The sequence below is a fragment of the Nicotiana tomentosiformis genome, chromosome 10 (assembly GCF_000390325.3).
Source record: "Nicotiana tomentosiformis chromosome 10, ASM39032v3, whole genome shotgun sequence".
Taxonomy (NCBI): Eukaryota; Viridiplantae; Streptophyta; class Magnoliopsida; order Solanales; family Solanaceae; genus Nicotiana; species Nicotiana tomentosiformis.
The window spans coordinates 2,998,283-3,070,371 of record NC_090821.1 but is presented as its reverse complement, the minus strand read 5'-3'; the positions used below and the strand labels follow the sequence as shown (position 1 = coordinate 3,070,371).

The 72,089-nt window shown below is 38.1% G+C and overlaps 4 protein-coding genes and 1 pseudogene across 6 annotated transcripts; 1 reads left to right on the top strand and 4 right to left on the bottom strand.

Moving 5' to 3' along the window:
* Window positions 1–1,505: 1,505 nt before the first annotated feature.
* LOC104119762 (pentatricopeptide repeat-containing protein At2g17033) lies at window positions 1,506–6,690 on the top strand. 3 transcript variants are annotated; one of them, XR_691532.4, is made up of 4 exons: window positions 1,506–1,880; window positions 2,675–4,147; window positions 4,246–4,681; window positions 6,157–6,690. XR_691532.4 is itself a non-coding variant. In XM_009631343.4 (2 exons), exons 1-2 carry the CDS (start codon window positions 1,596–1,598, stop codon window positions 3,767–3,769), a joined length of 1,380 nt encoding a protein of 459 aa, XP_009629638.1. In that variant the 5' UTR covers window positions 1,506–1,595; the 3' UTR covers window positions 3,770–4,950. The 3 variants fall into 3 exon arrangements, 1 of the variants encoding a protein (XP_009629638.1); XR_691531.4 differs by having other exon boundaries at window positions 2,675–4,681; XM_009631343.4 differs by lacking the exon at window positions 6,157–6,690 and having other exon boundaries at window positions 2,675–4,950.
* LOC104119764 (mechanosensitive ion channel protein 6) lies at window positions 5,313–12,670 on the bottom strand. Its single transcript, XM_009631345.4, has 5 exons — window positions 10,337–12,670; window positions 9,254–9,377; window positions 8,406–8,699; window positions 6,973–7,175; window positions 5,313–5,791 (listed from the first exon to the last, which is right to left on the bottom strand). The coding sequence occupies exons 1-5, from the start codon at window positions 12,394–12,396 to the stop codon at window positions 5,503–5,505; spliced, it is 2,970 nt and encodes a 989-aa protein (XP_009629640.1). The 5' UTR covers window positions 12,397–12,670; the 3' UTR covers window positions 5,313–5,502.
* Window positions 12,671–13,637: 967 nt separating this feature from the next.
* Window positions 13,638–15,637, bottom strand: LOC104119765 (protein HEAT INTOLERANT 4-like; annotated as a pseudogene).
* A 5,949-nt stretch (window positions 15,638–21,586) lies between these two features.
* LOC104116690 (serine/threonine-protein kinase STY46-like) lies at window positions 21,587–34,748 on the bottom strand. Its single transcript, XM_070186286.1, has 16 exons — window positions 34,296–34,748; window positions 33,763–33,877; window positions 33,224–33,297; window positions 32,960–33,076; window positions 32,573–32,627; window positions 31,239–31,349; window positions 30,656–30,706; window positions 28,600–28,772; window positions 28,381–28,488; window positions 27,731–27,804; window positions 27,427–27,602; window positions 25,676–25,771; window positions 22,694–22,774; window positions 22,555–22,608; window positions 22,300–22,434; window positions 21,587–21,812 (listed from the first exon to the last, which is right to left on the bottom strand). Exons 1-16 carry the CDS (start codon window positions 34,487–34,489, stop codon window positions 21,729–21,731), a joined length of 1,698 nt encoding a protein of 565 aa, XP_070042387.1. The 5' UTR covers window positions 34,490–34,748; the 3' UTR covers window positions 21,587–21,728.
* Window positions 34,749–59,775: 25,027 nt separating this feature from the next.
* On the bottom strand, window positions 59,776–60,264 carry LOC104116691 (uncharacterized). Its single transcript, XM_009627600.1, has one exon. It carries the CDS (start codon window positions 60,262–60,264, stop codon window positions 59,776–59,778), a length of 489 nt encoding a protein of 162 aa, XP_009625895.1.
* Window positions 60,265–72,089: the final 11,825 nt, after the last annotated feature.

Sequence of the window (72,089 nt, the reverse complement as noted above, 5' to 3'; positions counted from 1 at the left end):
AATTCAACCTACGGTAAAACTTCAGAATTCTTTAGACCTTCAAATTACTAGTTTTCAATAAATCACGTTAGGGACTTTCGAATTCAATTCCGGGCATATGCCCAAGTCCCAAATCATGATACGGACCCACCGGGACCGTCAAAATACTGATCCGGGTCCGTTTACATAAAATGTTGACCGTAGTCAACTCAAATCATTTTTAAGGTAAAAATTCACACTTTATTCAATTTTTTTCATAAAGACTTTCCGGAATAAGACACGGACTGTGCATGCAAATCGAGGAATGCTAAACGGAACTAATCGAGATCTCGGAACACATAAATAAAGGCTAAAACTCAAAATGACCTATCGGGTCATCACAATAAAATTTGTATGAAAATTATATTTAAGTTGTATGATGTTGTAGATGTATTTAAATGGGTAAAAATAATGTATGAAAGTTGTAAATAAGTGTATACTATATAATTAGTTGTATGAAATTTATTTTTAGTATGTATATTGTTGTAGATATATCAATTTGTATTAAATTTGTACGAAATTTATTTTTATATTTGTATGTTATTGTCCAATATATTGTTCGACATGCCGAATTTGAATTCAAAGCCTTTAACTTTTTGATGGTTGTCAATGATAGAAAATAAAATACCCTCAAATTTTATTGATCGACCAACAATTCGATTAATAATAGTGCAACTAGAAAGAAAATATCTTTCTATAGTCATGTCTAGTTATGCAAAGAACTGAACTGAATAGACCAATTGGAGTCCAAGCTATTTTGGGCTTAGAAGAGTTACATACACAAGGACAAGATCTTTATATTTTAATTCGAGGACCTTCATTTGTCCTCCCCCCCCCCCCCCCCGAAAACCATGAACTGCTCATTTCATTCCTCAAGCCATGTATATATTGTGCAGTTGTGCTATCTTCCACGGGCTCCATATCTGCAACTTCATTCACAAATTTTATTGAGAGGAAGAGAGACGGAGGGAGAGAGAGTGTGATCAAGAAAGAAGGAAAAATTGATGAGAGAGACGACAGTGAATAGGGAAAGAGGAGAGGAGAGAAAAAAGAAAAATTATGTAACGAAATCCTCTAATTTAAGATACTAATAATGGATCGTATATAATTTGTAAGTAATTCTTGTTTAGGGCGGGTTATATACAAAATTAGGACAATTTTGGTAAATAAGTTTCAAATATTGTATAGGAAGGAAAAAATCGCTTTGTAATATATCAAACTAAATATTATAGTCCTATATCATGTATCCCTATATAATTAATCCTAAGTATAATTTATCTCTAAACCAAACGACCCCTAAGTTTCTTAATACAGGGACTCAATTGAAAATTACAACTAAATTAGGGACAAAACTATATAAACATAAGAAATTTCTAACAACTGTTAACTTCTTAACATAATACTCTTTTAGCTCAGCGTACTATCATTTCATAACACAATAAGGACAAATTTAGTTTTTTTTTTTATATCTAACCGCAACTAGTAACATATGCAAATCTGAACCATTTGTAAAAAATTTAGGGGCAAATTTGTACCTTTGCCATTTCACACAATAGATTCGATTATTTATCCAAAACATGATCGGAAGTATCCTACTTCCGGCGCCGGTGCCGCTGCCAAGTCACCGGATAAGCCTCCGGAACCGCCACTCACAGTCAGGTAGTCCTCGGTGCTCGCTGAGCAAACAAGGCCACCGCTTTATTTCCACCCTTATCGCCACCGACTCCGACGATATATCCGCTACTCACCGCTTACTCCGCAAATTCGTGGCCTCATCTTCAAAACACGTCGCTCTCAGTACTCTATCTCACCTCTTATCGCCTACTACCTCTCACCTTCGCCTTTCTTCTCTTGCCCTTCCCGTACGTCTCTCTGTTATCATCTATTTCAGTTTGTCCTTCTCATTGATTAAGCTAAGAATGATTCACTGCCAAGCGAAATGTGTATTTGCAGTTGTATTATTTTGTATTTCAATGTTTAAATACTATGCCAGATGGTGTAAAAAATACTTGCACAATCAGATACTAACTTATTAGGTAATTAAAGTAGAATTTAAGCTATATATTTTGTCAGTTTAAGTAAAATTTGCACTATGAGGTCACTTTTAGTTGTTGTAGAGGGTAATATATCTTATTTTCAAGATTACACATAGACTTACGTATAGATATTCTTTGGATGAACAACAACATCAACAACAACCCACTATAATCGGGGTCTGGGGAGGGTAGTTTGTATGCAGATCTTACCCCTACCCTAGGTTAGAGAGGCTATTTCCGATAGACTCTCGGCTCACTCCCTCCAAGAACTCCCCACCTTGCTCTTGGGGTGACTCGAACTCACAACCTCTTGGTTGGAAGTGGAGGGTGCTCACCACTAGAGCAACCCACTTTTGTCATTCTTTGGATGAACTGAGAATAAAAATTTCTTTTACCTTGACAGTGTATATAACTTAAACTCTTACATAAAAATCTTGTGATAAGCATTAATTAGTAATCTGGTAAAAATGATAACTAACCTACTATTTCAAGTTGCAATTCACTGATAGTGTAAAATAATCTTCATTGCCAGTGTATAAAACTTAAATCTATTCCAATTTCTTGCTTAATTTTTATTACCATAAGTCTGATTGAATGCAAGGCAAAATGTTTATTTGCAGTTGTATTTGGAAATCAGTGAAGCGTCATGGTTTGATTGGAATTCGAAGCTAGTGGCTGACTTGGTTGCTTTGCTTTACAAGCTAGAGAGATTTGATGAAGCTGAAACCCTAGTTACTGAAACGGTTTCTAAATTAGGAGGCCGAGAACGAGATTTGTGTAGTTTCTACTCTCAGTTGATCCATTCGCAATCTAAGCACAAATCGGAAAAAGGTGTTTTGGATTTTTGCACAAAATTGAAGTTGTTTCTCTCATGTTCCTCGTCTGTTTATCTGAAGCAACAAGGGTACGCCTCGATGGTGGATGCATTTTGTTCTATTGGATTACCGCGTGACGCTGAGGAATTGATTGAAGAGATGAAGGAATTAGGATTGAAATTATCAAAGTTTGAATTTAGAGCTCTAGTTTATTCATATGGTAAATCAGGATTCTTTAGTGATATGAAAAGGATTGTAGGTCAAATGGAGAGTATGGGACTTCAATTAGATACAGTTGGCGCAAATATGGTGCTTAATTCATTTGGATCTCAGTACGAGCTTTCAGAAATGGTTTCGTGGCTCCAAAAAATGGATGTTTCAGGTGTTCCGTTTTCTATTAGGACTTACAATTCGGTGCTGAATTCGTGCCCCACGATTAGTCTTTTGCTGCAAGATCCGAAGAGTGTTCCTCTTTCTCTTGAAGAGTTACTGGCAAATTTGAATGAGAATGAAGCGAGTTTGGTGAAGATACTGGTTGGATCATCGGTTTTGGAGGAGACAATGCAGTGGAATCCTTCGGAGTTGAAGCTGGACTTGCATGGGATGCATTTCAGCTCTGCTTATGTGATCATATTACAATGGTTTCATCAGCTTCAGTGCAAGCTTGATGCTGAAAATCGCGTTCTTCCTGCTGAAATCACAGTGGTATGTGGAGCGGGAAAACACAGTGTTGTTAGAGGAGAATCCCCAGTGAAAGGGTTGATCAAGGAATTACTTCTACGGGTAGGATGTCCACTCAGGATTGATAGGAAGAACATTGGATGTTTCATTGGTAAAGGAAAAAGTTTCATGGAGTGGTTATCAAACAACAATACCACTATACATGAAAGGATATCCTGACAGCGACAGCTCTAGATGTTGAATCAAGAAAAATGTTACCACGACGGATTACTACAAGAAGCTGAAGATGTTGAATTGAATATACCCGTATCAATTTAGTTGGTTATGTTTGAAAGTTGAAACACGATCATCTGATATCCTCAAATATGCATTTTTCTGTTATAATCAGTGAGAGAAAGGTAAATCATCATTAATTGTTGTGGCGTGCAGCTTTTTGTTGAACAATCATCCTCAGCTATTGAAGCATCTAATATTTGGCTGCATATTGCGAGCTATTCAAGCATTTAATATTTGGTTATTGGCCTAAATACTTGTGTTTCACATTTGCAAAACTCCTGCAAAGAAGTCAAAGAAACAAATCGAGCTGCATCTTCAGAAGTAAGCAATCACAGCGATTTGCATCCAAACTGAAGTGGAGAAACAAATCATAGCAAGATTTTCTGTTTAAGAAATATATGCATTTATTACTCTTGCAGGGTTTATGAGCAAAATCTTAAAGATCAAGGTCCTTGTCGGGTGGATTATTCATAATAGAGGAGGACAAACATGACGACAAAATCGATTTGTAGCATAGATTGCTCTTACCTAACCAATCACACCAACGTTACTGCTCCGTGGAAAAAAACATTGGGTTGCGAAAAGATTGTCATTTTGTCTCGTGATGGTATCCAAAAACACTCAGCAATCATTCAACATCCCCCTTTGTGCAAGATTGGCGAGACCATCAATGGACCGAGGAGTGGAGTAATAGTCGAGGAATATCTATAAGTTCTTCCGTTCAAGAAGCAGGAATCCTAACTAACAAGTACCAGAGCGCTTCCATTGCAAGATTCAATGATGGTGTAACTCCAACTTGAACAATTCTGTACAACCATGCTTCAATATTTCTCATTGCCGCAGATTTTAAGCAAGGTCAGCACAGAAGTTATGTCCATTATTTTATCCTTGGTATGATAGTTATATTAGATCAATGATCACCAGGTGGAAAGAATTTCTTTACTAAAAGAATTCAGGCAACTGAATGTAATTCACTCTACTAAACCACTTCCTTCTTGCGGAGGCAATATCCATTGCAAGAAGACTTGCTAGCTTGCTGCTAATTGAAAGCATTCTCACTTCAAAGTAATGTACCAAAAGCTGGCTACTATTTGAATTTATCATTACAAGAAAATGTTGCACTATTTTAGCCTTGTCTTTAGGTCTGTTCAAAAGTATTACACGATCCTCCAATATGACAATCCTACTTGATCCAATCCATCCCTAATTGCACGTTGTTTAGTAGGTGGGGATAGATGTGTGCCTTTGTAGCAGGTATAGTAGGCAGGGAAAGGTGTGCATAGCATATAGAGATGCACTTGTTACTTTCAGCTCAAATTCTTTTATATAGTTGCGTAATTTTAAAAACAAATAGTAATATATATATATATATATATATATATATATATATATATATATATACTAATTTTACCTTGATTGTCACAAACTGGATGAAGTGGGTACTTTGTACCTAATTCCTTGATCTGCCTATGTTAGAACTTAGAAGGGAAAAACTGCTAATTATAATAACCTTCTCTACTTCTAAAAGTGGAAAACAACTTATGTCGAGGCCATCAAGGGCAGCACCAAAAACCCCGTGGCTTAATGTCCTATACTAGTAAAAGAACACCAAAAGTGAAGCTCTCCCCTTTGGAAATTGGAGCATCTGCGAGCCAATTCCGATGAGATTTTCTTGCTTAGTTCCCAGCTGTAGGCCAAGTTGAGGGAATCCTGTTGGAGGTAATGGGAGGCATACCGCGAACGTTGATGTCAATGGGATACAGTCGATACTCAATGTCGAGCTCTTTGAAAATTTTAACCATCTCCTCAACCAACTGAGCTCTTCTGAGCCACTTTTCTCCCATATCCTGATGGTTCATTCTATGTCTTATCCATACAGACATTTTCAACCTGTTTAGATCTTCCAGGTTCATCAGTACAACTGTAGGAGAGGGATACCAGTGGTCCTTCTTGCTCTCAATATAACTGCAATAGCAAGCCACCAAAATTATGTCAAGTCATAACTCAATATCATCTAATTTTCACTATCATACAATTTTTTTTAACTAATATAACTTTTTTTTATCCAACAATGGTGTTAGCGCCCCTCGATTATCCACCGGGTATTTGCTATTCCACACCAGCGCGTGTATTGGATAACTTTGCCTACCAAGACAAAATTACGCAATACATGTACTAGTGGGAGATAACAAGTACTTGATGGAATAGTCAAAGTATGCGCAAACTGATTCGGACACCATCTAGATTAAAAGAAATGAAAAAAAAAATAGCTTTTCATCGGCTTTCTTAGTTTACATTCTTGTTTTTACTTTTTTCCCTTTTCTTGCTAGGTGGATATTTTTACTTGGCTATTAGCTAAAGAAGCAGTCCTAACACATGACAACCTAACAAGAAGAGGATTTCAGATGTGCTCTAAGTGTTACCTATGTGGTGAGAAGGCAGAGACAATTAGTCATCTCTTTTTGCATTGCAGCTTCACTATACATATATGGAGGATTTTTATCGGTCTAAGGGGAATTCCATGGGCAATGCCGGGAAGAATCCTTGATATTCTAGCTAGCTGGAATAAAGAGGGCTCCGAGAGACAAAGAGAGATGGAGAATTGTCCCAGCTTGTATATGGTGGACAGTGTGGGAAGAGAGAAACCAAAGATGCTTTGAAGAGAAATCCAACAACATTCAGAAGATAAAGATGAAATGTTTAGTTCTTTTTTATTTTTGGTGTATAAGGAAAACTTTTGGAGGATAGTGTATCCATTTTAGATGCCTTAGACTCATTGTAAGAGAACAATGCAGAAAAGAGCCCTTTTTGTGTAGTTTTGTATGGGCACTTACTTTGTAATTATGGGTGACTTCACAATTTTAGTTAAGTCTTCATATAAATATACAAATATGTTACCTTCTCAAAAAAAAATGAAAACATTAAAAAGGGAAAGAAAGGGGCATCCATCTAAAGGCCAATCAAGCACCCTTTTCGCGACACTATGTCATGAAATTCATATGCAGCTGGTACGTTCTTTTTTGTGAATTCTGCTACACTAATGTCCTTTGTTCATTAAGGATGCATGTAAAGTTTTCTACACACTTGCTGCAAAGCATTCACAGAGGTGATAAAAGATTATATTGGATGACAAGACAGATATATACCTGGTTATTCTTTGTTTCACAGCAGCAATTTTCTCTGCTGGTGTAGCAATGTGGACAGTAAAATCAATGGAGTCTCCCATATCAGGACTACGGTAGTAATTGCCAATAGGTCGAGTTGAAAGAGTGCTATTTGGATACATTATCTTTTGGTTGTCGAATCTCAGAAAGACGGTAGTTAAAATGTTCATCTCTTCAACAATCATCTGAAACACAAAACAAAAAATTATACAAATCACACCTTGCTAAACACATAAATATGGTAAAAAGTAGTACTAATATTTATTACTCCCTTTGTTCCATTTTATATGATAAGTTTAAAATGAAATGGTAGGTCCGCATACACACTCCCCTTTTGCTTTGGAATGCTTTCCTTGAGCCTGAGGGTATATTGGAAAAAGTCTCTCTACCTTCCCAAGGTAGAGGTAAGATCTGGATACACACTACTCTCTTCAGACCCCACTCGTAGGGTTACACAGGGTATGTTGTGTTGCAAAATGAAATGGCACCTTTCTATATTTAAAAGCCCTTTAAATTTAGACCTTTTGTTTTGCCCTTAGTGGCATGCTCTTAGGGGTCGTTTGGTAGCCTGTTAGAGAGGAGTTATCCATGTATTAAAATTAGGATAACTTTACACATTGTTTGGTTAAAAGAAGGGGAAAAAATAATCTCCACATAGAAATTGGCATAAGTTATACAATGTTTGGTTGTTTTTTCCTCTTTTCCACATAAAATGCAGCATTGTTAATACAATGTTTGGTTCATATTTTTCTTTTCCGCATAACTAATGCATGTATAAGTTATGAGGGAATCTATGTATTATTTATGCAGGGTAGAAGGTGGAATAACTTATACATGTATTAGTAATACTTGTATTTAAAACACAAAATAACAAGAATACCCTTTATTCAAACTTGTATTTTTTGTTTAAAAATATATATTTAAACTATACTAACAATTTTAATAAATAAAAGTAAGCTAATAATAAATAACACTCACATTACATCTATATTACTAATCCTTATATAATTACCGCATAACTAATTCCCGCATAACTAATCCCAACATAACTCAACCTTGCATAACTTATCCCTGCATAACTAATACATGCATAACTAATCTCTGCATTACTTATTCTTGCATAACTAATACATACATAACTAATATTTGCATAACTAATACATGTATAACTAATACCTGCATAACTCTAACCGGCAACCAAACGACCCCTTATAGTCACAAAAATATCATGTTTAAGGGTATAAGTTTTAAAGTTACTCTTGTAATATGCATAAAAAATCTTTATATCTTCTTAGATTCTATATCCAGCCAAAGTCTGAAAAAAGATGAAACGAAATATTATGTTTGAAGAGAAAGGAATAAACAAGTAGATGCATAACAAAATAGAAAAAGGATCAAGAAAGTATGCTATATACCTGAACTCCATCAACCTCACAACGGTCGCCCACGTCAAATGGATGCATCACAAATAAGAAGATGATGGATTCAAATATGGTTTTGCAAGTGTTTCCAAAAACAAATGCCACAACAACAACCTGAGAGCTGATGAAGAGCAAGAACTTGCTGGTCGCTATCCCTAAAATTACAAGGCAGATAACCAGAATGATGATGCTAACTAAAACATTCACCATCTGATGAAGTTTGTTCACAGCTGTTTTCGTGTCATTTAACGTCAATGCAAGTGCCCTTCGTTCTCTAAATGCATTCACCTGCAGAAATTCAAGGATAGTCGTCTGATATCGTGGACATAGACAACTATTGATAAAGTGTTGGAATTTAAATTAGGCTAGCTACCACTTTGTTGTAAGTGGAAGAAGAGACTAACACAATTCAAAGGAAAACATTTATAAGGCGCAAGGAGTATGGAAGAGGGAGATGGCCACTGATAATATTATGAAAAAGTCCACCATTACAAAACAAGTTCAACATTTATAAACATTTTAGGACGATTCATAAGACACACTCCTATAATAACTCAACAGAAAAATGAAAACATTTAGGGGATCATTTGGTACGCGGACTAAATTATCCTAGGACTATAATCCTGGGATTATAATCCCTACACTAATTTATCCCATAATCCCAAGTTTGATGGGATAAATCTAATCGCACACCTTATTATCCTACCTTATCCCGTGTACTAAACGACCCCTAAGTTTATTATTTCAAACAAAGAGATATGTAGAAAAAAAAGTATGTGCATAACTTCATCAAGAATTAATGAGCAGAAACAAATAGTTATTGCATAATTTGCATTTCTTACCACCCAGCTCTTGAGTGATGCTCTACTGATCTTTTCTCTGTCTGGTGATCCTTCCACAAGATTCATACTCTTCAAAGCCTCTTCTTCTCGCAAGAAGCACCTCAGGTCGTCCAGGTAGATGAATCTGTCCGAAGAACAAAGTTTTAGACTAAATTTTACTGAAGTGATATGATCATGTGACTGCTATTTAATTAATTATATGATTCTTTCTGATATGAGTAATAGGTGTACCACAAGATATAATAAATTAGATGCTCTCTACTCAGCATAAAATATGGAAAGGTGTTATTGATCTGAACAGTAAGTTATAAGAATAAAAGTCAGACTACACCAGGTCACAAAACCAAAGTATACACTATACAATTAAAAAGGAAGGTAGCTCGGTGCACTAAGCATCCCGCATCCACGCAAGATCCGGGGAAAGGCCGCATCTCAAGGGTGTGATGTAGGCAGCCTACCCTAGTGAAGTATTAGCGGCTGATTTCACAGCTCGAACCCGTGACCTATAGGTTACACACAACTTTACTGTTGCTCCAAAGTTCCCTTCATACACTATACAATAGTAATTCCAAAATTGAAAATCTTTTCAGGGACTGTTAAATTTTATTGTCACAAAACTAGGTAATTATCAAGAATCAAACGTGAAGAATCACAAATAGATGAAAATTACATAAAAGTATCTTTTTTCTGTTGCATTTCACTATGTTACTTGTATTAGCATAAGAGAGGGAGCAATGCAACCTCTAAGAAGTTCACTATCTGGTTCTAGGCAAGGCCGGATTCATAGCCCCAATTATGGGGCACGTGAACCCATGGTCTCACCGTCAAACTAGGTATTTTATATATGTATTTTCTAAAATTAGTCTAATATTATCTGTTGGCACTCATATTCCAAAAAGATTGAATGGTTTACTTGGTTGAATATTAGGATATTTACCCTAAGAAACAAGGATCAATTCCCACTCAATACGTTTTTTTTTAGTGGTGCACCCATGTTCAGAAAATCCTAGATCCGCCTCTGGTTCTAGGAAAATGATTTGGACTAATATGCCTGACTGACTGAGTGTTTATGAAATTACTTACTTGGATCTAGGCTTGGCAACGTTTCGGAATATCTTCCTGGCTGCAACTTTGGCCTCATATTCACTTCTAATCTGCGTCGTAGACTCATCCTCTCTTTTGGTATCCAGTATTTGCTCATCCAGCGTAGATATTACCCCATACCTTACTATTTTAATCAATCTCTTCATATTCCAAGCTGAAATATTCTTGGGGTTCAATTTATGCAAATGATCAATTGATATCCCTTGGTTCTGTTCATCTTGATTTTTTGACAAGGGACCAGAAATACCAGAAATCGAAATGCTTACTGTTCTTGATGGTTTTGGTGTTGGCGTTTGTCCACCATTAACACTTACGCCCTTATTACTACTGTATTGAGGAGCAATTGGGGGCCTAAGTTCTGCTGGCAACTGTGCCCCTGCAATATTCTGCAGCTTCCAAACTTCAGCCAATGTTCTGTCCTCTTCTACTTGAGATCGATGAATTTCTATCAAAGGTGGTCCTGATAGTGTCTCAATCACATATTGATTGAACAACGATTCTTGAATTCGATCAAAGAAAGTGCTAACATGAAATGAAGATGCTAGCACTTTAACCATAAGAGTTTTCACTAACCATAACATTGTCCCAATTAGCATACATATCATCAATTTATTAATATACCCCAAAAACTTATTATTCTCATCAACTTTCTTGTCAAACATGAAGTGCCATGCAATTAAAACAAGACCTAACCAAAGACAATTCTGAACAGGCTTTCTAACACCATAAACAAAATATAGTACCCTTTTTCGCAACAGAAAATTCCTCTCAATGAAGAACACAACTAACCGAATCACCCAACCGGATAACAATCTCCCACATATTAAAACAAGAACCAAAACCTCCCATTTCCACAAATGAAGTCCCCTGAATTCTTTCCTCTTCAATAAAGGGATAGCAAGTGTGCATATTAAAGCTGTCACAATAATAACAAGACTTATCCATTGCAACAGGGTCCAACAATCAACTTTGTCCTTTTTAAATTCATCCGGAAGATCTTCATCGAATAATGGATCATCGTCTTCCTCCTCTGGTGGCTTTAGCATCCCAGAAGCTCTTCCTAGCAATCCAGATCTTATTTGACCTGATTTTCCAATTTTTCCTGATCTCCTCTCAGGTATCTCGGGCGGATCAATTAGTCTTGATTTTGTCTTTGCTCTTCCTAACACGCTCGCTCTTCTCTGAAACGAAGTGCACCTTAGCACCTGATCATTATCACCACCATTGGTTTTAGGAGTGTAGTAAGTATTGTTGCTGTTATTACTATCATCTGGAGGATTATTAATGTTCATCGTCCTTCTTCGGCTAAGATACTTTGGTTCATCGGGTGTTGCATCGCTAGTTTCACCTTCATCAGTCGAGCAACATTCATTGTCATTATAAGCTTGGTCAGGCTCGATGTCAACCACGTTACTAGGTGGTGACGGAGCCTGAAATGAAACTCTTAGATCCTTTGACGTTGTATAACGATGATTATTTATGTTGTTATTCATGTTATTGTCAACAGATGGAAAATTTAGTGGACTGGATCCAGCAGCGCTATCATTATCAGGTTTTGGATGATTCCTCAGCTCATCCATTTCCAAGTCCATGTCCAATGTCATTTCACATCCAACAGCTCTCTGTTTATTCAAGAACTGTCCGATTAATTTCGAGGGTGGATCTTCGGGCATGTCTTTAATGCCACGTTGGATTGTCGGGCCATTGTTTTGAGGCCCGCTATTCATCATATCCTCTCTCCAAAATTCATAACTCGGCTCGTGCCATAACATGTTACGTTCACTTCCATCCCGAGTGGTCATTTTTTCTCCACCATCAATCTTGACAATGACTTCACGACGATCATTAAGATCAATGGAGGATCTTGTTGTCAACGAGGAAGAATTGACGGACGAAGAAGCAGAATATGGTGTATCGGGGCTTTGATGAGAGAGGATAGGTTGGTTCTCGATATCATGTGGAATGGATACCTTTTTGGTATGTTTATAGGAACTATGAGGTTTAAATGATTTCTTGAGAGATGAAGAAAGTTGATCCATGCTTTTGTTAGATGATTAATATGAAACTTCTATGTTATTGATGTTCCTCTAATCTTTCAGGTTTGAAGCACATTTTTGGATGAAATTTCAGTTATGAGATGCTGCAGTTGGGAAACATTTAATGTTGTAAATTCCCATATTAAATGTAAGTTTAAGTTTGTGTTTGTGTTTGCATGACGTGGTTTTGGATCAATTATGGTATTGGAAAGGAAGAGAAAATTAAAGGAAAGGGAAAGAGATTAAGGGGAAGAGAATCACAAATGGCCAATGTGACGATAAATTAGGAGGTAAAATAAGGCGGGCTTTGCGTTAATGTAGGTTTAGACTTTGTATTAGCCAAAACTTTTCTTTCTTTCCCATGAGATATGCTTGCTTACAGGGCATGAAAACTCTTGTGTAGTGTTTTCTGGAATTCTAGTTCACGTTAAAATCTTAAACTAAAAAGTAATTATAAGAATGCATCGAAGAAATAGCACTAATAATAATCATGAGACGAGTAAATTAAAATCGGATGACCAAAATAGAAATATATCAAAAGATTATATTATGAACAAGACTTTTAATAACTAAATTGTGGATGTTATTGTGTTTAATATGAAACGGGGATCCTCAACGAGAGAGAATCTTTCAACATGGAAGACATATATTTTTCTTTTGGGAAAAGTAAATTTAATTATGGTAGATATTTTACACTATCATAATAGAAAAATCTAGATATGGTAATAAAATAGAGGCAAATCCTAACCACTTAATTATAGCGTACATATAATTTAATTAGGCTAAGAAAGAAGAACTAAATTATTTTTCAGCCCGGAAATAGAGTCTCCAAATCCTTGACGTTTGATTTCGTTTGTCTTTCTGTGTAGCTTGTTTCCTTTTTTATTACTCTCTTTATTCGTGATCTAGGTTATTAACCCCGAGTTTTAAGATGCTAAAAATATTTTTCGAGTTTCTCCGATCATATATCTCAAATTGCTTTAAATTTTGAGTGTCATCAAAGATTTAATTTCAATGTGGCAACATAACTAAATTTTATATAAACCAGAATACTGAACCAAGATAGTCCAGTGCACAAAGCATTCCGCATTTAAGTATACGGGGAAGGGGGTACCAGCCTGGATACAACTTACTGAACCAAAAATAAGAAAAAAAAGTGCAACATTATTTGTGGTTAAAAAAATGGCAATCAAATAGAGATGGTTGAAAATTGAACGTGCCCATTTTAACAATAGAATGCTTTTTAACTAAAAATAAAATTGACATGAACATACCATGAAAACTGTCTAAAGTCATTATACGAGATTACAAATCTTTGCTACGAAATAATGTATTTCATTCAAAATCTTTTAGAAAATTTTGTGAGCCTTCCCGTAGTATATGTTTATGAATGGAGATTTGACCTGAGATACATCAGGAGCATTAGTTGAGGAGGACACAGGATAAAATTTATAGAATTTCATACTCTGAGATGCAGCTTTCTCTTCTTCACTCATTTCCTCTATAGCTTTTTTCCTGGCTTTTCTCGCCTCTCGATTATTCTTCTTTCCTTCTTCAACTTTCTCCTCTACAAATTTCACAAATTCATCTTTTTTATCTGCAGCCAACTCCTCTGCCTCAATAAGTTGGTTTGCCATTTCCTTTGGCTCGTCAAATTCCCAATCAAACTCGCAAAATACAGGCGGTTCGGTTGGGAATAAGATATGTACAACGGTGCTTTGTTCGACCTGAGAATGGTTGATAGAAATAAGGTAAACAGTATTCAAACTTCTTCACTCGCTCCAATTTCAAGTGTTTTAAACCAGCTCTTCTTTGAGTACACCTCAGAATATAAATTTGGGATTTGAGTCTTTCAACTTGAGATTTCCATTTTTCTAAAGGAATGTATGGAAACCAGTCCATCTTCATCAGTTTCATTGGTAGTATCTCTTCAGCTTCTCTTTGTACTGAGTTTATTCCAATTTTATCAGAAGGTGGAAATGGGAGATTTTTTGGTCAATATTATCCCTTATCTTTGAGTTATGTCTATTTTGGTCCCTCAAATATAGTCCTGAGTATATTTAGTCCCTTAAGTATGCTAAAGTGGAGCACCTTTAGTTTCACTAACACAATGTGTTAAAAAACTAACGGTGTTACTCAACTCTGATTCATGAAGCAAATCTTCTGCTCTGAAGCAAAAACGTTTCCTCTCCTTTTATTGGATAACGCAAATTATCACTTCAATTCCTCATTTTTAGATAATGTCTTCTAAAATTTTAACCTTAAAAATATCCCCTTATGTGCCAGTTTTCAATGAGAAAACTTTTTCTGCTACCAGATGTAAATAGTTCCTGGGACGAGCTAAAAGTGATAATACAACCTGGTTATTCGTTTGCTTCAATAACATGCCTAGAAGTGCTCCTGGCAGCTCTATTTTTTTTCAAATTTTAACTTTTCTTTTTGGAAAATCAACCGAAAATTTTAAATGTATATATATACAAAAGAAATATATAAATTTTATATATTTTTCGGCTATTATTTTTACAGCGGCTATACAATATCATTTTCTTATTGAAAACTGGCACATAAGGGGATATTTTCAAGGTCAAAATTTTAGAAGACATTATCTAAAAATGAAGAATTAAAGTGATAATTTGCGTTATCCAAAAAAAGAGAGAAAATATTTTGCTTCAGAGCAGAAGATTTGCTTCATGAATCAGAGTTGGGTAACACCGATAGTTTTTGAACATATTGTGTCAGTGAGACTAAAGGTGCTCCATTTTAGCATACTTAAGGGACTAATATGCTCGGGGTTATATTTGAGGGACCAAAATAGACCTACCCTCAAAGATAAGGGACACTATTGGTCAAAAACTCGTGGAAATGGAGATACAACAGGTATACAAATGACTTTTGATTGGCCCTGAAAATAAACCAGTTGTGGTTCAGTACAACCGAAAAGATAGACTTTCTCGCCATGCAATTCTCCGCCTTGTTCAAATGCGTCTTCGAGATTGGAGAAATTCCACTTATATTGGTAAATCATGTATATATGATCCCACTCTGTGCCAACAGGAAAAACTTCTTGCCATAGATTTTTCAAATTACGCTTATCAGGAAAGTACTCTGTCTCACGCTTAGCAATTTTGTGAACAGATTTGCTTTGCTCAGCAGCTGAATGGGCTTGTGCTTGGGGCGGCTCCTCCTCGTTGGACTTGTCTTTTCCTCCAACTTCTGTAGCCTCTCTCTTTGTGCCTTTCCTCATTGTTTATGTAATAGAGGTTAATCAATGTGTATTGGTTTTGGGGGCTTTTGATACTAATTTAAAGGATACAAAGACCTATGACTATAATAGTATGGAACCTATTTTGACTAAAAATTGAAAAATTTATTCCTATATTAAATCGACTACAAATCCAATTTAAACATGAACTAAATAAATTAACAAATACCAAATCTTTTCCTTCTCCAACTTTAAATTAGTTTTCTAACGCTAAGTAAGACCCACAAAGAAAGCGTAATAAAGACAAATTAAGGGCTGCCTTTTGTGAGTCTGTGACAGTGTCTCTACTTGCATTGAAGGCTTTAGTCGGTAGATATGGAAGGGATTCTTTTCACGATGCAACAACATTTTGAGAGAACAAAAAATTAAAGACTTGCTTGTTAAAATTGAAAAAAATTTGCTTGTTAAAAAGCAGAATGTTCTTGTACAATTATCAAAACATCGTAGAAAATCAGGAGTGCACCAAACCGTATCCCAACTAAATCGGGGTTTGACAATCAAAAATCTAAAGCTTCTAGGTTAGCTTCTCGAGCACGAGGAGGAAAATGCTGAAAGAAAGAATGACCACTTGAAGAAGAGTATCTCAAAAGAATTGATAGAATTGTGACTGTTGCTAATCAAGGATAGATTTCTAGTTGGACTTTATAGTTGGGCCTGTTTGTATAGCTGGGCCGATATATTTTTTTTCCCTTTATACTGGGACCCGACCCATGTCCGATTTTATTATTGTTATACAGAAAAATCAATGAATCAATTTTCTCTTTTATTTACCCGATGGTCTCTCTCCACCGATTAGAACCTAGAGTTTTCTTCGATTCATTCCATCAAATTCATTCTAATTTCATCAGTTAACATGGTATCAGAGCGACGATTTTTGAAGTACTCGATGAGGTTGTTCATCCTATCGGTTCACTTTTTCCAATTTTGAAGGTTTTTGGGGTATTTTCGACAAGGGTTGTTTTGCGAGTTTTTGATGAGATTCTGAGCTTTTCCGGCGACGTCTTTGAGGAAAACATCAGCACTTTCTACGTTTGATAAACAAGTCTTTACTCCTTCGAGTATTTTGAAGAAGATATGGTATGATTTGTACACTCATTTAGTCTATATCATTCGTGACCTAATTGACGAGCATATTTTTGAGTTGTAGATCTCTTGCATGTTTTGATTCTGGTTGAAATTGATACTATTATTGTTGTGTGAAATCGATTTCTGTTTGTACCGATTCGTGTGTTGCCAAAGTCATAGGTACGGAATCAATCTCTTCTCCTATTGTCCTTGAATCCTCTTCCACGATTATCGACTCCTCACATCCTCTCTATGTTCATCCATCAGACAATCCAGGTGTTCTGTTGGTTTATGTTCCTTTATCAGGAACATGACACACATCATGGAGAAAAAATATACTAATTGCATTGTCTACTAAAAATAAGGCTGGTATGATTAATGGTAGGATTTTTCAGCCTCCACCTAATTATCCTCTCTATGACTACTGGGTTAGGTGTAATGATATTGTCTTTTCTTGGCTCAGCAATGCTCTGTCCAAAGACATTGTCGATAGTGTTTTATATTGTGACACTGCTAGGGACCTATGAAGAGACATAGAGGAAAGATATGAGCAGTCTACTGCTAGTAGGTACTATCAGATTCAGAGAAAAATTGCAGGGGTCTCTCAGGGTTCATCTAATACTGCTAGTTATTACACCAAACTTAGAAAACTATGGGATGAGCTGAAAATAACTTCTTTTGGGACAGCTTGCACTTGTGGAGCTGAGCCACAGTGCAGTGATGGTCAGAAACTCATCCATTTCCTCACAGGGTTGAATGATACCTACTCCAATGCTAGAAGCAACATCCTTATGATGTGTCTTGTACCAACCCTAGAAAAAGCATATTTTATTCTTCTTCATGATGAGAGTCAAAGAGAAATTTCAACCTTCTGGTAGTCCTTTTGCATCAGAATCAACTTCTTTCTATGTGAAGTCCTCTCCTACCCCTGCTCAGTTCAACAATACCTTTGCTCAGTTCAACAATGGGCTCAAAACTTACCCTCAAAAAGTGAGTTTTGATGCCAAGAGGGAAAATCTGTGCAAATACTGTAAAAAAAACCTAGGCACTCTGTTGATAAATTCTATAAGCTATATGGATTTTCAAGTGACTTCAAGTTCACCAAGGGAAAGAAATCTGTTGCTTGTACTTAGGTTGACATTCTTGCTCCAGAAGTTCAGAATTTTTCTGAGAATATGAACCCCAACCATGGGTTCAGTAAGGAGCAATATCAACACCTTATGGGCCTGTTTCAGCAGTCTCATATTTCCTCATCTTCTGAAGACTCAACCAAGAATAATGGTGTTATGGCTGCCTGTGCAGATGTGGTTTGTAGTCTTGTAGTCTTGCTGTTTATTCTCTTGCCCTATCTTGTGTTTCAGATTTAAAATTCAACACTTGGATCTTGGATTCAGGTGCAACCAACCACATGACTCCTAATAAACATCTTTTACATAATATTCAGCGCCTTTTTCTTATCTTGTTACACTTCCTAATGGATATAAAGTCAAGATTCATTGCACTGGTTCTTTACATCTATGTAATGACTTGGTTTTATCCAAAGTTCTTTTAGTGCCTTCATTCCAGTTCAATTTAATCTTTGTGCCTCAGTTAGTTGATCAGCTCAGCTGCACAGCCTTTTTCACTTAAGTTCTATGTCATTTACAGGGCCCTTCTCTGAGGAGGACATTGGAAATTGGTAGAGCAGCAAATGGACTCTATGTCATTGAATCTGCAGTTACTTTACCAAACTTTTTTCCATCTGTAAATGTCATTTCCAATAAAAGATCAGCTACTTTACCTCAATATAGTCCACCTGTAAATAATGTTGTCAATAAAGCATCATCTTCTTTGTGTGATTACAGTGCTTGCACACCTACTTGTAATCCTGATTGCTCTATTAATAAAACTTATCATTTCTGGCATCAAAGGTTAGGACATATGCCTTTTCACATAATGAAATCTATTAAATTCTTGTCTGATAAGTTGTCTTCCAAACAATATTTTATCTGTCCAGTCTGTCCTTTAGCTAGACAACAGAGATTGCCTTTTTTAGATAGTTCTATCAAAACTACTCAACCTTTTCAACTGATTCACATTGACTTGTGGGGTCCTTATAACACTAGGACCTATAATGGTTTCAAATATTTCTTAACCATGGTGGATGATTTTTCAAGGGTAACTTGGATACACCTACTTTCTTGTAAAAGCAATGCTTTTGATATTATCAAAGCTTTTGTATTGATGGCTCGGACTCATTTCAATATCCCTGTACAAAATATAAGATCAGATAATGCTTTTGAGCTTGGTTCTAGTTCTCAAGTTTCCTCTTTGTTTGCTGAATTTGGCATCCTTCATCAAACTACTATTCCCCACACTCCTCAACAAAATGGTGTAGTTGAAAGAAAACACAAACACCTTTTGAAAATCTCTAGGGCTTTACTATTTCAATCCAAACTTCCAATCAAGTATTGGGGTGACTGTGTTCTCACAGCCACCTACTTTATTAACAGATTTTCTTCCACTATCTTACACAATTTGTCTCCTTATCACAAACTCCATGGACATTTTCCCACTTATAATCATTTAAGAATTTTTGGGTGTTTGTGCTATGCAACCATACCAAAGGTTAAAAGAGACAAATTTCAGCCCAGAGCTTCCCTGTCTGTTTTCCTAGGGTATCCTTTAGGGAAGAAAGGCTACAAATTGTTAAATTTAGATAACCATTATGTTTTTTTCTCCAGAGATGTGATTTTTCATGAACACATCTTCTCTTATCACTCTTCCTCACCACCTTCTGGGTTCCTTGTCTTCTCTGATCATTTTGTAGCTACTCAATCATGTGCTCTTCTTCCCACTTTACCTATTACTTTTTCACCTGCTCCTTATGATGTATCACCTCCTCTACCTACTCCTTCTCTTTCATCTTCCTCTCAATCTCCTTCTCCTTTACCCATTCCTCAAATGCAATACCTGCCTCTTAGGAAGTCCACCAGAGTCTCCAATACTCCAACCTACTTAAAGGATTATGTTTGTTCTTCTGTTTGGCCTTCTGTCCCTTTACCATCTGAACCTCAATACTATCAGCAGGCTGCTCCTCATCCTGCTTGGCAGGAGGCAATGAAACAAGAATTTCAGGCCCTTGATGCCAATTCCACATGGGATATAGTGCCTCTTCCACCTGGGAAGAAGGCATTCCTTGTAAGTGGGTCTACAAGATCAAGCAAAGATCTGATGGCACAATTGAAAGATACAAGGCAAGATTGGTAATAAGAGGTGATACACAAAAAGAAGGCATTAACTATTTTGAAACCTTCAGCCCTGTTGTAAAGATCACCACCATCAAATGTCTCCTTACTCTTGATGTCAAACACAATTGGACTGTCCACCAAATAGATGTCAACAATGCATTTCTTCATGGTGATCTCCATGAGAAAGTTTATATGAAGATTCCTTTGGGTTTAGCTGTTGAATCCAATCCCATTGATCCTCCTCTAGCTTGCAAATTGAAGAAGTTATTATATGGGCTAAAACAGGTATCTAGGTAATGGTTTGCCAAGCTTTCTCGGTCACTTGTGTCCAGAGGTTACTCTCCTAGTAAAAATGATTCTTCTCTTTTCACCAAGATCACTAAACATTCTAGCTGTCTATGTGGATGATCTTATGTTGGCTGGAAATGATAATGCTGAAATGATTAGTCTGAAGTCTTTTCTTGATCAACACTTCAAGATCAAGGATCTTGGATCTGTACATTACTTTCTAGGGTTTGAGGTTACTAAGATTGATTAGGGGTTCCTCATCAATCAGCACAAGTATACCAAGGACCTTCTCACTGAATTCAAGTGTTTAGATGTAAGACCTGCTCTTACACCTCTTGATCCTCATGTCAAGCTAACTCCTGAATCAGGTGACCCTCTTCCTGATCCTACTTTATATACTGATTGGTAAGCTTAATTTTCTCCAGCACACAAGACCAGACATCTCCTATTCAGTGCAATACCTTAGCCAATTTCTAGTTTCTCCCAAGGTGCCTCACATGATTGCTGGTCTACAAGTTCTCAAATACCTTCTCAATGACCCTGCTCAAGGGATTCTGTTGAATGCCAGTTCTGATTTTTCCTTGAAGGCTTTTGCTGATTCTGATTGGGCCGCATGCCCCCATTTCTAGAAGATCTGTGGCTGGCTATTATGTTGTGCTTGGTGACTCTCCTATATCCTGGAAATCTAAGAAACAACCTATTGTTTCTTTATCTTCTGTTGAGGCAGAGTATAGGGCATTAAGAAGAGTTGTTACTGAAGTGGTTTGGCTCATCATGTTGCTAGCTGATATGGGTTTGTCTGTTTCCACTCATGTTCCTATCTACTGTGACAGTCAGGTTGCCCTTCACATTGCCAGAAATCCTGTCTTCCATGAGAGGACTAAACATATTGAAGTTGATTGCCATTATGTGAGAGTTGTGCTTTCTTCTGGGGTGATCCATCTTACACATATATCTTCTACTAATCAACTTGTCTGATGTCTTGACCAAATCTTTAACATGTGTTCCTCATCACAAGTTTTTGTGCAAGTTGGGTGTGCATTCACCCTCCAGCTTGAGGGGGGTGATAGAATTGGGACTGTTGTTGATCTAGGATAGATTTCTAGTTGGACTTTATAGTTGGGCCTGTTTGTATAGCTTGGCCGATATATTTTCTTTCCCTTTATACTGGACCAGATCATGTCCGATTTTATTATTAATGTACATACTAATAGACATGTGGGGTCAAAAATAGAAAAATCAATGAATCAATTTTCCCTTTTATTTACCCGCTGGTCTCTCTTCACACGATGGTCTCTCTTCACAGATTCTTAGATTCATTCCATCAAATTCATCCCAATTTCATCAGTTAACAAGAATTGGCAAAAACTTAATATTAAAAATGACGAGAACATTGATCAGGAAAAAATCGGTACAATATGGATAAATAAGGCTAGAAACGTGTAATCAGATTATAATTTTTTATCAACATTCTCTATAAGTGTATCTACTTAGTGGTGTCCACGTCTGAGGACTGAAAAGAATCCTCCAGATGATGACTTCTCCTTGCGACGATCATCTTCCTCATCTGCAACCTGTACCATATCAAGTGTTAATATGATGAATGTTTTAACGTGTCTTCACATGACGAGAAGCTAGGGACTTTCGATATATTAAGAGCAAAGCCGTAATAAGTAGTTATATGACAATTACACAAGTAACTATAACAATGAAGAAAAGAAAGGGCAGTAATTTTGGATGCTGAAGACTGGATGAGAAGAATCCTAACTTAACCACACATTAAAATTTCATATTATGGGTGTCAAACTTGTTGGACTTCACGAAGACTGACCATTCCTTTTGCCAACTTGATTTTTTTGGGGGGGAAAGGAAAAATGAAACTAATCCTTTCACTAACTCTATGCAAGTATGCATTGGAACTTGACCAAAAGACGTGTTTTCACTAGGTCGATTTATTAATCTAACAATCATTCGTGTTGTATGTATGCTCATTAGGTTTTTCACTGGCGCAACAATAAAAGATAGATGCAATTGGGTAATGTATAAGAGAAGTAAACATACCTCTTTTGCTATTTGCTGCAACATCTCTATTATTTCAGGGAAATCAGGCCTCGACGTTGGATCTCGTTGCCAGCATTTTTCAAGCAACTCAGCAAGTTTTGGATGAGTATTTTTGGGAATAATTGGTCGCAACCCCTGAAATCCATTAGAAAAGAAATACCATCACATATGCATATTTTCTTTTATATGTCTCTGCATGCTTGTGTAGGCACAAGTAATATGCAATCAACTATCAGGCATTTGATAATATCATACCTTCTGGACCACTCCAATGGCAGCTTGTAGTGGGGTCAAGTACTCATATGGGAGCTGATAATCAAATAAAGAGATAAATACAACCAAACACAAACAACAAAAAGCAGCTAAATACCAAGTTAACAACCACAGATAATACCTTTCCAGTCATCAATTCCCATAACAGAACCCCGAAACTGAAAATATCTGCTTTGTGATCATATGGCTTGTGTTCTATAACCTTCAAGAACAAAGAGCTGCTTTAAGCAAATGCAGGTAAAGTAACAGTTAAATGAGAGCAAAGATCAAACTTGGAAAATCATAAAAGTAAATCAGAAATTGCTACAAACATTCGCAAGTCAATAGAAAATAGTTAAGCCATCTTCTCCCTCCAATTTCATGCTCTCAGCTTATTTTGGTACCCCAAAATGGGCTTAAATAGACAGGAATGTTGACCTATGTTCTGAGATATGAATATCTCACCTCCCAATACCAGGCTTCAGTACAACCCTATGTACTGTTTTTATTTAAATATACATACTCACTCCGTTTCAATTTATGTAAACCTGTTTGACTGGGCACTGAGTTTAATATTTAGGAGAAGACTTTGGCCATGTCACTTAAATATGTAGCAAGTGACAAAAATACCCTTAAATGCCCACTGATTACCTTTTACGTGAAAAACACAGTAAATAAGCAGCACCAACGTGTCCCATTTCTTCTTACACATTAATTGAGGTGTCCATTACCCCCCATACTTTACTCATATATCAGCTTTAAGCTTTAGTTCCAAAGTCATAAATTAGTCTGCTTTTTTCCCTTCTCTTACAGTTCTTCTTACACATGTGCACAACGTTTTAAACATTGACTTTTCAACTTAATAAAAAATTCATAAATTGCTGTGATTTTTAAATTCAGTGCCCCCCCCCCCCCCCCCCCCTTTTTTTTTTTTTTGAGATGGTAACATATACTCCCTTTGTTTCAGTTTATGTGAACCTATTTCCTTTTTAGTCCGTTCCAAAAAGAATGAACCCTTTCTAAATTGGGAAGCACTTTAACTTTAGGATTGTTCACATAAAGTTAGGACAGATACAATGATTTTTGAAAACAAATCAAAAGCTAGGGTGATATGGAAGAAAATGAAATACCTTGTATATATAAATTTCTATGTCAGTCTTTTTCCTTTTATCTCCTTCTAAAATTCTACTCTTGTTTAATATTTTCTCCTTCTCGGAATACCTTGTAAGTTTTTCACATAATGTCTCATAATTTAGATATATTTTTATAACTCTATTTTTAAATAATTGAATTATTTTTAGCCGAATCTCCGCACCCGTATCCGTACCTGGATCCGTACCCCCGAATCTTTAAATTTAGATCATGAAGGATCTGACCTCTAGATCTGCACCCGTATCGGACACCCGTACCCGAGTCCGAGCAATTTAGCTTTTTAGAAACATACTTGGTATTTGGTCTAGTTCTCACATAGATGTCATGCTGGGTTTTGGGCATGACCCAATAGGCCTATTCGAACAAAAGCTCATGCACATACTTTCTTTTGGGTAGGGCAAAGAAACTTGACAAAGATCTTAAGAAAGGGAAAGAAAACCTTGTATACTTGGTCTATAGGCTGGAATCTCTCTTGATAAAACTCATCGAGCATCGAGGTTGACAAACTTTGAACGTACCAGAATTTCGTGGAGGATTATTGAAAAGTTATGTACTAGATCAAGGGAAGATTTTTGCGTGGTTAATGGGTCAGTTGTTGCATAAATTGGATTACACACAAGTTACCGAAGAATATTCCACAACGATATAAGTGTTGAAACTGCTAAAACATGTAATATTAAGAAATTGCATGATAAAAGACAGCTGAAGCCACAGTTAATGCTAAAAGTCTAATTCGCAGCTCCCTTAAGAATCTGATTTTTCCCTTATAAGCAAGTACGAGCCTGGTTTAGCTGTCACCGGAAATGTTGTATGGAGCTGAGTGTTGGCCAGTCAAGAATTCACATATCCAGAAGATAAAAATAGCCGAAATGAGGAAGTTGAGATGGATGTGCGGGCATACTAGACTGGATAAGATTAGGAATGAAGATATTCGGGAGCGGGTGGGCATTGCTCCCGTGGACGACAAGATGCGGGAAGCGAGGCTTAGATGGTTCGAGCACGTGCGGAGGAGAAGCCTAGATGCCCCTTAGATGGCTTTGGCAGGTACGAGAAGAGGTAGAGGCCGGCCTAAGAAGTATAGGGACGAGGTGATCATGCAAAACATGGCGCGGCTTCAGATTTCCGAGAACATGGCTCTTGATAGGAACGTGTGGAGGTCAAGCATTAGGGTTGTAGGCTAGGGGATAGTAGAGCGTTTTTCCCTCTTTGTACCGGGTAGTCTGATAGAGTTTTGTTAGGTCTGTTAGCAGTCTATGTTGTGTTCACACTATTTTTTTGGTTTGCATAGTATTGTGTTATTACCCTTCCACTTATTGTTGTCTCTTACAACGCTGCTATTATTTTTCTGGCTTCTTTTGTTGTTACGGACCTATTCTTTTGCTTCTTTTATGATATTATTGTCTCTGCTGTTAAGCCGAGGGTCTCCCGGAAATAACCTCTCTACCCTTCCGGGGTAGGGATAAGGTCTGCATACACTCTACCCTCCCCAGACCCCACTAGTGGGATTTTACTGGGTGTGTGTTGTTTGTTGGTAAGCAAGTACGAGCCTAAAGCTTGACTCAGAGGTGTGCGGTCATAATCCAACACACTATTGCTTCACCGTCGGCTTTTCACCCGAGCACGATGACCAAGTGCGAATCAATAGTTCCTCTCTCTTTCCTATTCTGCCTTTCCTCATCTAATATCACCTTCTTTGGATGTTGGATCTAATATGCATATGGTTAAATTTAAGATGCATTAGAATCTTCCCTCAAGCTCATTTCTTACTCAAGGCTCAGTGCTGGCTTAGGCAGTTGTAAGACCAAATACACCGTTGACACTAAATGAGAGGCATAAACATTCTCCTCCCCCACCCCCCACCCCCCCAAAAAAAAAAACAACCAACCCAAAAAGGAGAGAATGCAAATAGCTTTCATTCAAATCCACGATGACTTGGTACAGCAAGATACTAATGTTGATGACCAAAGCATACCTCAGGGGCCATCCATCTATAGGTCCCGGTCTCCGCCGTCATGACGCCAGTCTGTGCCTTCACTCTGGCAACACCAAAATCAGCCACTTTAACAACCTGAAATAATAGAGTACCGGGTAAAACTTGATACAAAACAGAACATGTTGTGTTAGCATAGCGGGTTGATGAAAGTAGAAAAAATAAAAGGAAACTGATAATTTATGAAAGGACATTAGAAAATTAAAGCTGATGAGAAGAATGATCATTTGCTATTACAAGGCCTTGGCAAGCTCATTTAGGTCCTTGCAGTGGGAAAAGGAACATGATGCATATAATTTCCAAGAAATTTAGGAAACAAAAGCAGACCTTTTTATGCTATAAGTAGGAAAAAAGAAGCAGTCGAGTACAAACAACTGAAAATCTAACTTTTAGGCTCAAATTTTACCAAAACTAATTTCAAAAGATTGGGAGGATGAAGCACTAACTAAAATCCAAGAAAAGGACTAATGCTACAACCAAACAAACCATGCCAAAAACTCAGAATATTTGGTCAGTCAAGCAAATTCACCAAAGGGTTTAACTCTACTCGAACTGTGCATACAAAAAGTAACTTTGATAAAATTAAAATTCAATGGAAAAAAAAAAGAATTGAAAGGAAAGGTAACACCAGAAAGTAAGAATTGAAAGGAAGGTAACACCAGAAAGTAACACCCAAAATTCATTTCGCAGTTCCATCTCCAGTCTTAGACTAGGACTGTAGAGAAAGGTAGAGCTCTTGTACATTATCAGACAAGGAGGTAACTGAAAGTAAACATCACATCATAGCATGTCAACCTCTTTGAACCTTCCAACTTTTAATAAAGGAGGCTTCAGACAGTAAAGATTCTGATTGCTTAATCAAAATCTGTTTTTCATGTGTTGTATGTCTATTATGACTTGTAACAATTATCAGTTTTTCAAAAATGAATAAGTAATTATCAGCCTGAAGCATTAGTCCCTCTCTCTTTGTCTCACTTCAGATTAGAAAACTGCTTATAGCTTACCTGCTAAAATTCATAGAAAATAAAGAGAGAAATGCATTCCCCCCCCACATCTTCAAAAGTGTTGGGAAGAGTTTAGGCCCTCCATTTTTTCTTTCCCTTCCCATTCTTGAACAATATATAGCCATAAAATTTGTTCAATCACAAGTATATATATATCTAACTGTAGTTCCGGTTCTGGCTATCCTGTGAAACTTGAAATTTCATAATAAAGCTCAAACTAAAAGATGATTCATGCTTGTTCTCATATCTTATGTTTAAATCGAAGCATGAAAGTTTCATGGAAAATCCAAAACCAAAACATGGTTATGTTTATCGTATCTCTATTTTGGATATGTCCCAAGTTCAAGAAGCTCATCAATAAGATGAACACAATTTCACTTAGCAAAAGAGTCAAAAAGAAAACATTATTAATGAAGCATAAGTAGAGATATTGTTTTCCCTATAAGTCCAGTTAATCCCAGGATGACATCTCTGATGGCTATCCAATATGCAATTGAAGAACTAATCCTTTTGGGCTGTGAGGTCGTCTCCTTGAGTATCGACAGTTGAATATAGGTTGCATGGAATGGAACTTACTAAAGCAAGATTCACTCTCATATTTAGTTTTAAAAAAATGGACTGGTATAGATTATGAGATTAATCAATCTTAATATGACAGCTGAAAACATCTACCAATACAATAGCAAAAAAATTTACAATATTATTGTGCTTAATGAGATAGTATCTTACTTCATTTTCATCCATCAATAGATTGGCAGCCTTCAAGTCCCTGTGTATGATATTATTCTGATGCAGGTAATTCATTCCTTTTGATACATCAATTGCTACTTTGAGCAAAGTAGGAAGTTTAAAACTGCCCTTTTGTTTGTGTAAATAGTCATATACACTTCCTCCAGACATGTACTCTACAGTTAAGACGTAAAATCATTAGTAAGAAAACTAATCTGGAGAAGGCAAGGAGAAGGCAACCACGTTTTCAGAACAAAATATGCCGTCCGCAGCTTAAGTTTCCCTGACTAAGTTATTTATGTACCTGTCACTATACACAGATTTGGGGGCCTAGTACATGCCCCTATGAATTGCACAACATTTTTGTGACGAACTTTTCTGCAAGCACAGGCAAAATGAAGTGTCAGAGAAATTAAATCTTGAAATTATATATAGTCCTTGCCTACCCAACACAGCGAATTGCATCCAAGAATGGAAAATAGAACAAATGCATACAAAAAGAGAGCAAGATCGGCTAATTCATTAGGGATTATAGCAATGACAATCTAAAACATCACTGAAACATAGTGACTCTTCAGATATGAGCAATTTGTTATTCCTTTAAGCTACACTTTCCTAAGGAAAAAGAAGGGAACATATACAACCTTTCTGAAAAAATCAGTAAGATGGGAACATATGCACGTCAGCACGTATACATGCAGCAGTAAAAAGCAGTAAGAAACCACTTCAACAATGAGCGGCTGCTCTACCCCAATATAGAAAGAAAAGCAGTTCTCCCAAAATTATTGCAACAAACACAAATCATGCTCCTTCACAAGATACAAAAGTAATCTCAGGACAAAAGAAAACTAGAGAGGGAACTAAGAATGCAGATGTCGGATCATAATAAGCTAAGCACATATAAAGCAGTCGAGGTTTCCATAACCTTCAAAGGTACCATGTTATCCAACAAACCTCATGATATAAACTTCTTGGGCAAACTCCTTTTGCAATTCTGTGTTCAAGCGCTCAGATTTGAGGATCTTGATAGCCACTTCCTGACTGCAGTATGTACCTTTGTATCTGAAACAAGCAGATACCTAATGAAGTTCCTTTGATACTAAAAATGAATCATAAATATGATCTAGTGCATGACAAACTTACAAGTCACCATCATTAACAAAAAAAACTTACAAGTCACCATATGAACCAGAAGCAATCTTGTTTTCAAACTTTAGAAGTTGATGATCAATTTCCCAGACATCAACGCCATCACAAGGAATTGTCACGGGATCAAACTCACATTTGATCAGTGTTTTGATCTCCTCTCTAAAAGATTCTGATGGACTTTGACTTGGTGAAGATTGCTGCATGCACTACTCTGGTTAAACAACAATTAAATATAACCAAACAAAATAACTAGTGAAACTTATATTTCTTAAAAAATGGAAACCTGGAAACAAAATATTCCTTAGAGTAACTGCAGAAAAACCAACACATCTATTTATTCAGCAGGCAAGTGTTTTATTATGATTTCAATTCTAAGCATGTGAACTTAAGCTTCAGAAGTTTGGTGTTTTGGGAGATGTGTACCGTATTTTGAAACTTTTATTTTAACAATGAAACCTAAGCAGATGAGCTACCATTGGAAGGAATTAAATCCAGATTGCAAAGCAATGAGTCCTAGAGCGTGTGTGATATGTCTATAATCGCATAAGGATTGATGCCCTAAAGTAGAAATCTGCAAGTTACAGAAGCATAACTGCACGTCGACACATGATTCCTTGCAAACGAGACATAACTACTTCAGCTGATAATTGTTAAGAAAATGAACCTTGGGCCTAACCAAACCCCATAGCTCATGAAATGAGGATTTCCTAAAAATATTTAAGAAGACAACAACCACACCCTCAAGGTGTCAACCAATGTGAGAGACTTAACACCCCTGCAGCCTAGCCTTGGACAACTGAAACGTGGATAACATAACATGGGAATAGGGATGAGTCTTGCTCTGATAACTTCCTCGTCTCTGGGTGCCTAGGTATCCACCGTAAGCTTTTCCTCGTTTGAACCTCGCCCTTCACTTTTAAGGCTATGCCATCCTAAGGTGCTGCTAAATGAATGGATCTTATCAACATCCATGAATGATAAATCATAGATCGAACCGCCGAATCGGACTTGTTAAGAAAGTGGACCTTGAACCTAGCTCAACACCAAGAGCTATTTCATGAGGCGAAGATTGCTCAAAAACTATATAGGGAGGCAACAATCCATTCTTCAACCAATTTTGGAAGACTGACAATAACAACTCTTTCCCCATTAAGGAGGTCAAAAGGCGTTTCTGGGAAGATTTGGACGAGGTTGTTCGTGGTATTCCGCAGTCCGAGAAGATTTTCATAGGGGGTGATTTTAATGGTCATGTTGGGGAGACGCCTAGGGGTTATGACGAGGTGCATAGCAGGTTCGGTTTCGAGGTTAGGAACGAGGGCGATACTTCGTTGTTGGACTTTGCTAAAGCCTTTGACTTGGTTTTCAGAAGAGGGAGGACCACTTGGTCACTTTACAAAGTAGGGTTGCCAAGCCTCAAATTGATTATCTTCTCCTCAGGAGAGGTGATAGGGGCCTTTGCACTGACTGCAAGGTTATCCCGAGTGAGTGTGTGTCGATGCAGCATAGGTTCTTGGTTTGGGCATGTGAAGAGGAGAGACATAGATACCCCGGTCATGAGATGTGAGAGGTTGACCATGGCAGGCTTGAGGAAGGGCAGGGGTAGGCCAAAGAAGTATTGGGGAGGTAATTAAGCAGGACATGTCACTGATTCACCTAACCGAGGACATGACTAGTGATAGGAAGGTGTGGAGGTCGAGAGTGGTAAGCTGACAGGTAGTTGTGAGTTTCTCCTAGGTTTACCAGTAGTACTAGTATTATTCTTGTATTCTTTTATTCTTACTTCTTTATTACTTGTTATGTCACTCGCTTCCATTACTTATTATATTATTGTTGTTATTGCTGCTTTATTTTTACCGTTCCTTAAGTCGAGGGTCTATCGGAAACAGCATCTCTACCTTTATAGGGTAGGAGTAAGGCTGCGTACACACTACCCTCCCCAGACCCCACGTTATGGGATTAAGCTGGGTTTGTTGTTGTTGTTATTCTGATCGCCATAAACATTCTAGTTTCAAAGAATCGGCACTAAGGATTGTCCTGAAAATTGGTTGGCATAACTTGGGTAAGAAAGACCAGGAGATACCTCAATCATCAGAATTTCCCTTTTCAGTGCCATTCGAAGCTGCTCAACTTCCTGACAGGAAACAAAATATTAGTGCTCCACCAGAAATGAGACCACATGAAAACAAGCATCCCTACCTCTAACTGAGTGATACAGTTGGCATTTGAAATAAGCATCTTTCCACTTATTCACTCTTTTACAAAAGATAAGGGACTAATTAATGCACAAACATGGAAATTCGACATTGAATATTTACTTAGTAAGCACTACACAAAGTGCCCCCATTCCATGAGCCAGTGAAAAACACTTTTTGAACCAGTACTTTCTTCTCCCTAGTTTAGATATTGAAGATGAAAAGTTAAAAAAATGTTTTTCCAATTAATAACATGAAACAACTGCAGAACTTCTGTTAAAGAATGATCTATTTACTACATACCCAAGAAAGGACAGAAGAAAAAAAGCTAAATTAAGGTAAAAGATGATACATTATCTATCAGTTCTTTGTATTAGGTGAAAGATATAATAGGACCTTAAGATAAGAGCGGATCCAAGTGACATTTTGCAAGAGTATAAAGCAATGAGCATATTATGGCTGAAAATATACCTCATAGGGCCAACCATCAACAACGAAAACATCTAGGGAGTAGCCATCAACAGTGGAAAATACATGTGCTTCCTGAATGTTCAGCCCAAGCTCAGCTAGTAATGAAGTTAACTGTCACACATTGAAGGGATTCATTAATGCTACACAGTTTGAATTATAAGAATATGTGAACTAATATAAGCTGCAAAATCTGTAGTTTAGCAAATACAGCCCTTCTAACAGTACCACATCGCAATCCAAAAAGAACAGACAGGCTTTTATGTATTATTGCATCACCAAAAAAACGTTTGCTGCTTCACCTATGGTTCTTGAAACCCCAGGTCATAAAACCCCAATGGTCCTTACCTTCAAGGATGTCGGTCAAATAACTTAGCCCCTCCCCAAAAAAAAAATAATAAACCCCCAACACCCAGAAAAAGAACCATTAAGATTCATAAATTTTTAACACTAAACATGTTGGTAGAGATTGTTTTTAATTGTAGAAACATCTCTGTTTTAAAAGGCGTTTCTGGGGCGAGCCCCGGGGCAATGGTGTGGGGCGAAAGTCTCAAGAGGCGTACGCCCCGCAATTTGGGGCGTATGCCCGGGCGTTCGGGGCACATTGTTTTAGTAAGGAGTAAGCCCCAAAAACTTTTTCAAACTAAAACAAAATTTGTTGAATTAGTCCTTCATATAATACCCAAATTCTCAAAAGTCAGTTTGGTAATTAGTCAAAAGGTTTAAAAAGGAACTCAAAAGTATTAAATTTAAAAGTAAAGACCCTTTTTATTGAATTAAGCCCTAATTCATGATTTTTTCAATTTTTTATCTTGTCCGCTAGTCTGCTAATATCTCCCAAAAGCAACGAATATTTAATTTTTTTTACAAATACAAAGAGAACTACATTTTTCTTCATAGCAACAAATTCAAAGTTCAAATTGCAGGTTAATCATCCTTTTTGTTCCTCCATATAGAAAACTTTATTCTTTTAGACTCAAATTACTTGTGCTTGTAAGTAACGTATAATAGATTATTTTGATTAGTTTTTTGTGGGGATGGAGCACACATATATATAGTTTTCTTCAATTTTTATGCAATTTTACCTGTTTATAAATATTAACTGTCATTATATTATTTTATAAAATATTAAAAATTAAATACCTATGGGGCTTACGCCCCGCTGAGGCATATGTAAAACGCCCCGCCTTACGCCCACGCCTTTTAAAACACTGAGAAACATGACCTTCTTAACTGTCAAATCCAAAGCTCAGTTTTCCTTCCACCTCTATACCAGCAGGGTTATACATTTCTATCAAGCAAAAGAGTAAATCAAATGAAAAAGCACATCCAACTACCTGGCTGAGGAGCTTCGGCTTGTCATCAGTTGAAAACGTAATTTCATGCATGGGCCTGTCATAATTATGCACCATGTTTAGTAGTAAGCTTCAAAATATATGCATGAGCATGCACAACATAAGGAAACAGAACTGAAATGCTTTCCACCTTGATGAATATTAATGTAATCATAATTTTCAAACGGGTGATAGTCACACGTTCACATTACAGTGTTAAATTAAAACACAGATTTTCACAAAACAAGGGGAATCATCACAACAGCACAGTGGGCACAGATTATTCCAAGCTTTTTGCAGGTGTCCTCTATGCATCATCATCATGTTAAAGGGATAAAGGAGTTCAGGACATAAACTAAGACAACAAATTTATATCTCAAGAATGTATACCGTAGCAAATTTCCACAAGTAACAGTAGCATCCCCATCTTGAACTTCAGATTTGTTAGCTTCAAGAGCAAGTGCTTCGAGATTAGGCGAAGAACCAAAGGCAGGTAGAGGAAGGACGCTGCAAATAAAGATGGAGGGAACATTTTAGCATAATCAAAATGACAAAGGTCATGCTGAAGTAAATACTTGAAGGAGGCGACAAAGCATCAAATAAACAGTACTCAAAGACAGTAAAATATCCTATAGGAAACAGCTTTTTAGGTACCTTCGGCTAATTCCCTTGTTTGCAGAGCTAAACGGAACAGAATCTGCTGAGTTTCCATCAGTAACTGGAGGAACCTGCATAATGCCACATTTAATTTAACAAGCAACTACGAGTAACTTGAGTTAGAAATGAAGCAAATAACAAGATGAATATAGAAGATAAAAGATGGCAATTGGCATTGTCTCAGAGGAACCACTTAGAATGAATAAAATCAAAAGAAATTACCAGGAACCTGAGACTTCATTGGTTGCAGATAGAACTATTCCACTATGACAAAAACATAAATTGAAGGTATTGAGGTGAAAGAAGTTGATAAAATCTAATTCAATGAAATGTGTGGTAAAGTATAACCTCTACAAAAATGCAGATTTACCTTACAAACTCAATTCATACCTATTCCTACACATCATGCATGTGATTATGATAACAAGGGGTAACAGCTGAGCTACTAATATTCCATTAATCGAGAAAAAATGAACAATTTTAGCGGCAATTAATTTGGCATTAAACTGAACCAAAATCCAGCAAAAGCAACTAACCTGCACCAGCCGGACATCAAAGGCAGGTCTATTAGCCGGATCATGTGCGAGATGTAGTAACCGCTTATGCGTGAGTACATCTTCTGCACTTTCAACATTCACATCTAACGCGTACCTTAAAATGCCAAAAAAAAAAATTAACTAATTAACTTTAATTGAAGAAAAAACTATGCAGCAGCTTATTTTGCTAAGGCATAGGATAATTTTCAACCTCCTGACTCTACAGCACACATATATGAATGTATCTGCAAACCATAAGAATTATCAACACAAATTCACATGCTTCATTCAACTCTTATTTCGATCTGAAATTTAATTTTTCAAATTCACCAGTAGAACGAAATGAGAATTGATAACCTCAAAATATTAACAGGATAACAAATCTCATCAGGCATAACAGCACCGCAATCAACTCAATTCCAAATAAATACAGATAACATTAGCGATCATATGCTAATACATCTTACTGTAACAAACACTGCATATCGAGAGAGAGAGAGAGAGAGAGAGAGAGAGAGAGAGAGAGAGTTTACCGAGTAGGTAGGCGATTGAAGTGAGCCCAAAGCTCATCGTCAAAGGCAGGCTGTTGAGCCTCAACGTTGTTGGATTGTTTAAGCCGGCTAAGAACCTCATTGTAAACCTCCATTTTTTTACCGTGTTGGCGACTGTTCGTCGGCGCTGAATCCACCACTCTACTACCACAACTTTCGTTATCCTCCATCACCATTTCAACTCTCTCTCTCTCTCTCTCTCTCTCTCTCTCTCTCTCTCTCCCTCTCTCCCTTTTCTAGAATCTTCTCTCCACGAAAACAATGTGCTCACGTCTAAAAGCATAAATCAAATACTACCGTAGTAGGGATTGGGTAGGGCGGACCGGAGCGGTTGTGAGGGAGCTCTGGTCCTCATTGCTTCTCTCTCTCTCTCTTTCTCTCTCTGCGCAATCTTCACGTCGATTTTGTTGATACGATTGTCTTAGGCTTTTGATTACCTTAATTAGCTTAGGCTTTGGGCTTTATACTTATTATTCAAGTTTTTGTTTTTTCCGCTCTTCTTACTCGTGTTATTATTATAAAGCAAAAGAAATAGTAAATACTTACTACTTGAGTACTTATATATAAGAAAGAAGAAGGATTATGGATAATCTCGAGGAATTGATAACTGCGCTGAAAAGAAAGCGGATCAAGCCACCGCGTCACCTAAAAGTAACGCCCTTTCAGTGGCAGTAACTGCCGCTTCTTATTTTCAAAACGCCCCATCACCTAGATCTACCTAAAATCCTATTTATACACTAATTCACTAAATATACATGTACATAACTTTATATATATTGTTATTGTTATTATTTAATTATAATTAATTAATATATACTTTATTTTAATTTATCACTTAATTATATTATTATAATAAATATTATAATTTGATATAAGCAGCAAGCGTAATTTTTTTTTTTTCTAGTTCTATCGAGAACCCAATTAGATCCAAATAAAATCACGCTTTGATGATTTAGGTCCAATGACTTCTCATTTCTCAACACTCTACAATTACGAAAAATTTATACTTTGTGGTTTAGCCAATATAGTGTGAAGTGTTGTTAGTGGAACTCCCTATACTCAAAAATTATATCGTGTAAATAAAAAATTATATTATGATATAGGTCAAAAATTAGTTTTATAGTATATCTCAAACATTAGACATCTTGTCAATTAATCTAAATAGTGATTACTATCACAGCCTTATATTTGCTTGTTTTATCAATGATGTTTCTTGCATCTTTATAATTACTTCAGCTAATTTTTTTGGGAAGTTGTCTCGTTGCTTTGTAGCACATCCAAAATATGTCCGGGGAGAAATACCAACAAGGGCACTGGCGGAGTTATAAGTGTTAGAACATGTGCAGTGAAAGTAAGCAAACAATCCAGGCATCAAATACATGTAAATTAGATAATGCTATAATTGCTAGATTAGAAGCACTAACCTCTTGAAATCGTTGCACAAATCCTCCACACAACTAGAATTCAGGGCTGCAATCTTCTGCTATATGCCTAGTAAAACCTTGAACGAATTTGCTTTGAGTGGCAAGAACAATACAACTCTAAAAAGTGAGTTATTGGGTGAAATTAGTTTTTCTTAAGTAGACTAGTTTTGGGCCGAAAATCTGCTGTAAAAACGTGTACGATTCTACTTGCACAAATAGAATCCTACTCTAACTCTACCGGATGACTTTTCTTCCAAGTCACTTTTTACCCAAGTTAAGTCCAGATTTTTACTAGGTATAGCAGGGACCACAGAAATAATAAGAGTCTACTAATTATAGCATTAATTCGAAATTAGCATGAATTAATTCTTATTATAATTAATTGCAGTTTATTCCACCAAAAAACCTGCAATTGAACTCCTCAATATGAATTTTGAAAATTCAGTAACACTTATTTTAACTCCTCATGTTAAGATCTCAAATACCAGTTAATTAAATTAAATTACTGAAAATTTAATTTAATCAACTATTTAAATCCTTTATAATTTCGCTTAAACCATTTCATGTGACGGATACAAAATCCACCGGCCGGATTTTCACATGAAAACTTATAAGCTCACATAAAGGGGTATCGTCAAATTCAAAACCAAGTCATAGATTATATCAACTAATTATTATTTCACAAATGTTATTCGTTATTGTCCAATTTATTAGGCATACACTAACTCTGAATAGAGTCGTACCTTTTGATAAATTAAAATAATAAATAAAATTATATTGATCATAATAATTATATCAAGATTAGGATTATAAGCTCATTTAATGAATTAGAGAAAAAGTTTTATATATATTCAGTACAAAAATATCTTTTCTCTACTTGGTCCGTTCAATATACACTAAGTATACTAGCACAAGAAGTCGGAGTAAAACCACTCCCATAATCAAAACAAATTATACCATAATTTTGTGCTACAATCATCAAGATATTTTGTCCAATAATATCTTTGATTGTGAACATACTTTATTAATTATGTGAACCGACAATTTAATCTTTTATGCATGAGCTAAGACTCCATATACTAAATTGTCTACTACATAACTAAAAGGACAGACATGTAACAAATGATCTATTTAAAATAGTACTTTATTGAATTGAATAAATTAAATAAGCAATTGTTCCATTAAATAATAAAATAAAAATACTATGTCTAAACCGCATGGTTAATAGTATATCCCAACAATCTCCCACTTAGACTCATAACCATGCGTCTACTACTCTAATATCCATTCCTTCTACATGCTTGTTAAAAATCTTCTGTATCAAGTTCTTTGTAAACGGGTCTGCCAAATTGTCCTCTAACGCAATCTTCAACACTCTTGCATCACCTCTTTGAGTTATGTCCCGAATTAAGTGATATTTACGCTCAATATGCTTACTCCTTTTATGGCTTCTTGGTTCCTTCGAGTTTGCAACTGCACCACTATTGTCATAATAAAGTACAATCGGTGCTTGAACCGAAGGAACTACTTTAAGCTCTTTTAGAAAGTTCTTGAGCCAAACAACCTCTTGAGCTGCCTCAGATGCAGCCACATATTCGACTTCCATGGTGGAATCAGCAACATATGATAGCTTGATGCTCCTCCAACTTATGGATCCACCTCCTAAGGTAAAAATATATCCCGAGGTAGACTTCTCTAGAATCTCTATCTGACTGAAAATCTGAATCAGTATAGCCAATGGGTGCAAGATCACCTGAGTGATACACCAACATATAATCTCTAGTCCTTTTCAAGTACTTGATTAAATGCTTAACGGCAGTCCAGTATTCTCATCCAGGTTAGATTGAAATCTACTAACCATGCCAACAGCAAAGCAGATATCAGGTCTAGTACATAGCATAGCATACATGAGACTCCCTGCAGCAGAAGCATAAGGAATCGCCTTCATCTTTTCTATCTCATCAGTCATTTTTGGGGACTGATCTTTCGACAAAGAGATTCCATGTCTAAAAGGGAGAAAGCCTTTCTTGGAATCTTGCATGCTAAATCTGATGAGAATAGTATCAATATAAAGTGCTTGGGATAAGCCTAATATCCTTCACTTGCGATCTCGCATAAGCTTGATCCCAAGGATATGTGTCGCCTGTCCCAAGTCTTTAATATCGAAACGTGGGGACAGCCATTCCTTTACTGAATTCAACATGCTCACATTATTTCCTATGAGCAAAATATCATCTACGTACAAAACCAAAAATGTAACTTTATCTCCATCCCACTTCTTATAGACACAAGACTCATTTTCACATTGATCAAATCGAAGGTTTTAATCGATGAGTGTTCCATGCTCTAGAAGCTTGTTTCAATCCATAAATAGATTTCTTTAATTTACACAACATGTGTTCATTGCCACTTTTTATGAAACCAACTAGTTGTGTCATATAGATGCACTCATCAAGACTTCCATTTAGAAAAGCCGTCTTGACATCCATTTGCCAAATCTCATAATCGTAATGAGCAGCAATGGATAAGAGAATCCTAATGGCTTTAAGCATGGCTACTGGCGAAAAGGTTTCCTCATAATCGATCCATTCTTTTTTAGTAAACCCTTTTGCAACAAGCCTAGCTTTAAAAGTTTGCACTTTTCCATCCACTTCTCTCTTTTTCTTATATATTCATCTACAACCAATGGGTTTGACTCCAGTAGGTGGTTTTACAAGATCCCGAACTTGATTGGATTACATGGACTCCATTTTAGATTTCATAGCAGTAACCTATTTATCAACATCTGTATCATGTAGTGCTTCGTCGTAATTAAGAGGTTTTGTATTAGGCTCTTCAAGGATTCTATCAAAAGATTCTCCCAAGAGCGCAAACCGGAGAGGTTTTTTAATAATTCTCCCATTACGACTAGTCACTACAGGTGTAGTCTGATTTTGTTGTTGAATCACAACATCATTTTCTGGAACTGAAGATTCCTCCATACCTTGCGGTGCTGGGATATTATTAACTTCTTTCTGAAGTGCAAACTGCAGAACGATTTCAGGTTGCTCAACAATCTGAGGTTGCTCAACATTACTCCCACTACTCCGGGGTAGTAAGATGTCAGGCAATTGCTCTTGTGCATTGTGCTGCCTATTGACATTTCTCCCACTATGATAATGCAGTGGTATGTCAATACTAGCTTCCGGGATACGTTCCAGAGATGAGTCATTAGTTACTCCATTACTTAATTCCTATAAAACTAGTTTACTTCTAGGAATATGGTTCATTAAATAGTCTTTTTCTAAAAATTTGGCATTTGTCGTAATAATTACCTTCTTTTCTTTGGGATAATAAATTAAACCGCCTTTAGTTCTTTTTGGATATCCAATAAAAATGCATACTTCTGTACTCGATTCCAATTTATCCGCTTTCTCTTTCAGCACATGCGTTGGACAACCCCAAACCCGAATGTGCCGTAAACTTGGCTTGCGCCCAGTCCACAATTTTGTTGGAGTTGAAGGTACTGACTTTGAAGGAACCAAATTTAGAATGTAATTTGTTGTTTTTAAAGCATATCCCCAAAAGGAAGAAGGCAAATCGGAATAACTTAACATTGATCTAACCATTTCCATAAGGGTTCTATTTCTTCTTTCTGCCACATTATTTTGTTGTGGTGTTCCTGGAGCAGATAATTGAGATGTAATTCTACAATCTGATAAATATTTAATGAATTCTGCAGGAAGGTATTCACCACCACGATCAGATCGCAATGTTTTGATATATTTATCATGTCGTTTCTCCGTTTCCGTCTTAATTCTTTGAATTTATCAAAGCATTCAGACTTACGGCGCAACACATAAATATATCCATATTTTGAGTAATCATTTGTGAAAGTCACAAAATACTCAAAATCACCTCTTGCTTGTATACTCATAGGTCCACACAAATCAGAGTGAATTAATTCTAACTTATCGTTGGCTCTATTTCCTTTTGAGGGAAAATGCCTCTTGGTCATTTTACCTTCTAAACAGGATTCGCATGTTGGCAGTGCCTCTACTTTCAATGAACTCAAAGGTCCATCAGAGACCAATCTCGAAATCTTATTTAGATTTATATGACCTAGACGTAAGTGCCATAAATAAGTTTGGCTCAATTCAGAAATACGTTTTTCATGTGGTAAATTAATATTATTTAATTCTTTTGGTTGTTGTAGTATATGAGGAGATATATCAAGAATAAAAAGGTCATGTACTCTAGCAGCAGTGTAGATAAAACATTTATTAAACTTAATAATAGCAGAGTTATTAGCAAAATAAATATTATAACCAACATCCATTATTTTCGAAACCGAAATCAAATTCCTTCTAATAGAAGGTACATAGAGAACATCTTTCAAAACTAAAACTCTATCACTGCTGAACGAAACTCTAATATCGCCTAATGCTAAAGTTGGTACTGGCTTGCCATTAGCTTGAAAATGCAAACTTCATTCTCACTTAGCCGTCGTGTTTCCTGAAACCCCTACAAAGTAGTACAAATATGATTAGTGGCTCCTGAATTTACACACCAAAACATGGTAGAGACAGTCGCTAAATAAGTTTCAACGACATTTAAATTTGAATTACCTTGCTTATTCAACTTTGCCAGATAGACATGGCATTGCTTTTTGAGATGCCGAGGTTGCTTGCAATGATAGGACTTTCCATTAGGCCTTTTCACACTAGCCGCACCTCCAGGTGCCAAAACCTTTTGAGTCTTCTTCTTTTTCTTACTGCCTTTCGACTTAGAAACCGAAGCTTTCTCAATATTCAGTGCCACAACTGGAGCTTACTGTTTGATGATAGATTATGCCGCTTGCAGCTCATTCAACAATTTTGCCAGTGACAAATCCATTTTGTTCATATTATAGTTCAAGCGAAATTGTTGAAAACTGTCAGGCAGAGTCTGCAGGACCATCTCAACTTGAGATTCCTTATCAATCACAGCTCCAAGGACCTCCAGTTCATTCAGAAGACCCATCATCTTCAAAACATGGTCCCTGACCGATGATCCTTCAGCCATCTTGGTGTTCAAAAGGGCTTTCATGGTTGTCTGCTTAGCCGCACAATTTTGCTCACCGAACATCTCTTTGAGACTTTCGAGCATGTCATAAGCAGACCCCATATACTGATGCTGATGTTGCAAAACATTCGCCATAGAGGCAAGAATGTAACATCGCGCCATCTCATCAGCCTTGACCTATTTGTCATAGGCTTTAACCTGATCATCAGCAGCACCTTCATTAGGTTTTTCTGGGCACTCCTCAGTGATTACAAATTTATAACCTTTAACAGTTAGGACAATATCATGGTTCCTTTTCCAGTCAACATAATTCGGTCCTTCTAACTTGTTTTGGTTCAAAATTGAGGTACGTGGGTTGAATGAAGATATGGTTAATCTGAGAGATATTCACATTAAATAGATCATTAGTTACGTATTTAGAATAATTAAATTCAAAACTGCACATTACACATATAACCATGCTCATTGAACAGTTAGATTTGTTAGGGAAACTTAACTATTCATGCAAAATATATGAGTTATGTAAGATATTTACTCCATAAATTAAAACAGGACCAACTCAGATGGAGAGTAAACTATTAATTTAAGATAGGTAAATATCACTTTTATAAACTCTAGTTTTCATTGAATCAACATGTAACTCGGTTGGAGAGTTAATACAAGTAATCAAATAACTAGAGGCAAAACTACAGTAATCATCTATAATGAACTTATCCGATGTGGAGGAAGACCTGTGTCAACATATAAATTCATTATATTATTGTAAAACATGATTGGAAACCATGGGAATTGAACCCTACCATCACTGTTTTCTTAAAAAAATTTATTAAATTTGTTTTTTTTTCTTCAGAAAATAGAAAAACGGCCAAAAACCCATCTAAACGACCCCGAATGCCCAAAAAACGACGTACATCATGAGAAAAGCTCATGTGTATTGCTCACTAGGTCGTTTCCGATGAACCTACCAAATTTGAGGTCAATCGGAGTTCGACAGAATTTCAAAATTCCAAATTCATGACCTATATGTAGAATTCTATTTTTGGCCTTTTTTAGGGTTTTGATTATTTTGACTCGTTTAAATCACATAATATACTTATGTATGTTAATTCATGATTGCAGAACTCAAAATAATATTATTATTATTACAGTGTTATATAAAAAACTGTTTTCGAACAAAATTGTAAAAAAACAGAATGTTTTTCACCCGTTCAAAATGCCACTGTTCATAATTCCGTATATTAATCCATAATTTTAGAACTAATAACATTCAAAACAGACACATTTTTATTAATATAACACTGTGATTATGGATAAAAATGCAACTAAAATAGATTAATAGTATTAATCCACTGTTTATGAATATATGTATTAATCCATAATTACAAATTTAATAGTACTTTGAAAAAACAGTCACGTTTTTATTAAAACCAACATTGCTATTCATCAAAAACGTAATTAAATAGATTGTCATTAAATATAACACCATTGTTTATGCATATGTATATTAATTCATAATTTCAGAATTAAAATACTAATAAATACAATCACGTTTTTGACATAGAATAATCATACCAAACATATATCATTAAACAACACGTTTTAATATTACTCTATTCATGATGTATTACATTATCTAATTAGATGTAAGTCGGTTCTGATACCAATTGTTAGAACATACGCAGCGGAAACAAGCAAACAATCCAGGCATCAAATACATATAAACTAGACAATGTTATAATTGATAGATTAGAAGCACTAACCTCTTGAAATCGTTGTACAAATCCTCCACACAGCTAGAATCTAGGGTTGCAGTCTTCTGCTATATGCATAGTAAAATCTTGGACAAATTTGCTTTGAGTGGCAAGATCAATACAACTCTAAAAAGTGAGTTATTTGGTAAAATTAGTCTTCCTTAAGTTGACTAGTTTTTGGCCGAAAATCTGCTCCAAAAACGTGTAGGATTCTACTTGCACAAGTAGAATCCTACTCTAACTCTACCGGATGACTTTTCTTCCAAGTTACTTTTTACCCAAGTTAAGTCCAGATTTTTACTAGGTATAGCAGGGACCACAGAAATAATAAGAGTCTACTAATTATAGCAATAATTCGAAATTAGCATTAATTATGTTTTACTATAATTAATTACAATTTATTCCACCAAAAAAACTGCAATTGAACTCCTCAATATGAATTTTGAAAATTCAGTAACACTTATTTTAACTCCCCATGTTAAGATCTCAAATACCAGTTAATTAAATTAAATTACTGAAAATTTAATTTAATCAACTAATTAAATCCTTTATAATTCCGCTTAAACCATTTTATGTGACGGATACAAAATTCACCGGCCGGATTTTCACATGAAAACTTATAAGCTCACATAAAGGGGTATCATCAAACTCAAAATCAAGTCATGGATTCTATCAACCAATTATTATTTCACAAATGTTATTCGTTATTGTCCAATCTATTAGGCATACACTAACTATGAATTGAGTCGTACCTTTTGATAAATCAAAACAATAAATAAAATTACATTGATCATAATAATTATATCAAGATTAGGATTATAAGCTCATTTAATGAATTAGAGAAAAAGTTTTATATATATTCAGTACAAAAATATATTTTCTCTACTTGGTCCGTTCAATATATACTAGGTATACTAGCACAAGAAGTCGAAATAAACCCACTCCCATAATCAAGACAAATTATACCATAATCTTGTGCTACAATCATCAAGATATTTTGTCCAATAATATCTTTGGTTGTGAACATAGTTTATTAATTATGTGAACCGACAATTTAATCTTTTGTGCATGAGCTACGACTCCATACACTAAATTGTCTACTACATAACTAAAAGAACACACATGTAACAAATGATCTATTTAAAATAGTACTTTATTGAATTGAATAAATTAAATAAATAATTGTTCCATTAAAGAATAAAATAAAATACTATGTCTAAACCGCATGGTTAATAGTATATCCCAACAATAAGTACTCCTTCATCCTTAATCAGAAGTTTCGAGTTTGAGCCCTAGGTATTGAGTCGCCTTTGTTAGGGAACGTTTTATCTTCAATGATTTCCCTACTCAATGTCCGAGTTTAGGCCCCAATATGAGTACCGGACCTCGATTGAAAACCCAAAAAAAGTTAGTGGAAAAATGTAAAGAGCAGATATGGGAGTGTTTGGATTCTGAGGAGGAGAATCAATAGTGAATCCTTTTCCCATTCATTTTAGTTGGTGCTTGGAAAAGGAGTGGAGAAATTGAGCTTCTATATATATGGCCTCACAAAACACAATGGATAGCTTATGATGTGGATATCGTCCAATTCCAAGGAAAGCACATCTTTTTCTATACTATGCACAAAAACTCTCTTTGCTGCTTTTAGGCTTTTAGATATTCCTTTACATTGTTATTTTCTTTTTGCATCAAGGTAATACTGTCAACCCAAACAAAAATCTGCTTTTACTGTCAAATTGGATAAGAATAATATTGTTGACAATTTTTATTAACAAAAAAAAAATTACTCAATCGAAGACATTTTCTACTGAAACGTGAAATACAATTAAGATGTGTTAGTATTATAACTATCATATGTACAAAATCCATGCCATCAAATTGGATAAGAATATTGAGTTTTGAAAGTCAAAAATTATATTTGATTAGATACGCGAAGACATTTACACCAAAACGTGAAAGTCACAATTAAACAACCCAAAAAGGAATATTAATTTAAGCTACCAAACACTTATTAATCAAGTAGGATCGCCTTTGACCCTTTAGCATTTCTTTTTCACGCGATGAGATGGACTTATTTAATTGATAAAAATGTAATTTTGTTCGCTTACTAATTGAACATATTTTAATCACACTTGTGATATCTGTAATATATGTTATAATAGTTTAGCATCGGTTGTATATAGGGCAATAAATCTCCTTATATAATATTGAATAATTCTCATCTCATGATTTAGCTTTTGAAATTGAGTTCGACTTAAGTTCTATTTTTTCACATGCGCTCAAATATTCTTGAGGATTTTCATAAATCACTATTGTTTAGAACCTAGTTATAACTAAAGTTTGCCTAATTACGAATACAATATGTGTCAATTGTATTCGTTTGCGCAACGAATACAATGTGTATCAACTGTATTCATTCTCGCAATTGCATTCATTCGTGCAACGAATACAATTTGTATCAATTGTATTTGTTCGCTCTCTTATTTCAGTTCAAAATAATTAATCTCTTATTTTATGGATTTGCTATAAAATTCAAATATAGCTACGAACGGTAAATTTAATGAAAGTATAGTTACGAATGATAAATACAATGTAAATATTTGATGTGTCACGTAATTTTCTCAATATTATATCATACACACTCCATAGATATCCGGTCTTGAGCGTGCGAGGGTGTTAATATAGTCTCACATTAGTTATAGATGTGATAATTAATCTCCTTATATAATTTTGGCAATTCTGTGTTATGAGCTAGCTTTTGGAGTTTTGAGTTAGATCTCACGTCTATTTCTTTACTAACTAAATGGTCTTGTAGTATGACAAGTGTAATCAGCTCCTAATTTCTTCGTTCTGTACTCGGTAAATTTTGTCCTAAATTAAACATGTTGCTAGTATTGATTTGTTGAAGTGCGATAACACTTTTGTTCCTATAAGAAGTTATTGGTCAGTTCTCACTTCGCAGTATAGAAAAACAAAACAACAATGAAGTTTAGAAACTTACAAATCTAAAAGTGGCAAAATGGGAGCACAAAACTCACTACTATTGTTTAACCTATCAGTTTGTTAATTGTTATGGCTTATAGGCTGTGACTAGATTTAAGTATATTTTTTGCTTTTTCCATGAAACTAATGATTCTCAACCAAGAGTTAAGATTATGACTAAATAAATAAATGGTTGTATAAACATGGTTCTTTGTTTCTAATTAAAATTGACACTTGTGTAGGTGTAAGGTACAAATTGTGAAAATGATTGCTAAATCATAATCACATGTGTTTCCTTTGATCCTTTTCCTATTCAATCATTCAAATCTCTTTGTAGAAAGTGGTCCCACTCGTCTCTTGCCCTTCACACCAATTCTGAAGTCCTGATTCATGAGAATTTGGAAACTATATTAAAGAATTAAATACAAAAAAAAAATAGAAAAAGAAATTGGGTAGCAATTGACTTTCAATGAGACTGCAATCAAATCGTGTTTTCCACGTGGCCTGCTATGTTAATTAAAGTTGACCCAATTAGGTCAAATTTGAAATGCGCATAACAAATGGAATAAACCTTAAGTAGACGTTTGGACATAAAAATTAAAACTTTTGAAAAAAATAGTATTTGAAGTTAGGTTGAAAAGTAATATTTGAAATTATATTTGGACATACATTTCACTTGATGAAATGTTGCAATTTTATGAGGGGAGGGCAAAACTATTTTTTGGTTTTTGAAAACCTCATTCTCGATTTTTTTAAAAAACTTGCAAAATTGTATGGACAAACATGTTTTTGAAAAAAAATTCCGAAAAAAAAGAAAGAAAAAATATCTTTGAACAAACGGGTCCTAACACACATTAACCAAATGGCAAGTCTCTAAAATCGATGACTAATCACCACTATGACCAGAAGTTGAATCACTATTTCAATTTAAATCATTTTTATTTATGTAATTAAGATAAATATAAGTGTATACGGGTGAAATCGAGCTCATGGTGCATCCTAACCTCCCACAAAATAAGCCAGGCTTGAGACATGGCAACAAGGGACCGAAATCGAGCTAAAGTCCCACCGGGCCAGAACCCGAGGGCATGACGCCTGCCTTCGAGAATATCGAGGCCATGGTCCCGGAATCGCTCCTTGCCTCGAACGACTTCTAAGAACGTTGTCAGACAATCCAGCATAGCCAACAAAATACCGAAATATCCGTGACCGACCGAGTATTACGGCAGGGATCTCGGCACGTATCGATAAGAAACCGGTAATCAGTAAATCAGAAGATTTTTTTTTACCTTTTATAGAGTTGTGCCTAAAATAGGACTCTCCTACTATATAAAAGGGGTCTGATAATTCATGAAAAGTATGGTAACATACAATCAAAAGCAATTTATTATTAATTTCTTTGTCTCTAACTCTTGCTCTTTTTCATCTGTACCGGTCGTGGTGAGCCCAGCTTGAGAGTGACTATTTCACTAAGGCTGAAACTATCCAACTCGTATGGTTTGAATTTATTTTATCCATATTTGTTCAATAGTAACTTAATTTATCACTTTGTATCAAGTTAATCCGCGTATCCTTAAAATCACTTACAAATTTAATTGTTATCCGATTTTGAGGGTAAATAGTTTGGCGCCCATCGTGGGGCTAAGGATAATAGCGGCAACTTGATACAAATTCCCGTAACACACCCTATTTTACACTTGTTCTTTGAAGTGTCTTTGATTCCAGGTTAAAGTCGAAATGTCAAACTCCCAGTCTGCCCCTCTAAACATGGATGCGGAGTCCAGCCACTATGGCGAAAATAACAATGTAGCACCCGGTAACAAGGTGCCCCCAGTCGATCTTGGTGGAGTTCCGGTCGCGGACCCTATCGACGCTAGTTCATACGTGGCCATCAACACAAATTTACCTACCGATCCCGAGCACAACGTGCGTAGGAAAGTCCGATAATTGCCCAGAATATGCACAGTGGTGAAAACGATGGGATAAATTTGCAGGTGATATTTGAAATGTTACATGCTCAACAGGCAGTGATAGCCCAATTGCAGAACCAAAACCGAGCGCCGATCGGGGTTGAGCCCGAGCCATCCCGAAAAGTCACCCGCAGAAATGAACCGATCACGGAGAGGCTGAATGAGAATGAATCAGGGACTAACCCCGAGATCATAAAAATGCTCGAGGAATTGACAAAACGGATAGAATCGGGGGAGAAGAAAATCGAAGCCAATGACAAAAGGTGGAGACCTACAATTCCAGGGTCGACTAAATCCTAGGAGCACCTCCGATATTGAAGGACCTTGATTCCAAGAAGTTTGTTCAAAAACTTTTTCCTCCGAGCGCGGCGCCGAAGTCGATCCAAAAGAAGTTCCCCATGCCCAAGATCCCTAAGTACAATAGAACGACCGACCCAAAATGAGCATGTGAATTCCTACATATGCGCCATCAAAGGGAATGACTTGGAGGATGATGAGATCGAGTCTGTCCTACTGAAAAGTTCGGGAAAACTTTGTGCAAGGGAGTTATGATATGGTATCACAACCTACCTCCTAATTCTATTGACTTGTTTGCTATGCTTGCAGATTCTTTCGTAAAAGCACACGCCGGGGCTATCAAGATCGAGACCAGGAAGTCAGACCTTTTCAAAGTAAAGCAGAGGGATAATGAGATGCTCAGGTAATTCGTGTCCCGGTTTCAAATGGAATGGATGGACTTACCTCCGGTCACGGACGATTGGTCCATTCAAGCCTTCACCCAGGGACTCAATGGTCGAAGCTCGTTGGCTTTATAGCAGTTGAAACAAAATCCGGTAGAGTACCCGGCTCTCACTTGGGCCGACGTGCATAATCGTTATCAATCAAAAATCAGGGTCGAAGACGATCAACCCGGGCCCCTTCCGGGTCTGTTTATACCGTCAGAACAGTTGACGAAGTCAGAAGAGACATTGATCGTGAACCAAAGTCGAATAGGGATTGGTATCAGCCATACAATGGAGACCAAAGAGGTAGTGGATCTGGGCGAAACCCCGTGAAAAGTGAAAGAAGAAGCGATCGAGGTCAAAATAACCGGGACTCATGAGCAAAAATAGTTTCGACATGCCCATCGGTCCTAAGGATAGCGCCAAGGCTATCGGAGTACAACTTTAACGTCGACGTCATCGTATCCACCATTGGACGTATCAAAGACATCAAATGGCATCGACCTCTACAGTCCGATCCAACCCAAAGGGATCCTAACCTAATGTGAAAATAGCATAGCACTCATGGTCACATGACAGAATATTGCCGATAATTAAGAGAGGAAGTAGCCCGACTATTCAATAACGGGCATCTTTGAGAGTTGCTAAGCGATCGAGCCAAGAACCACTTTAGGAACAAAGATTCTGTAAACAGATCGAACAGGAGGAACATTAGCACATCATTAACATGATCATCGATGGGGTCGATGTTCCATAGGGCCGACGCTGAAGCGCACCAAAGTATCTATCACAAGGGAAAAATAGACTCGGGATTACGTTCCGGAGGGAACCTTGTCTTTCAACGACAAAGACGTCGAGGGGATACTGGTAATATCAGTACTCATAAATAAATCTCGAGTTAAGCATGTGTTAATTGATCCAGGTAGCTCGGCCAACATCATCAGATCGAGGGTCGTAGAACAGCTCGACCTACAATATCAGATCGTTCCTACGGTCCGAATCCTAAGCGGGTTCAACATGGAATGTGAGACCACTAAAGGGGAGATAACGTTACTGGTGAACATCGCCGGGACCATTCAGGAAACAAAATTCTATGTGATCGAAGGGGACATGAGGTACAATGCTCTATTCGAAAGATTATGGATTCACAACATGAGGGAGGTACCCTCGACTCTGCACCAGGTGTTGAAGTTCCCGACAATAGAAGGAATAAAAATAGTTTACAGAGAACAACCGGACGCCAACGAGATGTTCGCAGTCGACGAGGTAGTCCCGATATCAACACTTTCGGCACCGAAGGAGATGGGTCTGGTCACCAAGAAAGAAACCAAATAGCAACTACTAACACCGAATTCGTACCAATCGGAAAAGCATGAGATAGATAAGGACGACGATTACGGGGTTCCCAGGTCTTTCATAGCTTTCGATGATTCCGATGCTACCAAATTAACGGTCGAGGAACTAGAGCAATTCGTACTGATCGAACACTTGCCCGATCGAAAGATATACCTGGGCACGGGGTTGATTCCCAAGCTCAGAAAAAAACTCATTCAATTTCTTATAGCTAACGAAGATTGTTTCACTTGGTCCAACCTTGATATGACATGGATCTCGCTGGAAATAACCACTCACAGGCGAAGCCTGGACCCGAAGTTCCACCCAGTCAAGCAAAAGAGGAGGCCCCAGTCCGAGGTCAAACATGCTTTCATCAAGGAGACGAGGTATCTAAACTCCTTAAAATAGGGTCCATCTGGGAGGTTAAATACCCGGACTGGTTAGCAAACGTAGTAGTAGTCCCCAAAAAGCTGAACAAATTAAGAATGTGTGTGGATTATAAAGACTTGAATAAAGCATATCCCAAGGACTCTTTCCCTCTACCTAACATCGGCCGCATGATCGATGCAACGGCCGGCCACGAGATCCTTAGTTTTCTCGACGCTTATTCCAGGTACAACCAAATTCGGATGGACTCAGGTGATCAATAAAAAACTTCCTTCATCACCCAGTACGACACCTACTACTATAACGTGATGTCGTTCAAACTAAAAAACGTAGGCGACACTTACCAACGCCTAGTAAATTGGATGTTCGAAGAACAAATAGGAAAATCAATGGAGGTTTACATTGACGATATGTTCGTTAAGTCCTTGCAAGCAGAGGACCATTTGAAACATTTGCAAGAAACCTTCAGCATATTGAAAAAATACAATATGAAGCTTAACCCGATGAAATGTGCATTCGGAGTTAGGTCTGGTAAATTCCTCTGATTTATAGTATCCAACTGAGGAATCGAGATCAACCCCGATAAGATCAAGGCCATCGAAGATATCACTGTTATGGCAACATGAAGGTCGTAAAAAGGTTAACCGAGCGCATAACTGCCTTGGGATGATTTATTTCGAGGTCATCCAACAAGAGCCATCGTTTCTTCTCACTATTAAAGAAAAAGAATAACTTCCCATGGGCCTCGGAGTGCCAACTGGCCTTAGAAGAGCTCAAGCGATATCTATCGAGCCTACCACTATTTCACATGCCGAAAACAGACGAACAACTATACATGTACTTGGTAGTATCGGAGATAGCGGTAAGTGGAGTCCTGGTCGGGGAAGAGAAAGGTACGCAATTTCTAATTTACTATTGATAGAATATAAGGGTCCACCAAACTCTATAGAGAACAAGGTTCTCTATCAGTTCCATTAGAACATACGCACACTGCAATAAGTAGATGACAAGAGGATTTTTGCGTGAAAAATTCCCAGCTCAACGGGATTAAAAACCACGACCTACCCTTGTAGGATTTCAACTTCACTACTGAGCAACTTTTAGATTACAACCTTTGCAACCTAGGAATTAATCTTTTAATCCCTCACTAACTTGTAATACTCTATTACAAGCCACTTTGTAATAACTCTATTACAAAGACTTTACAACTCGACTAACTCTAGTCAAGACTCAAACACAAAGGTTTAAGGTTTACAAAGGGTTTCCTATAGAATACTTCTAAACAAGCTAAGTAGGAATTACAATTGAAGAGCTATTACAAAGTTATAACTCAACTAAGGACATACAATGACTTGTTGTGGGGAACTGGTCCATAGTAATGTTGTTCTTTGTTCTTGATGCACTTGAGAATTGATTGCTTGATGATAAATGACTGTATGAGAGCTTCAATGATTTCTCTAAGTGAACAAGTGATGCTTTGTCTTTAGTTTAATGTTGATATAACATTGATGACATCACTTGAATGATGTAAGTAACTTTGGTACAAGGTCCTTCCCAATGGAGGTGACTGCTGCACTGTGCTGTATTGTTGTGTGTGCAGTCAGTCACTTTCCAGCTGTGAAGAATTGACATGGTACAATCACCAGGGAAACTGAAGACCATATGTTCCCTTGTTGATTCTTTAACTTCTGAGGTACTGACGAACATCTCCAGCTTAAGTCTAGTTGTTTTCATGCACTTGGGAATGTGAACCAATGTGGATCAGGTTCCTTATCTGATTCTTGCTAGTAAGTTTGTTAGATCTTCAAAACATAAAGCAAGGTACTTGTAACCTATCAATTTCCCTTTTTTGATGATGACAAACTTATAATTGAACATCCCAGAAAAAGACCGCACAGAACCATACAGTAATCAGAAAAGCCTTAAGTTGCCCCCTAAGTCTGTATTCCCCCTTAATCAGTGCTCATTCATCAATTATGGACATTAATCTTCTCCCTTTTGGCATCATAAAAAGAAGAGCAACAAGTATATAGCAAAAAGAAGTCTAGCTTGAGTTAACTCATGCCACTTGCGTGCATACAACATAACTAAAAATAGAGCTTAAAGACAAAACATAGTTAGTAAAAAGGGAAAAGCTGCCATTAACATTAATTTGGATTTTTCAACATGAGCAGAATCAATGTTACTACCATCATCCAAAGTTTTGAACAAACAAAAAAAAACACCACAAACATCATCATAAAAACTGATACTGAGGGAATAGACTGATCACTAAAAACTTGACACTGAAGGGACACTATTTAGGGAGCACTGGAAGGAGATGGCTTAGAAAGGGCTTGGAGAACTAAATCCATTCGAGCATTTGCTGACATTTGCTCGTTGAGCAGTCTCTCTTTCAGGTCCTCCACTTGTTTCCTGAGCTCAGCATTCTCTTTTGTTAGACGAGCAACCTCTTCTCCTTAAGAACAACTGGAACCAGGTGCCTCCTGCAGCTGACTTAACTAAGTCCTAAGGATATCACTCCTTGCTTTCAATTTCCCTATCTCCGAGGTAGCACTGTTCTAAGCATTGATCAGATGAGATATGGTAGAAGTGCTTCCAACCCCTCCAATTTTCTCGATACACTCACATTCTTTAAGAGTAGCTTTGGAGAAAGTTTGCTTCTTTGTGCCCACTTTATCTTGTCCCATAGGAACCTTGAAGTTCTTAAAGACCTTGGTGAGAAGGAACCCATACGGCAGCCCATGATTACCATCTTTAAAGTCTGCCACTTTGTTCATGTGCTCTATCATAATCCTAGGCAGATTGATGGTAGTGAAGTTGTCCAGTGCTTCCACGAGGAACAGGTTTGCACGAGAGGTGATAGATCTTCTCTCAGCTCGAGGTAGTAGTACCTTGTTCACCACCTCAAACAGCAGTTGGTATACAGGAAGGAGGGCCTTCTTCTGAACCTGTTCCCCTTGCTGAACTGCTCTATCCTTTAATATGGCATTTCTGAAGTTTTGAGAACAGTATCCATGAACACTAGACAACCCTTCAGCAGGCATACCAAGAATGGACCCTAACAAGGTAGAGTCCATCACCATATTAACTCCATTCACCAACACACAAATGTTATCATCTTCAACTTTAAAAAGGTCAGCATAGAAACTTTGAACTTCCTCTTCATACACCATTGGAGCATCATTTGTGAACAAATGTGTCCATTGTTGGAACTCACAGATCTAAACCAGCTGTCTCATACCAGCCTCCTCCAAGATATCAGGGGCAAATGTACGGCCCCATAGCACCTTTTGACTTCTTAGCCTCTCTTTCCCAGCACTCCTTGGATCACCCATTCTGGCCTTCTTTGAGGAACCAGGTTCCTCATTCGTATCAGCTTTTCTCATAGCAGACTTGCAAACATTATTTCCTTTTTTATCAGACTTTTCACCCAATACTTCCATTACCATGGCAGTAGACTCTTCTACCAACTTATCACCGGATTCTTTCACCACATTTTCACTAGTAACAATATCATCAAACTTGTTCAGACTTTCAGCAGACATAGAAGATCCCCTTTTAGGCCTGGGGAGACCATGCTTCTGTGAGCGTTTTCTATTCAAGGAACCGGGTTGCTCTTCTACTTCATCATCCACATTCACAACTATCACTGTCTTTTTGCTCACAACTTTTCCATCTTTCACTAATTTTCTTCTCCTTGACTTAGCTTGGTTGTTCTTAAGCACAGACTAAAGAGCCTCCTTCCTTTGCAACCTTGTAGTAGGTCTCTTAGGAGTAGACTCTTGAGTAACCATTGGTCTACGACTAGTCAAGATAGGAATTGGCATATCATCAGAATCCTCTTTACTTTCCCCAACTACTTCTTCAGAATTAGATCTCATCTCAGGCATAACCACAGACAAAGGTTCAGCATCGAAATGAGGGGAAGGAGCAGGATCAATACTGACCTGGGCTCTTGAGAGGACCCCTGAGTTGGATCCTCTGAGGAGGGATCAAGTCCCTCATTTGGGACCCCAATAGTATTGTCATGTGCCGATTGTTCAACAAGCACAAGCTCTCTACCATCTTTCACAATCTTAGACTCTTCCCCCTGAGTCCCAAAACCATCATCACTTCCTTCTATAACAACCCATTCATGAGCTATGGACAACATGTTCTCTATTGCCTCTTTCTCTTGTACATCCATGGAGAACTCAGTAGAGGAAGGAGTGTTACATGTGGACACAAGATCAGGAGAAGTCTTTGTTGAGTCAAACTTCTCGGAAGTTTTAGTTTGATCTACCTTTGGCCCTTTTTTCATAGGCGAACTTGAAATTTCCTGATCTTCTTCTTTGTCAGCAATACTCTATTCATCCTCTTTTTTTCGGCGAAGTAGGAGAAGGGCTCTGGGCTACAAATCTTTTGGGAGTCGAGATTTTGCGACTTCAATGAGAACCAGAACTCGAGTGGGTAAGAAAGGAGATGAAATGCGGGGGTGACTCTGCCCTAGGGTTTGGTTAGCAGTGGGGTGGGGTGAGGAGTCTAATATTGGTGTTTCAACAGGTGAGGACTCAATAGGGATGTCACTTGGAACACTCGAGGTTGTTTGATTTTCAGCCATGGTGAGAAGAAGAGAAAGGATTTGGCAGTTTGAAGAGAGGCAGAAGAATGGGGTTTTGAAATTTGATAGGAGAAGCTGTGACAGTGATAGATGTATTTATGATGGATGAGGGACCGGTTAAGAAAAGGCGGCAGTTTTGGGAGTCGGGTCGATTATTAACGGGTGAGACATTTGGGTTCACAAGATGCAAGGAAAAGAAATTGACGCACCGATGACGTGGCACTTGTTTTAACCATTCAACATTGTGCATGAGAGAACAAAGAAACTACTAACCTGTGTCAAGAGAACCAGGTTCCCTGACTAATCTTGCATCTGTAAGCTTTGCCCTTTTACCAGCGTGTACTGCATCAACTGCCTATTTGCTCTCTAATCATTATGCGTGTCTACCTGTAACGGTATAGAGATGAGTTAGACTTTGCGAGAAAATACTTTTTAGCTAATTTTACCTGAACATTTCTTTCATAGTCAATCATCGAGGGACCACGTTCTCAGTTGGGCTTTATCAACCCCAGTGCCAGACGATTTCTTTCAAAATGTTCTCTACTCAAGGCCTTGGTAAATATGTCTGCAATCTGATTTTTTTTGCTGCATAATTTTATGCAAATGAGCCCCTTTTCAACATTGTCTTTGAGGAAGTGGTGACGCATGTCAATGTGCTTGGTTCTCTTATATTGGACTGGATTTTTGGCCATATTGAGTGTACTTGTATTGTCGCATAGGAGAGGCACACAATCTGAGAGCACTCCAAAGTCTTCCAGTTGCTGCTTGATCCATAACAATTGAGCACAACAAGAAGTAGTTGCTACATATTCTGCTTCTGCAGTTGAGAGTGCTACTGAGTTTCGCTTTCTTGTACCCCACGAGATTAGGCAAGAACCCAAGAAATGTTCCATTCCATACATGCTTTTCCTGTCCACAAGATATCCTGCATAATCAGCGTCAGCATACCCAAAAAGATCTAAGCTGTCACATGAGGGATAGTAGAGCACCAGGTCCTGCATTCCTTTGAGATATCTCAATATTCTCTTGGCAGCCTTCAGATGATATTCCTTTGGATTGCATTGAAACCTTGCACAAAGGCCCACACTGAACACAATGTGTGGTCTGCTTGCGGTGAGATACAAGAATGACCCTATGATCTCTCTATACATGGTCTGATTTACATGGGAACCAGGTTTATCCATGTCTAGACAGGTAGCTGTGGCAATAGGGGTGTCGATGACTTTTGATGCTTCCATGTCAAACCTTTTCAGCAATTCCTTGATGTACTTCTGCTGACTTATCAATGTTCCCTTCTGAGATTTCTTCACTTGAAGTCCTAGAAAGAAATTTAATTCTCCCATCATACTCATTTCGAACTCACTCCCCGTGAGTTTTGCAAATTCTTCACAAAGAGAGTCAACTGTGGCTCCAAAGATGATATCATCAACATATACCTGAACAATGAGCAGGTTCCTCCCTCGTTTCTTTAGAAAAAGGAGTGTTGTCAATTTTTCCCCTTGTAAATCCATTTTCTAGAAGAAATTTTGACAACCTTTCATACCAAACCAGAGGAGCCTGCTTTAGCCCGTACAATGCCTTGTCTAGTTTGAACACATGCTTAGGATGCTCGTGGCACTCAAAACCAGGAGGTTGCTTGACATAGACTTCTTCTTTCAGATAGCCATTTAGAAATGTACTTTTGACATCCATTTGGAACAGTTTGAACTCCATATGAGATGCAAAAGCAATAAGAATTCTAATGGCTTCCATTCGAGCAACTGATCAAATGTTTCATCATAATCGATCCATTCTTCCTGATTGTAGCCTTGAACTACAAGCCTTGCCTTATTTCTTATTGTATTTCCAAACTCATCAAGTTTATTCCTGAATACCCAACTGATTCCTATGATTGTTTGATCTACAGGTCGAGGGACCAGGTGCCACACCTTGCTTCTTTCAAATTGATGCATCTCCTCTTGCATGGTTGTGATCCAGTCTGCATCTTTCAACGCTTCTTTGATGTTTTTGGGCTCTATTTGAGAAACAAAGGCTGAAAAGGCAAGTGAGTTTCTTGCTTTTGATCTAGTTTGAACTCCTGAGTCAAGAGGGGTGATTATGTTGTTAAGAGGATGTGAGCTTTTGTGCTTCCAATTTGGTACCTGAATCTCATTGGTGGAGGGCCCATGTATGTCTGACTGAGGTTCTTGGGCGCTTCTTACTTCAGCAAGTGGAGTACTTTTGATTGCATCAACAACTTTATTTTCAGCTTCAATTTTTGTGATTGAGGAACCGAGTTCCTCTATGTCAGCTGGAGATTCATCTGTGCCATTGTCATTTGAATCCTTGACCTGACTCATCATGTCAATTTTTCCATTTGCCATGTCAATGATTTCACCAGGGACAGATAAGGGTTCTCCATCTTTATCAACATGTCTATCTTTCTCACATGAGAGGTGAGATTCATCAAAGATCTCATGTATACTTTCCTTAACACATTGAGTCCTATTATTGTACACTTTGTAAGCTTTGCTTTGCGATAAGTATCCCAAAAAAATTCCTTCATCACTTTTGGCATCGAATTTTCCAAGAGCTTCCTTTCCATTGTTGTGAACAAAGCATTTACACCCAAAAGTCCTTAGATGTGTCAGCTTGGGCTTCCTTCCATTCAGCAGTTCATATGGAGTTTTGTTCGGAAGGGACCTGATCATGCACCTGTTCACCAAATAGCAGGCAGTGTTGACAGCTTCTGCCTAGAAATTCTTTGCAATCTCACTGTCAATCAACATTGTTCTTGTTATGTCTTCAAGAGTTCTATTCTTCCTCTCCACAATAACATTTTGTTGAGGTGTTCTTGGTACTGAGAAATTATGAGTGATACCATTTTTGGTACAGAACTCATCAAATTTGGCATTGTCAAACTCTGTCCCATGATCAGACCTGATGTTAGCTACCTTAATACCCATCTTCACTTGGATCTTCTTGACAAAAGCAACAAACACTTCAAAGGTTTCATCCTTGGTCCTGAGAAACAGAGTCCAAGTGAATCTGGAGTAGTCATCAACTATCACAAAGATGTACTTCTTTCCTCTTCTGTTTGGCACCCTCATCGATCCACGTAGATCCATGTGAAGGAGATCAAGTGGCCTTGAGGTGTTGACTTCCTTTTTAGGCTTGAATGAGGATCTGACTTGCTTGCCTTTTACACATGTGTCACACACTTTGTGATCCTTGAAGCTTGCCTTGGACATACCACGAACCAGGTCCTTCCTGACCAATTTGTTCAGCAATGTGAAGCTTGCATGACCCAGTCTCCTGTGCCATAGTTCAGCATCATCATCTACGGCACTTAGACAGCTGAGATCACCATTCTTCAAAGACTCAAAATCAGCAACATAGATATTTTTGTATCTTTTTGCTACTAGAACCACCTCACCGGTCACTAGGTTTGTGACTGTACAAATTTTTTACACAAATTCCACCTTGTTTCCTTTGTCACAGACCTGGGAAACACTTAGCAAGCTATACCTCAACCCGTTCACATAGTACACATTTTCGATTAAGTGTGAGAGAGACTTCCCAATCCTTCCAACTCCCAGAATGTATCCTTTCTTTCCATTTCCAAAGGATACACTCCCTCCTTGCAGGGTCTTAAGTGAAAGGAAATCGTTTGTACTTCCAGTCATATGCTTTGAGTAGCCACTATCCATACACCATTGTATGATGCTTCCTTTCGCTGTTCCCTGCACAAAAAGATAAGGAGTTAGACTTAGGAACCCAAACTAGTTTGGGTCCCTTATAATGAGGAAAGGGGTAAATGAGGAATCTTTTGGTCTATGCAGGCATCATGCGTTTTTTATATGAGGGACCAGGTTCTCTACCAGTAGTTACTTTTTCAGTAAAAGATTTGTTTTTCTGCTATGACTGAAGTCTGGTCTTACAATTTTCTTTAAAGTGCCCATTGTTAATGCAGTGAGTGCAAAGCCAATTGTCAGGTACAGTAACGTACTTGCTATGAGGGTTGTAGGGAATCTTTTCACTTTGAAACCCAATCCCTTGCATGTTTCCCCCATTATTGGTGTACATGGCAGTGATAGCATCAGAGGACCATGTCCACTTGAGTGATTTTTCAAGATCACTTTTCACTCTACCTAGTTCTTCCTGAAGTTGTTTATTTTTCTCAAGCTCAGCACACAGACTAGACTTCACTAAATTTAACTCACTTTCAAGCTTAATGTGTGCCTCACTTGCAACTTCCTTTCCCTTTTGAGAATTTTCAGACCTGCTCTCCATTTTAGGTTCCCCAATTATTTCCTTCAAGTCCATTACCACCACTAATAGGTCATCTCTCTCATGCTCAATGTTAGCAACTCTCTCAACTAAGATTATTTTTTTCTTTTCTTACACACTCAATGGTCTCTTTTAGGTCTACCACAACGACCATTAGATCATCTCTTTCATGTTCTATATGTGTAAATTTTTCATCTAAGATATCCTTTTCTTTCTTCAGGTTCTCAATTATTTCCTTTAAATCAACAACAATGATTACTAAGTCATCTCTGGTTTGTTCTTCTTCTCCTAACTCCATAGTTAAAGCATCTTTATCATTTATAAGACTGTGATAAGCATCAATTAACACATTTTCCAAAGACATGAGTTTTTTAGGAGAATAAGATTTCAGATTTCTCTGAACTTCCAGAAAATTTACCTCATCATTATCGTCATCTTCATCATCATCAGACTGAGCCATCAACGCAAAGATTGAGTCATACTTAGTTGCTTCACTTTCCACTGCCATTATTGAACTATCACCATGATCATTTTGTTCTTCAGATTCGCTGGAGGAGTCTCCCCATGCAGCAAGAGCTTGCTTTACAACATTGTCAGCGACATTCTTTCTCTTGAAGCATTTGTCAGGAACCGGGTTCCTCTTGGCTGCTTTGTCAACGTTGTTTTTGTACTAATATTGCTTTAGGAAAGAGCACTCCTTGATGAAGTGTCCTGGCTTTCCACATTTATGACAGAGGTCATAATTGTTTAGCTTGCTAGAACTTCCCCTTTTTGGAATGCCTCCATTCCTGCGAACCATCTTCTCGAATCTTCTTGTCAAGTAAGCCATATCACCATTCTCACCACTTGAATCATTGCTTTCTGTCTTGAGGACCAGGTTCTTATCCCTTTTGGGTTCTCTTCTTTCATTGTCCTACTTCTTCTTCATTTCATATGTTTTCAGATTGCCAATAAGTTCATCTATGGTCAGTGTCTGCTAGTCCTTCGCCTCTGTAATGGCGTTCACTTTGCTTTCCCAAGTACTGGGCAGTACACTAAGGATTTTCCTGACAAGCTTGTTTCTTGAAATAGTTTCACCAAGAGAGTGAAGCTCATTAATTATGGAGGTGAAGCGAGTATGCATATCTTGGATGGATTCATCATCTTTCATCCTGAAGAGCTCGTATTCAGTTGTGAGCATGTCGATCTTGGATTGCTTAACCTGTGTTGTTCTTTCATGAGCTGTCTGAAGAGCCTCCCAGATTTCTCCTGCTGATTGGCATGCCGATATCCTGTTATATTCATTAGGACCAATTCCACAAACAAGAATTTTCTTTGCTCGAAAGTTCTTTTCTATGTCCTTTCGATCAGCGTCATTGAATTCCTTCCTCGTCTTGGGAATGGCTACAACCGGGTCGCCAAGATTCTTGGTGGGAACAAAGGGTTCGTCACATATGACATCCCGTAGCTCAGAATCTCCAGCCATGATGAAGTCGTGATACCTAGTTTTCCACTATCCATAATACTGTCCATTGAACCTAGGTGGTCTGTAAGTAGACTCGCCTTCTTCGAAGTTTGGAGGAGCAGCCATGAGGAACCTTTCTAGGTGTTAACCTGATAGAAAGAACCCGTTCTAATACTAATTGATATAATATAAGGATCCAGCAAACTCTATAGAGAACCAGGTTCTCTATCAGTTCCACTAGAACACACGCACACTGCAATAAGTAGATGACAAGAGGATTTTTACGTGAAAAATTCCCAGCTCAACGGGATTAAAATCCACGACCTACCCTTGTAGGATTTCAACTTCACTACTGAGCAACTTTTAGATTACAACCTCTGCAACCTAGGAATTAATCTCTTAATCCCTCACTAACTTGTAATGCTCTATTATAAGCCACTTTATAATAACTCTATTACAAAGACTTTACAACTCGACTAACTCTAGTCAAGACTCAAACACAAAGGTTTAAGGTTTACAAAGGGTTTCCTATAGAATACTTCTAAACAAGCTAAGTAGGAATTACAATTGAAGAGCTATTACAAAGTTATAACTCAACTAAGGACATACAATGACTTGTTGTGGGGAACTGATCCGTAGTAATGTTGTTCTTTGTTCTTGATGCACTTGAGAATTGATTGCTTGATGATAAATGACCGTGTGAGAGCTTCAATGATTTCTCTAAGTGAACAAGTGATGTTTTATCTCTGGTTTAATGTTGATATAACATTGATGACATCACTTGAATGATGTAAGCAACTTTGGGACAAGGTCCTTCCCAATGGAGGTGACTGCTGCACTGTGTTGTACTGTTGTGTGTACAGTCAGTCACTTTCCAGCAGTGGAGAGTTAACTTAGTACAATCACCAGGGAAACTGAAGACCATTTGTTCCCTTATTGATTTTTTAACTTCTGAGGTACTGACGAACATCTCCAGCTTAAGTCTGGATGTTTTCATGCTCTTGGGAATGTGAACCAATGTAGATCAGGTTCCTTATCTAGTTCTTGACAGTAAGTTTTTTAGATTATCAAAACATAAAGCAAGGTACTTGTAACCTATCAACTATGTTAGCAGGACTATTAGCGAGGCCGGAACTGGATACTCTCATCAATTACTAAGCGCCTCTAGGAAGTTAAAACCGTACTTTCAATGTCACACCATATGCGTCGTAACCACTTACCCATTGAGGAATGTAATGTATAAACCCGAGCTCTTAGGACGATTGGCCAAATGTGCCGTAAAGATCAGTGGCTACGACATCGAATATCGGCCTCTGAATGCCATTAAGTCTCAAATGTTGGCAGACTTTGTGGCCAACTTTATGCTGGCCCTAATATCCGAGGTCGAAAGAGAGGTTTTGTTGAACTCGGGAACTTCTTCGGGAATTTGGACCCTCTTTACGGATGACGCCTCGAACGTAAAGGAGTCCGAATATGGAATTGTATTGAAACCAACTGCAGGAAATGTAGTTAGACAATCCATTAGGACTATGAAATTAACTAACAATGAGGCCGAGTATTAGGTCATGATTGCAGGTCTCGAACTAGCCAAAAGCTTGGGGGTGAAGATGATCGAAGCTAAGTGCGACTCCCTCCTTCTACTGAACGAAGTTAATGAGACGTTCGAAGTTAGAGAGGAACGAATGCAAAGATACGTGGATAAACTGCAGGTAACGTTATATCGTTTCAAAGAGTGGACTCTACAACATGTGCCTCGGGATCAAAACAGCGAGGCCAATGCCCTTACTAACTTTGGATCATCGGTCAATAACGATGAGTTCAACTCGGGGGCGGTCGTACAACTCATGAGATCGGTAGTGGAAGAAGGTCACGCCGAGATAAACTCAACAAGCCTAACTTAGGACTGGAGAAACAAATATATAGAATATCTGAAGACCGAAAAACTACCTTCGGACCCTAAGGAATCAAGTACTTTGCGTACGAAGGTGGCCTGGTTCAACATGTCCGAAGATAGTACACTATTCCCGAGAACGTTCGATGGGCCACTCGCAATATATCTGGGGCCCGGAGACACCGAGTATGTTCTGAGAAAAATCCACGAAGGCACCTGCGGTAATCATTCGGGCACCAAATCATTAGTTCAGAAAATAATCAGATCCGGCTACTATTGGATCGACATGGAAAAGGACGCAAAGGAGTTCGTACGAAAATGAGACGGTTGTCAAAAGCATGCTCCGATGATTCATCAGTCCGGGGAGCTGCTATATTCGGTCTTGTTGCCCTGGCCGTTCATGAAATGGGGATGGACATCGTCGGCCCACTTCCATGGGCACCCGGTAAGGCTCAATTTATATTGTTTATGACTGACTATTTTTCTAAATGGGTGGAAGCCTAGGCCTTTGGAACCACATAGTATGTCGGTTTAGAATGCCGGCCGAGATCATGTGTGACAATGGGAAACAAATCTTCGGCAGCAAAGTAAGCAAGTTTCTCGAAGATCAAAACAATCATGTCAACACCCTATCACCCTAGTGGGAACGGGCAAGCGGAGTCCACGAACAAAACCATACTCCAAAACCTCAGAAAGAGATTAACCGACGCCAAAGAAAAATGGAAAGAAATCTTTCCCGAAGTCCTATGGGCTTACCGTACGACGTCGAAGTCTAGTACCGGGGCCACCCCATTCTCGTTGGTTTATGGCACTGAAGCTCTAAAATTGGTCGAAGTCAGAGAACCGAGTCTCAGGTTCCGATATGCAACCGAAGAATCAAACAACGAGACCATAAATACGAGCCTGGACCTGTTAGATGAAAGGCGTGAAGCCGCCTTCGTCCGTATGGCTGCCCTAAAATAACGGATCGAGAGGTATTACAATCGAAGAGCCAACCTTCGACACTTCAATATCGGGGACTTAGTGTTGAAGAAGGTCACATTAAACACCCGAAATCCGACCGAAGGGAAGCTGGGCCCGAATTGGGAATGTCTGTATCAAATTATCGAGATCACCGGAAAAGGGTCGTACAAACTCTGAGCAATAAACGGTCAGCGACTACTGAACAACTAGAACATAACTCACTTGAAATGATATTACTGCTAAGATACGACCCTGTTTACTTCTTTTATTTATATACATTTTAGACTAACGCTTGCAGGTAACCTTCGAAGAACGATACAATTTTTTAGGCCTGAAAGCACGCGTTGCACTGTTTTTTCCTTGAACCGGTTTTGTCCCAAATAGGTTTTTCGGCAAGGTTTTTAGCGAGGCAACATCGGATCGTGCTAACTTAGAATCGAAGATCGGTTGTCAACAGTATCTGAGGCGTCTCTATGATCAACCTCGAACACTGAGGGGCATCACCCTCGGATAATGATTTTGTTAAGGAAAGAAACCTTATGCTCGAATAGTCTAGGCTCGATCGATAGGATATACTGTAAGGTCCAAACGGTCGAATGAACCGTGCCCACATAGACCGTCCGAGCCTGGACACAAAGCTTGAACATATGTGTAACTTTTTATATTACGCACAAAATTGAAAGGAAGTTTCTACCTTGCGGATAAATATTTTTCCCCTTGAAAGTTTTTCTTTCTTACATTTGATCCCCAAAAGACATCGAGCCCAAGGGCCAGCTCACTCGGGGACTGCCGCCCAAGGCAGGTTCGGACATCCCAGGACAATGAAGCCCGGGGGTACAAAGCTTATTTGGCAGTACCCGAACTTTAAAAGCTACGACCACCCCATTCGGGGACGGTTATCTCGGTTAAGCCCGGATGACTCGGGGTAACAAGCCCACTAGGCAACACCCGAACTAGAAAGGCTATGGCCGTCTTAAAACGACTCGGAGACGTTCGAGACCCATAATCAAATAAAATAAGGCCTTCAAAATTTCTAAACCGGTTCAAAAGGCTATCCTCGACAAATTGTAATATAAAAAATTCTAAGTACTTTGGTGAAAGCTTCCAGTCATACCGAGCCCCCCACGAGTCTTAAACAAAATAATATCGAGAGCAAGGCATCTTCGAACCTCCGAACAAGACCTAATTATTGCGTGCTAAGGCATTCTTCACAATCATAAAGAAAAAAGTGAAAAGAAACAAGCTTAAAAACTGTCGAAGGGAAAAAGAGCCTTATATATATATAAAAATATCTTTACAAAGACCAGATGGCCTCGACAAAAAGGTACAAAAGTAAAAAAACAAGGAAAAAACTACAAGTCATTTAAACGGCTTGGTCTCCACCAGAGCCCGCCTCATCACCGGGACCATCGGAGTCTTCTCCGCCCCCTGATTCGCCCGAACCCTCAGAGTCTTCTTTGTCCTCAAGATATGCCAACTTCTTGGTCTCGGCCTCAAGCCCCATAGCATTTTCAACCTCGGTCGACAAATTAAAACCCCGAGCATGAATTTCTTCGAGGGCCTCCCTTCGAGACTGCCACTTCACGTACTCGACAATATCTTTCAGGCAGTCCTAGGCTGCCTCAACATCGGCTTTATACTGGGCCACCATCTCGCCGGCATCGTCTTTGGTTACTTCAACCACCGACTTGTCCGTCTTAAGCTCCTTGGCAAGGGTCTCTCGATCGGAAACAACCGAGCTTAGTTGAGACTGGAGCTCATCAATCTTTTGGGACCGTGCCTCAGCCTTTTCCCTCGTCGCTCAAAGTTGGGCCTCCACCGAGGTCAACTGCGCCTGGGCAGTCTCCTTTTTCGAGGCCAGGCGGTCCATCCTGCCACTTCACTCTTCGACCTTGATCTTGATTGCATCCAACTCGGCTCGGAGTTGGTCGATCCGATCAATCTTTTGTTGGACCTGCGGGTTTCGACCATTAGTCACCGTGTCTAGCTCACCGTCACTAACTTCAAAGATTTTTACCTGCTCAACCAGGTCAGCGTGTTCATTCCGAGCCGCTTCCAACTCAGCTCGAAGGCTCTTAGCCTCTCATTTACGCTGTTCACTGAGAAGTTTGTACGTGTCTATCTTCTTAGTATGCTCTCTGACTTTGGCTTCGAGTTAGTTTATCTCATCCCGATACTGGAGGAAAGTTTGATGGTGAATCACCGAGGCCTACAAATACGAAGAAAAATATTATGATTATCAATGAATTAGTTCAAGTATAAGAGCAGAAATTGAAATCATCAAGAGTTATCTAGATTTACCCGGTTCAGCGCCTGCTGTGCTTAGTTGAACAAGCAGGGCGCGTCCACCTCGTTAATTTTGGCCTGGTCTTCTTCGGTCACCAGGCACCGGAGATAACTGGCCACCCCTATGGGGGCGGAAAGAACCCGGGCATCCCTCAGAATGGTGATGAAAATGGACCGCTTCTGATCAGGATCCACACTCGGGGCAAGGAACCGGTTGATCGGTTTCGGGCTTGAGTTAGGCCCACCTGCCCCCGGTACCTCTATGTCACCCAACCCGGTGACGTCTTCCGTTGCGGTGGAATCCACACCATAAAAAATGCAGCGTAGGGGGTCGTTCGCTCTGTGGGCCCTCTCGTTGGGGCTCTCTTTCACCGTTTGGGCCTCATTGAACATGGACTCAATATACGAGGATGACTCGGTGATTTCTATCACACTGAGTTCCTCCTTTGGGGCACTGTCTGCATCCCGAGAAACCTAGGCCCTGGTCTCCTCATCAACCTCCCCGGCTTGAGGCAGATCGGCCTTACGGATATCTGGTTCAGAGCCCCCTACTTTTCGAGCTGCGACGGCTCGCGGGACACCAGAACAAAAGGTTCTTCTTCTTCTTCGGATTCATCCCTCAGCCGATAGAGCGAATCCGAAGCTCGCGTTCGGGCGTTGGTGTGTTCTTTTGACTTGCGCACTAGCCTTCTCCTTTTTTTCTTTTTCTCCGAGCTCGGGGAACTCGGAGCCCTCTTCCTTTTCTTCTCTTCGGCTTGTCTCGGAGCAGGGGACTTATCACGCCCCAAACTCAAGGAGCGCGACCGACACTCAACCGAGAGAAGCCGACTGAGCAAGCCTATTAGACTTCTTTCTACCCAAACTCATCCATGAATAAAGAGGAGATGTACTCCATTAATCAATCACTGAAAAGATTTTATTAACAACTTCCTTTTTCATTTCCATTAGTAGCTTCATTCATAATTTCCAAAACATTACGAGTTTATAGAATTAATGAAAAACATAATTTCCAAGTACCAACATTTCTAGTTCAATTCCCAACATCAACCATAACCCACAACCTGTCTACTGAGCCTTTAAGTACAATAGAAGAGTAATATGAAAATGCCGACAACAAGGCCCCAGCTATACCTCAAAACACAGTACATGAGAAACAAAAGATACATGACCCCGAAATGAAGTGGGGCTCACCAAATCAGCTGAAAAGAGTGTACTGCTATCACTGATCCATGTCATCTGCTGAAGAACCACCTACATCCATTAAAGATGTAGCGCCCCGGCAAAATGGACGTTAGTACTGTCGAATAGCACTAGTATGTATAGCTAAAAATTCTCTTTCAAAATAGAATGCCCATATAAGAAAAGACAACACATAGAAACAGCAAGTCACAATCAACAATATCCAAACGTCCAGTTATAACATAATAATTTTCAAAATACGAACTTCATATATAATTTTGGTTGGGAGATCATTAGCACCGATATACCACCGTCTTTGTTAGCACGGAGTCCGATCACGCCCGATCGGCTAGGCCATCTCCCCACGAACAATGTGGTTTGACATGTGATGCGAAAGAAAGTTGTTACCAAGAGTAGTACCACTATATGCGCAATATGGCATCTAATCTCCACCTGATCAGCTAGGCCGCCTTCCTACATATGCCGTGTGGACTGACTTTTCCAATCCACAAAGGTTCCAGTTTCATCCCAATTAAGGGGAATAATATCACAATTTCCAAAGGTTCCAATTTCATCCCAAATAAGGGAAATAATCCCAATCCACCCCTACACCGGCACGTGTAGTTTCAAGTGTGGGCGTTATGACCCACCCTTCCTCGGTATTGCTAATGGTGCTCCCAAAAATAGTTTTGATTTGATTTGCAAACAGAAATATCATAAATACAATTGTACTCACCTCAACATCTTTCACATTGTATGAATTCTCATTAGTATTTCTAGTCATTCACAACGACAATATTTCCTTGGCTCATTAGGCCATTCACAAGATTCTTTATTCCTGCCACGATGGCCGTATTTTATATTCCACACTTTCACCTCTTTCAATTTCAAAGATCACCATCAAGTATCAACATATGGGATATTTCAGAAATCATATACTTCAAATCCATTGGAAATGGAAACTTCAAACACAAATGGTTTCTTCCCAAAGAATGAGGCATACCAACAAACAATAGAAACACACATGAAAAATCATAAACAGTCAATACACCATTTACTCTTGCAATACTCTTCCCCAAAAATGACAATGTACAATTTCAACACATGAGTATATAGATCGAATCACATTGGATATATTTATAAATCAAAGCATTAGTTAAAGCAGCCACTAATGGGCATGAATTTAGTACAAAAGCTTTTAGACAATTCTATCTTCGAAGTCATTTTTAAACAATTGAGTCGAGGCTCATTTCACATTCTTTATCACATCTTCTCAAATCATTTGCACTACTAGACACAATCATAACTTAAATTCTTGGCACGTTGGCCACACTCTATATCCCCTATTAACTTATTTCACTTCCAACCATCTTTATAGATTATCAACAATAAGACATTTTTAAATCAAGACTTTAGGTACATATATGAGCAATCAAGAGTCTTAAGAATATGGAGATTTTCTCACACAATTTGGCATACTATCTTTTATTGAAACACGACTCAAAGCCATAACCTTTTAATATGCAACCCATACTTTGAAACTTACGGAAACATTATGGAATTCAATTCCAAGAGAGAAAATTTAGCTAACATACCTCAATCGAGCTTCCTTAACTCTAGAATGATCCGGAATTCTTAGCAATCCCGATCTATTTTGAGACATAACAAAATTGAACCATAGTTAGGAAGATATTCATGGTCTCAGCTCATTTGAGCATTTTATCAAACACTAGGTGTGCAAATTTAACCACAAGGTTCTTTTACAAGATTTCCTTCACTCAACAACCCAATCCTTACTTATTTCAGCTCAACAATCTTCCCACAATTCTTATTGGTACATGCATGTATAAATAATAATTTCATACCCATGAATCATACTCCTAATCAACTATCTTCTACCCAAATTCGAAATTGAAAATTAGGGTATGGAACCTTACCTCTTAGATGAAGAACTTGTGGGTTTCCTTGTTAATCTTCCAAGATTTGAGCAAGACTTGATGAATAATTAGCCTAGGGTTTTCTTCTCTCTCTAAAACACTCTCCCTTCTCTCTAAAATATCAGAATTTTGCTCAAAAATGACCCAAAGCGAGTATTTAACGAAGTAGGGTCGGGTTTTAAAAACCCAAAAATGGAGCTTCGGAACAGGTTCTGCGGTCGCATATGCGACCGTATAATGGTCGCATAATTACAGACCAAAACGATCAAAAAGTTGTCCGTGTATGCAGTCACTATGCGGTCGCATAGCCGACCGCATAATTGCCCCCAGACTGGCCCTTCTCCTGCTCACTTCTACGGCCATTATGCGGCCCGCAGAGTGATTATGCGGTCACATAATGGACCGCATAAACGCACTTTTCTCCAAAAATTTTCCTATACTTTCCGGTGCATTATTCAACCCAAAAAGTCTGAACCGCGGTACCATCCTCAAACATGTAAGCCTACTCCGGCACCACGAAACTTTGAATTCACTTGCGAAATTTACGGGGCTTTACACTGAAATACTTCAAAATTTTTCGGGGTGTTACAGGACTCGACAGGAAAGTCCTCGCCACTGACTGGAGGCCTCATCTCGACATCCTTAGATAAACCTGCAAAAAGAAGTAAAGGGAGCAAGGGCATAATGTTAAAAGGAGAATCCTAATACTACTTACTCGGGAAAGAAGTCTCACCATGGGAACGGGCCTCCCAATGGCCCTTTGAGAGGTTGCTCCACGAGCGCTCTGAGTAGGGCATCTGTGATATGATACCTTCGACCCACTCCTTGAGTTGAGGGATAACATTTGGGACCCGAGCGATGGCTGCACCACCACAAAGCACTGATAAGGAAAAGAGAACTAAGTATAAAATCGACATTCGAAAGTAAGTTATACTTACGTGATGTATTCCACTTCTCTGGGAATAGCCTGCACTCAACTCGGATCAAGTCCGAAGTCCTCACTCGGACAAAACGACCTTGCCAGCCCCGATTTCGGTCCTCATCAATACTTGAGAACAAGGCTTTACTGGCCCGACGCACAAGCTTTATCAGCCCCCCTCCCCTCCCCGAAAGATTCGGGGACTGTATAAGCGAAGAAGATGGTCGATGGTGAACAAGCACATATCGATTTTGTTCACAAAGAACTACAGGAGTATCACGATCCTCCAGAGCGATGGATGAATTGGCCTAGGCACACGTTGTACCTTCTGCAGAAATCTAAAATGATCGGGTCCACCGGGCCCAATGTAAAGGGATAAGTGTAACCACTTTGGTATCCCTCAACATAGGTGGTAATGCCTTGATCGAGGTCGGGGACCACTATGTCTTTATCGGCCCAGTTTCAGTCTTTTTGGACCGTAGGGAGGACCTCTTCGGTAATCGAGCAGATGTATCTCGATACCTCCCAACACCGGCCCTGTACGGAGGAAGGCTTTTCAACCTTGAAATCGACGTTGACCGAGCATCCCCCGGGGATGAACATTTTCAAAGGGGGTTCAAGTACTGGTTAATCGACGACCGCACGCGGAACGGTCTCCTCGGCCTCAGTAGCCGGTCGCAAAGTAGAAGGAGCTTCTTTCTGGGGAACGATTTTTAAAGTCTTTGCCATTTCTTTAAAAAATGGAGAAAAATCTAAGAAAGGTGAAGAAAGGAAGTTGAAGAATTAGACTTGTTGGCTTGAGATGAAGATGGGTAAAAATTCTTGCAACGGACCTCGAATAACCGGGGTAAATTTGCTAAAGAGTACTTAAATCTTAAAGGTACGAGGGTAGAAGGTTTGGATATAAAGTTAAAATGTACAAAGGAGGTTATAGTAGTTCAGCGGCGTTTCGCATCCAGGGACGGTCGACCGGCGGCTGACATGCATTTAATGCCATTATGACTTGACCGACGAGACGTTTTGGTTGTTTTGTTGTTTCTGTCACGGTGTATCGAAGTAAGAATCGGAAGCTCATGTCGTTTCTCGTCGTTTACTCTCCGAAAAACGAGGAGACTATTTGTATACGGGTAAAATCGAGCTCATGGTGCATCCTAGCCTCCAATAAAATAAGCGAGGCTCGAGACATGGAAACAATGGACCGAAATCAACCTAAAGTCCCACCGGGCCAGAACCCGGGGGCATGACGCCTGCCTTCGAGAATATCGAGGCCATGATCCCGGAATCGGTCCTAGCCTCGAACGACTTCAAAAAATATTGTCAGACAATCCAGCACAGCCAACAGAAGGCCGAAATATCAGTGACCGACCGAGTGTTACGGCGGGGATCTCGGCACGTATCGATAAGGAACCGGCAATCAGTGAATCAGAAGATTTTTTTATCTTTTATAGAGTTGTATCTAAAATAGGAGTCTCGTACTATATAAAAGGGGTCTCATAATTCATGAAAGGTATGGTAACATACAGCCAAAAGCAATATATTATTAATTTCTCTGTCTCTAGCTCTTGCTCTTTTTCATCTGTACCGGTCGTGGTGAGCCCGGCTCAAGAGTGACTATTTCACTAAGGCTGAAATTATCCAATTCGTGTGGTTTGAATTTATTGTATCCCTATTTGTTCAATAGTAACTTAATTTATCGCTTTGTATCAAGTTAATCCGCATATCCTTAAAATCACTTATAAATTTAATTGTTATCCGATTTTGAGGATAAACAGTAAGCACATAGTAATAGATTACATACAATTTACAATAGGCATGTCGATTTTAAATTGTGAGTTCGCTTCTGTAAAATAATTACAGTGTAAATTACATACAGTTCGTCCCTTAAGTTTCCTAGTTTGAGCTGCCGTTACTTCAGAAACATTTTAAACTGATCTTTTATTGCAATTTACATAAACTGGCAGCCCTATATTTGACATGCATTATTTAGTTCTAAGTCTCTCTTTGAAAGAAATTAATAAAGTTAATATGAACCTTCAAAACTCAAAATTAAAATAGCTCATAAACAATCTTAATCCGTGGCATTATTTTATTTGATGTCGTTTTTTTTCACATGGGCTACTTCTTCTCATGACAGGTTGTTCACCAAAATCAGTGAATTATTCATCCTATCCTTTAAGAGATAGAGATTGCTATTTCTAGATAGTGCGCGTTGTTTATTTTTTCTAGCCGATATATATAAATTATATATATATTATACATAATATATATATATATATATATCCGTCAGCTTATTTTAATTTAAGAAGTTAGGTGTGCAGCTATGTGGGTTAATTCTTCTACTATTATATACAAGGGTGTTATTGGCTGACCAAATAAGAAGAAAAAGATTGCCTAATTGGTTTAGTGATGTGTCCTTTTTTTCTTTTGTTAAAATTCTATATTGCGATTTGCGAGTAAATAGACATCTTTAATTATTTATAGTAAGAACTTAACTAATTCAACCACGATTTTTTTCAGGTGAAATAAGTTCTTGTTACTGAATAAAGTAATATTTGAAAATGTACAGTTGAAATAAATAAACACGTGAACTGTCATGTAACTGCAGAAGTTGTACTAAAAGTCTAAAAGCAAACCAAATCCGTAGGAGGTACACTAAAAGATCATTAGGTCA

Bases quoted from the DNA above. Each gene is read 5' to 3' on its own strand.
- LOC104119764 (XM_009631345.4), bottom strand. From the start codon at position 12,396: ATGGATCAACTTTCTTCATCTCTCAAGAAATCATTTAAACCTCATAGT. The intron at 7,176-8,405 runs GTATATAGCATA...TTTGTGTTTCAG, and splicing joins GTGAGGTTGATGGAGTTCAG to ATGATTGTTGAAGAGATGAA. The intron at 5,792-6,972 runs GTATATATCTGT...TTGCTATTGCAG, and splicing joins GTGAAACAAAGAATAACCAG to TTATATTGAGAGCAAGAAGG.
- LOC104116691 (XM_009627600.1), bottom strand. From the start codon at position 60,264: ATGGCTGGAGATTCTGAGCTACGGGATGTCATATGTGACGAACCCTTT.
- LOC104116690 (XM_070186286.1), bottom strand. From the start codon at position 34,489: ATGGTGATGGAGGATAACGAAAGTTGTGGTAGTAGAGTGGTGGATTCA. The intron at 30,707-31,238 runs GTATATTTTCAG...GTTTCCTGTCAG, and splicing joins TTGATGGTTGGCCCTATGAG to GAAGTTGAGCAGCTTCGAAT. The intron at 22,609-22,693 runs GTATTATCTGTG...TTTGATTATCAG, and splicing joins GGGAATTGATGACTGGAAAG to CTCCCATATGAGTACTTGAC.
- LOC104119762 (XM_009631343.4), top strand. From the start codon at position 1,596: ATGATCGGAAGTATCCTACTTCCGGCGCCGGTGCCGCTGCCAAGTCAC. The intron at 1,881-2,674 runs GTACGTCTCTCT...GTTTATTTGCAG, and splicing joins TTTCTTCTCTTGCCCTTCCC to TTGTATTTGGAAATCAGTGA.